At 44.8% G+C, this 64,837-nt stretch overlaps 3 protein-coding genes across 5 annotated transcripts in view; all 3 read left to right on the top strand.

Moving 5' to 3' along the window:
• The first annotated feature begins 5,354 nt into the window (after positions 1-5,354).
• sh3rf2 (SH3 domain containing ring finger 2) lies at positions 5,355-17,874 on the top strand. The gene is made up of 11 exons (XM_060062902.1): positions 5,355-5,751; positions 6,110-6,541; positions 7,437-7,727; positions 8,896-8,991; positions 10,263-10,694; positions 14,347-14,468; positions 15,000-15,170; positions 15,922-16,205; positions 16,332-16,651; positions 17,044-17,339; positions 17,510-17,874. Exons 2-11 carry the CDS (start codon positions 6,173-6,175, stop codon positions 17,688-17,690), a joined length of 2,562 nt encoding a protein of 853 aa, XP_059918885.1. The 5' UTR covers positions 5,355-5,751; positions 6,110-6,172; the 3' UTR covers positions 17,691-17,874.
• A 535-nt stretch (positions 17,875-18,409) lies between these two features.
• On the top strand, positions 18,410-38,647 carry kif3a (kinesin family member 3A). 2 transcript variants are annotated; one of them, XM_060062903.1, is made up of 18 exons: positions 18,441-18,601; positions 19,160-19,433; positions 19,669-19,813; positions 19,929-20,013; positions 21,775-21,880; positions 21,973-22,112; positions 22,238-22,435; positions 22,674-22,848; positions 23,307-23,405; positions 29,005-29,082; positions 31,278-31,434; positions 32,642-32,822; positions 33,784-33,894; positions 35,677-35,802; positions 36,341-36,394; positions 36,659-36,727; positions 36,873-37,003; positions 37,203-38,647. In XM_060062903.1, the coding sequence occupies exons 1-18, from the start codon at positions 18,596-18,598 to the stop codon at positions 37,249-37,251; spliced, it is 2,184 nt and encodes a 727-aa protein (XP_059918886.1). In that variant the 5' UTR covers positions 18,441-18,595; the 3' UTR covers positions 37,252-38,647. The 2 variants fall into 2 exon arrangements, with proteins under 2 accessions (XP_059918887.1, XP_059918886.1); XM_060062904.1 differs by lacking the exon at positions 29,005-29,082 and having other exon boundaries at positions 18,410-18,601.
• Positions 38,648-52,672: 14,025 nt separating this feature from the next.
• Positions 52,673-64,837, top strand: part of atrx (ATRX chromatin remodeler) — a 28,344-nt gene continuing 16,179 nt past the window's right edge. The window contains exons 1-23 of one of the 2 annotated variants that reach the window (XM_060062901.1): positions 52,673-52,878; positions 54,157-54,213; positions 54,347-54,384; positions 54,532-54,650; positions 54,729-54,809; positions 54,896-55,005; positions 55,140-55,207; positions 55,628-57,789; positions 57,879-57,942; positions 58,057-58,223; positions 58,528-58,716; positions 58,816-58,933; positions 59,028-59,130; positions 59,274-59,462; positions 59,626-59,767; positions 60,349-60,458; positions 60,698-60,844; positions 61,201-61,378; positions 61,835-61,972; positions 62,360-62,535; positions 63,307-63,424; positions 64,042-64,172; positions 64,403-64,494. In XM_060062901.1, coding sequence (XP_059918884.1) covers positions 54,157-54,213; positions 54,347-54,384; positions 54,532-54,650; positions 54,729-54,809; positions 54,896-55,005; positions 55,140-55,207; positions 55,628-57,789; positions 57,879-57,942; positions 58,057-58,223; positions 58,528-58,716; positions 58,816-58,933; positions 59,028-59,130; positions 59,274-59,462; positions 59,626-59,767; positions 60,349-60,458; positions 60,698-60,844; positions 61,201-61,378; positions 61,835-61,972; positions 62,360-62,535; positions 63,307-63,424; positions 64,042-64,172; positions 64,403-64,494 — 4,697 coding nt within the window. In that variant the 5' untranslated portion in view covers positions 52,673-52,878. Of the gene's footprint in view, positions 52,879-54,156; positions 54,214-54,346; positions 54,385-54,531; positions 54,651-54,728; positions 54,810-54,895; positions 55,006-55,139; positions 55,208-55,627; positions 57,790-57,878; positions 57,943-58,056; positions 58,224-58,527; positions 58,717-58,815; positions 58,934-59,027; positions 59,131-59,273; positions 59,472-59,625; positions 59,768-60,348; positions 60,459-60,697; positions 60,845-61,200; positions 61,379-61,834; positions 61,973-62,359; positions 62,536-63,306; positions 63,425-64,041; positions 64,173-64,402; positions 64,495-64,837 lie in introns of both variants that reach the window. The other variant, XM_060062900.1, reaches the window with a different exon arrangement.

Genomic DNA, 64,837 nt, shown 5'->3' with positions numbered 1-64,837 from the left:
TCATGGATTATCACCCAAACTCTCTCTGTCTCTGTCCCTACGTCTTCACCTGATTGCTTGCTCTGCTCTTAGCTTGTCCGGAATACCGGGACTCTGAATTAAATACAATTTATACCCTAAAGATTTAACCCAATCCCCCATTGCCATATTTATTACTCAGCTCATTTGAATACGAAAAGGACATAATAATAAAATTCCCTGCTCGTTCAAGACTGAGAAATGGCTTCCTGAATAGAACAATTCAAAGACACTGCTCCAACTCTGCCAGGGTTTATTTGATTTCCCTCCAGACTTGGAATGTGAAAATGTTTTGGCATCACTGTGGGGAAGAATTCCCACACACACACACACACACACGCACACACACACACACACACACACACACACACACACACACACACACACACACACACACACACACACACACACACACACACACACACACACACACACACACACACACACACACACACACACACACACACACAGACAAAGTCCTTTTCTCTTGCCACTTTCATGGAAGCCTAAAGGAATGTGTTCCAGGCTAATGACCAGCACCTTTACTCTCTGTCCAACTCTGAGCTCCTCTGCTCTAGTTTCAGGAGAGGAAAATGGACCACAGGGCGGAAGGCAGTGTCCTGTTTCAGATGGCCTTGCAACAGAGGGCTCGGCCAGAGTGACCAGTGGCTGAAAGAGCCCTGGGAAAACAGTAATAAGAGAGTGAGCGATCCCAAGACGCTCTGAGTGAGGAGAGTGGGTCGAGCTGGGATGGGGTAGGTGGGGGCAATGCAGGAAACGCAAATGATCTCCCAGAGGTACGGAGGAGGCATTTGGCGCATGTGTGTGTTTGTGTATACATATGTGTGTGTGTGTGTGTGTGTGTGTGTGTGTGTGGTTGTGTGTGTGTATGTGTGTGTGTGTGCGGGTGAGTATGCATGTACGTATGTGTGTGTGTGCGTGCGTGCGTGTGCGTGCGTGTGCGTGTATACATATGTGTGTGTGTGTGTGTGTGTGTATATGGGTGCTGTTCTGTGAGTGAGTATGCGTGTGCGAGTCTCTGTGTGTGCCGGTGTGGGTGCGTGGGTGTGCGGATGTGCGTGTGTGTCCTATTTTTTGTTTTCCTCTCTTGCATCCATCTCCCACTCGGCTGCTGAAACGCTCTTAACCGCCAAAACCCTTCATGGCCCCGGATCCCTCATTCCAATTCCACACCAGCTCCACTGCTAAACTCTGTCCCTTGGCTGAGATGCCTCCCTGGTTATAGGATGACAGGCTGCAGCCCCGTCTATCTCAGGGACAATGGGTGCTGGGGGTGGAAGGGAGGGTAATGTTTATTGTAATTTCCCCATTTGGGTCAAATATGAAACTTTGTGGTGTGACACTCTTTTTGAGCTTGTAACGGATCATCAAGAAATATTATTTGCGGCAGGGATGGGAACAATTCTAAACGTTGGTCTGAGGCTTCAGTCTGCCTCATTCTATTACATTTTCCATATCCAGTTTTTCCATCTAATGACACCCCTGCCTTGGTAAATATTTAGCACTGACTGTTTGATTGGTTTCCCGGTAGTGTTCTTGTGTTCACTTTAAATTGCTTTTAAACCTGAAAACAAAGATAAGGTATTGAGGTGAATTCCCATGGGCAGGACGCTAGGAAGTGCATTGTTTGGGTCTAAGTAAAATGCTGACTGGGAATAGTTTATTTCCCACCGTAGAGATGCATAAAGTGATACAATGGGCTGAAACAGCACTAGCAGCCAAGCCATTAGTGCAAAAAAGTGGTTAGAGACACACATGTGCGTGTAAACACACACAAAGACATGTTCATCGGGCACGGGCACGGGCACAGGCACACACACACACACGCACACACGCACACACACACGCACACGCACACACAGACACACACACACACACACACACACACACACACACACACACACACAGACACACACACACACACACACACACACACACACACACACACACACACACGCACGCACACACACACACACACACACACACACACACACACACACACAGACACACACACACACACACACACACACACACACACACACACACACACACACACACACACACACGCAGGTGTAACTGAAATGTGATAAAGCTCAGCTCAGCGGGTATTTTGGGAAAGATTATACTTTTACATTTATACTTAGTATTTCAGTTAACAAGAACCACGAAAACACCCAGGGCAACCAAATTCTTAGATACGGATTTGTGTTACATAAAATGTTACAGCAGTAGGCCTATGTTATTTTTTAGTTAGTCCTGAAATAGAAACAGACAAACGTAATGAGGTTGTCATCTATAATGAGCACGTCTCCATTGGTAGCGAGGAACTAAAGATGCTGCTCAGAAGTAAAGAGAGGTAGAAAGACGCTGTTTCATTTATTTACCGTGCATGAAATATTTATGACATTCAATCTGGCAGCAGAGGAGGAAACAGGCAGGCACAGACACAGTGTGTGGGTGGAGGACGAACCGTGTGTTTTCCATGGAGATGTCTTTTGAAAGCAAGTCTGCAGCAGGAGGTTCTTGCCACCAAAATGTCTCTCCCTGCGTTACATTTCGAAGCCGCGTCGTGATTGAGCAGCGCTATACACAGTGACACCCCAATTTGACAAACACACACACACACACACACGCACACACACACACACACACACACACGCACACGCACACGCACACGCACACGCACACGCACACACACACAGACACACACACACAGACACACGCACACGCACACGCACGCACACACACACACACGCACACGCGCACACGCACGCGCACACGCACACACACACACACACACACGCACACGCACACGCACACGCACACGCACACACACACACACACACACACACACACAAACACACAAACACACACATCAGATAAGTACACGCACACTTGCACCCACGCACGTGTACACACATACACACACGCACACAAACACACACTCACAAACACACACACACACACACATGCACATACACATAACGGCAGCACAAATGCAGTTTATACATGCCAAAACATTCCTGCAGACCCAATTAGAATATGCAAACAGAAGAAGTGCTTATTCATGACTGTCAAATGCCCTGGGTTTCAGTAACACCCCGTCACAATCGGCAGGATCGCTGTGGTTTTGCAGGTTGAGCAGGTTGAACCAGATCTGATGGGTGTCAACGTTTACACGGCAGGGAAAGTATCATTGATTTTGTTCTTAACAAATACTGTCACCATGTAGCACTATAAACATAGCAAGGAAACCCCTGTTTACGATTGCCAAGTTAAAACTGTAAACTGTAAATAACTGCACATGTCGTTTTGCCAAGCAGACTTGATGCTCTGATCAGAAGCCGGTGAGGAAATAAGAAGAGCTCCTTGATTTACGGTTAATGGATTCTGACATCAGGGTCTACACACAGGCCTACACGTGCACATTGTTTAGATACGTGTGAAGAGGTCCTGCAAAGAACGATTACAAGGAAAGAATAGAAGAGAGAGAGTTATGCAAACAATCACACTCAATGAGTTGGCTGCACTATAAGAGCGAGACAGCATTCTACCCTTTTAAATAAAACATTGAGGCCTGAGAGGAAGGCACTCCCCCTCAAACAGCAACTTGCGACAAGCAGAGATATTCTAAGAGACAGCGCCAAGCTCAGAGTTCTCCCGCGGGGACATATCCCCTCCTTTCATTTCCGAGAGACTATCAGAGCCATCAAATCTGGAAGCCCAGCCCATTACAGACATAAAGGCGGCCTTTAAGGTGTCCGGTCTGGTTGTCTCTGCTTAGTGATGATGCTAGTCGTCATTTCTGCATTGACTTTTAATCAGAAGCAGTGGCCGATAATGGGCACAACCCAGTCTGCATGGGGCTTGGACATTGCAACATAACTTCCATTGACCACCTTCATTTTGTATGCAAAGGAGTGTGCAGTTGTGTTTTTTAGGTAATTTTTATTGTCATTCATTGGAAAATGATGCATCATTATGAAAGAACACTGAGAAAGTGCCACAGGATTTATTATGCAAGATGTGGCCAAACAAAGTTTTAATTAGCGTAGGTTACAGTATATTTATGGCTATTTAAGATTTTATAGTACTACAACTCTCTTGAGTATGCTCAAAAGGGCGGAGTATCGCTAACAAAAAAATCCCATGATGCATTTGGGTGTACAAGCCCTATAGGCTCTTTGCAGTGCACATACAGCGTCTTCCCCACACAGTGGGTCCATAGGGGAATGCTGAATCGAACAATGAAAGCAAGGCCAGTTACTTGTGCTGCCTTTTTTGTTTGTTGCTGCAGTACTTGGTTCAGTGTTTTTCCAAGGAAACACGATTTTTAATCACATCACATGTCGGACAAAATACACCAAATGCACAGAGCCTAAGGATAATCTTGTTTGTCGTATGGGCTACAAGTGATCCCGCTGGTAACTTGTGAGAGGTGGAAAGGAAAGGTTCTGCTGTAGCCTGACCACATTGATATGAACACATGAATAAGTCATGGCCTCTACACACCATCCTGTAAAAGTCATATATTCAAGAATTCCCCAAGTTATGCTGACGTGGAAGACCAAATGAAAGATTAATATCTGTTTAAAAAATTCAATGGATGTCCTGAACTTTCTCTACATAGGCAGTACGGCTGAATAATTCATTCTTCAGATGTAAGAAGGGGAATTTTGGGTTGGAAGATGGTGGGGGATGTGTATCCAATTTATCAAATGAGTGAACAGACATTAATTATGTGCCACATAAATAAATAGCAAACAGGATTCTGACTCAGCAACTAACCAAGACTTGCTTTTATAAAGGCTAAGTTTATTTATTTGTATTGTAGTAGACCTATACGAGACTACTACTGATACCACAAGGTTACTACTTCTAGTACAATTACTCTTGATTTGTACTAAAGCGAGGCCTACAACTACTTGTTTTAGCCTACTTTCCTCTAAATCAAGACTAGAAATATTCACCAGAGCCGACTTCTTGATCCACACCAGCAGAGGGAGACCAAAGTACATGGACATTTGATAAAGCTCTCGGATGACTTTTTAAAGCACAAATTATTAAAGGGCTATTCTCAGAGCGCACTTAGAAAATAAGGACAGTGAGATGGCATTTTTTTATTTTTGCAACAAATAGTGGATACTTACTTTTTTGAACCAGCACATAAATTAAATGCATAATCTCAGATTGCCTCATTATATGCAGTTCAGTATTAGGGTTCAGAACAAATCTTGTTTCCCGATTTCAACCGTGGATTCATGACGTCACAAATGCCTGAAGTAAGGTAAATGTGACAGTGCAACTGTAACACTGTAACTTATCCCCCATGCGCAGCTGTGAGGGAGCTATGTTGACACGGTACGGAGCCCCGGAGCCCCGGAGCCCTTATTTAAAGTATTAACGTCGTCATTCACCCTGGACGCTAGCCCTCTCAGACCGTACTCTCGCCAGCCGTCGCCTATCCCGTGGAACCGCCGTATTCCGTCCCGTGCGTGAGACGTCATCTGCGTCACAGCGAGAGAACCCGCCGGTGAAAAGTGTTGCGCATTTCTGAATCCGACTTTATGGAATAGCACTTTGGCTCTGGACTTTTTTGCTGCCCGCATTCCTGATCGTTTTTCTCTAAACTGATCGGGTTTCGACTGAAGAGGAATATGTGATCTGCTTTAAACTTCTTGTAAAGACTACGTACGGCACCTGTGTGGCCAGGTGAGCTGACGTGACACCTGTAGCCCCCGCGAGCAACACACAGGTGTTATTGTAAACCTTGTATACAAGCATGCAATATGACCGATGAACCACGGCTCATTTCATTTCTGTTATCGCAACTGTAGTCTAATGTACCATCAATCATCATCATTATCATCATCATCAACACATTATTACTCGTGTGTGTTTAAAGTGTTTAAAAGTGTGCCACTCCTCTCACTGGCTTATCAGTCTGACGTGATACTGTAAACAAGGCTAGGTAAGCTTAGCATTTTCGTATTATTGAGTATTATGTGTTTTGATGTGTTTAACATTTTAACACTTTAATTAGAATCTTTGTCTATTTTCCTATCTACAGTATGGTGGATTACAGTCTTGCAACCGTCTCAGAGTCGATTTCCTCACCAAACCCGCCTTTTCGATGGAAGAGCTTGCTCTGTTAGGCTTGCTGGAATGCCCTCTATGCTTCAAGCAGCTCGATGCTTCGGCTAAGATCCTACCCTGCCAGCACACCTTTTGTAAAGCCTGCCTCCAGAAGAGAGCATCCTCCTCCTCACCGTTGTACTGTCCAGAGTGCCTCACCCCTACCCTGGCTCGGACCGTGGATGAGCTCCCGGCCCACCTCCTGCTAGTACGGCTAGTCGGAGGCCCCCCGGACCCCATGGGGCCCGACAGGAGCGGACATTCTCCCCGCTATATGGTGCCCTTGTCCAGAGAGAACCCAGGGGTCCGGGAGAGTCAGCAGGAGACGGGCGAAAACCGAAGCAAAGAGCAGCAGAGGCATAAAGAGGTGAGGGGGACACTGAACGCACGCAGCGGTGCATGGGGAGCTTGACCCTGACTGGTCCTCAGAAATGGGTCATATTGCTGAGAGGGATCTTTGTAAACAAATACACACTATTAATAATGTTGGTAGAGTATCTGTGTCATGCTGTCACATTTGTGTTTTAGTAAAACCTTGAGTGTAGGTAGTGAAACCGAGAGAACACTTATACAGTACTCGTATAAATGCATTATTTCTAAAGAACAGTGATGCAGCTGTGCACTCATGTGGAAGTGTATAACCATCCCACAGCCCACCTACAAATAATGATTATGCTCCATCGTAATCAGCCAACATATGTTTTGCTAGAACATGTTTTGTAGCACTGCCAGTGTGTCCTAGCGGACCCTGTAATTTATGTTTTGGAGGCTTTGTAATTGGCATGACTGTTTGCAAATGTGTCATCTTATAATAGGGCTATATTATGTAAACATTATAATTTTACAAACTATTGGACACGAGATGACATCTTTCAATGTCACAGAATAGATTTTAGATGTGTGGGTTGTGTGGGCTTTTGAGAGACTTGGCATTCACTTATTTAGTAGTGTACTGTTTCTGATGTGTCCTATTTCGCCTTATTATCGTACACCCCTCCACTCTGTTAACAAATGTCCTTTTCTGAACTACCTGACTCCACTTTGTCACTGCAGAACGAGGTCAAGGTATAAGTTTAATGTTCCCCCCAAAGGGCACGCTGAACCTTGTTGACCCTACCAGTGCAGAACATTACGATTCACTTCACCCCCATCCATAAGCAGCTAGCTGGGTTTTTTACAACGTTGTTGTAATTGAGCTTATAAGCTTGTCCTGAGATAGCTAAACAAAACCCTACACACACAACTCCTCTGCTCCTCCACAGGTTTCTACAAGAGCCTTGTACCAAAAGGACTCTTTGGGAGAGCTGGTGCTGCCCAACCCCGCCTACACTGGCTCCATGAGACCCAAGGCGGACGAGAACCGGAACTACGGAGAGGGGCTTCCGGCCGGTGGGAGGTCATCCCCCGCTGGCGCCTGGCTCCAGGGTGCGGCCCACCAGAAGCAGGGCGCGGCCGGGAAGCCCGAAGTGCCGGCCCTCTGTCGGGCCCTGCAGGACTTCAACCCCAGAGAGATGGACCTGGAAGACTGGAAGTACTGTCTGGGCTTTGCCAAGGTTGGTCCCGGCGCCTCAAACCCTGAAACCCTGGATGAGTCACCCGGTAAAGGCAGGGTTGGACCGGGTTGAGATCATTTGTATGGGTGGCAGGCAGGCAGTAGGAGCTTACGAGGCAGGCAAGGTTGTCTGGAAACCGAAGGCGTTATGCTAGTTTGATTCTCGGGCTCTCCTCGTTCCGTACAGAACGAGCTGTGACTGTTTCTTTGCATGGTTGAAGCCGGTTTGCGTGCGTGTGCGCACGTGTGTGTGTGTGTGAATTGGATTGCACTTTGAGTGGTCAATGAAGTTTTGAGATGCGCTGTATCAATGCTATCTCTTTTTTATTATTATTGCTTTTTTGTTCTAGCCCTTTATTACTGCAATAGCCTCCATGGCTTCACAGGCCCATATTTGTCAATGCGTTCAATGTATGGACAAGTAAAAACGGTCTAAAACCCCAGCAGGGAAATAAATCCAGAGGAGCAACACACTTTCTCACTGTATTCTCTTATCCCTTTAGACCTGAAACTCATGTTTCCCCATAAATCTCTTCTAGGGTTCAGTGAGTTTGGCTTTCTTTCAATCACTGAACCTCCCCAATGAGCAGTTTGCAGATCGCCATCATGTCTATTATGGTAACATTGTCATCATAGCGTTAACACATGGATGGCTCCTGTTTGCTATCGTTCTACTGGACTATAAAGGCGGTGGCTTTGTGTCTTTTGTTCTGGCCGCAGTCTGAAAGGTTTTCAGTAACACTAGAAACTTGTAGAGCCAGAGGCACTGCCGAGGCTGGGGCCTCTGCAGCACTTCTTACTTCCCATGAACAGGGAGGGAGTTACGTAAGGGGCACAGTGCTTGGAGACCCTCCATTACCATGTTATTTTTGTTTTTTTTCCTCTCCCGTCTAGAAAACAACAACAAAGTGAAGGCAGATGGTTAAATGGGTTTTTATAGCTTGTCTAGTCAAAGCAAGGACCGGGTCCCACTGACACAACGGTAGTGGATGTTAGTTGATTCTTGGAGTAGTGCCGGTCAACGTCTCTATCTATAGTATCTCGCATACTCAGTTCCCGGCAACTTGCGTCTGTCTGCTGTTTAGCCCCTGAGTCATTCCTTTCCCTTTTTCCGTTTCTCTGTAAATATACCTCCCTCAATCTCTCTCTTGTCACATTGTGATTTGCAGGCGGACATTCTTACCGTTATCAGAAGAGTGGATGACCATTGGATCGAGGCTAGGCTAGGAGACAAGGTTGGAATTCTGCCTCTTCAGTTTGTAGAGGTAAGTGGTTTCAGTGCTTGGGAGTTTGTTTTGTGATTTCTTTCTGTCCTTTCTGTCTTCCGGTCCTTACTTTCTTCCTCTATTTCTTTCTGTCTTTCTCTCTCTCTCTCTCTCTCTCTCTCTCTCTCTCTCTCTCTCTTTGTTTCAGTTTATCTCGCTTTCTTCCCTCCCTTTCATTCCTCGTTGCCTGGGCCTCTCTGGGATGACAGCCAGCTGATCTATAATCCTGTTGACACTAGTAAAGGAAGTGCTCAATCAGGGTCATTCGTGGGTAACAACATTAATTTTCCTGGTAGTCGTTGAATGGTCCGGAAATGTCACACCTAAAGTATAAACTGCAGAGGGGAAGAGCTTATCTTTCTGTGTGCTGTAAAGGCTCCCATTAGTCTGCCACTCGCATGACAACGTCAGGTTTATTCAACCTGCTTATTGCGCTCTGTCATTTAATTACTTTTGTGCCTCTTTCTGAAATTGTCTTTAATATTCAATTTATTTTCTTCCCAGAATTGTGTCTCTCTCAGCTGTATTACCGTTGCAGTGCGTCAGTTAGCTTACTGTTTTTCCCCTTACTTATTACCGCTCACCTAGCCCTCCACTTCTTGTTGCTCATCTGTGTCCTCTCTCCGAGCGCCCTCAGCACTGCTCTTCATCTTCCCCGACCTATGCACTTTTCCCTTTCGTCATCCTCCTCCATTCACTTTATTCTCTCTCTCTCTCTCTCTCTCTCTCTCTCTCTCTCTCCCTCTCCCTCTCCCTCTCCCTCTCCCTCTCTCTCTCTCTCTCTCTCTCTCTCTCTCTCTCTCTCTCTCTCTCTCTCTCCTTCTTGTTCTCCCGCTTGTGCCGTGCAGCCAAGCGTGAAGACACAGTAATGCTCCCTCTGCCTGGGTGGTATACCAACGCATCACTGTAGAGAGTGGAGGGGCATTAACCTTGCTCTGCCTGACTGCCTCCCTTGCTGGCTGCTTTGGCTGGAAAGCCTGGCTGTGCGGCACTATAATTCCGTCTGCCTGCCGCTCCTCTGCTAACACCACCGGTTCAGCCGGCTGCGCTCATTGGCTGGTATTCATCTCTCCCGCTTGTTTCTCCTGCCAACAAGTTGTAGGAGTAGGGGGTGAGTCAGAGAAAAGTAAGGGTGTTAAGAGAGACTTGCCACTTAGTGGCTGGGAATTACCGCAAAGTGGGAACCCTTTTCCTTTTTTTCCGAAGGATTTCTGCTTTTGTTTTTTATGTGTTCTTTATTATTGATATTTCAAAATGTGATTTGATTCCAGCCGAACTCGGTGGCCGCCAAACTGCTGGAAGGAAGGAGCCGGAAAGGGAGTGACACAGCGGAGCTCCTCTATCGAACCTGGAACGCAGGCAACAACAACAGCAAGGGACCCGCCGACCCCCCGTCACCCAACCGGACCGCCCAGTTCGGGGCCCTCCAGGCGCCGGCACCGAAGACCCTGAACGTCATCGGTCTGCCCCTGGCTAGCAGAGGGAAACCGCCCAGCATCAGCGGCACCCTTTACCAGAGCACCCGGCGGCAGTCCACCAGCACCCGCAACCTCGTAGGCTATCAGGGTGACGTTGTGCCGCACCAATCCGCCGCCGCCGCTGCCGCCGGCCCCAACACCCAGGGGCCCGCGGTGCCGTCTTCAAAGGGAACCGCCCTGCACGTGAAGCGGCGCTCTGACACGTCCCACAGGCACCTGGCCCAGGTGAGTCACAGGGGGGCGGGGCCTAGACCCGACATGGCTGTCGGGTGTTTTTCATTTGAAAGTTGTGATTTATTGTTGCCCTTTTCATAACCTCTTTGAGTTTGATGTTATTATAAAATCGCAGCAGGTTTTCTTTGTTGCATCCTGCCGGGTGATAACGAATCATTTTTACTTGAGTCGTTAGAGACTGTTGTTGTGTGAGGCGAGGCGGAAGGGGAGACCGGATAATGAAGTAATTTAGTAAAAACACTCGGCTTTGGAAGCGGTCAGCCGAGGCGATGCAGTCGCCACGAATTGACTCACTGAAAGTACACCAAAGACAACGTCAGGAAGGGATGGGTGGACCGAGGGTAAGGATGGAAGGAGGGAGTGAGGGGGGAAGCAGCCATAGAATGTAAGCATCAGGGGAAGGCCTGGGGTTCGATTGGTGGGAGGGGAGCATGGTCAACAGCACCCTGATGACTTGGTGGTATGGGAGAACACGTGTTTCCTTTTAATTAATTTATTGGAAGACATGGAAGGTCTCATGGGATGGCCTGCTATTGCTCCCACACTTTTTACAGGACGATTCAGGATAGCAGGGAGACGTTGAGAGCATATTTTTCGGTATGTTCTGGGCGGCTTGCATGCTTGCTAACGCGTAAACAAAGAAGTTGTTTGCACAAATATTTGAGGCTGCAAACATTGATAATTGGGGGCAGTTAGGATCTGTTTTACATCCAAGTAAGCCCTTCTCTGTACTCGGTTGTTATCTTTTCACAGATAGTTAAGTAGTTATATTGCAAGAATAAATGGAGGATATGTGGTTTGTTTGGCTGTCTTTACTGTAACCAGTTGGAGAGACGACAAATCTTTAGACAAACTACTTCAGCCTTGATAAGCTGTGGCAAAACGACTAGCCTTTGATTTCACATTTCACAACGTCATGCCCGAATGGAGTATTTTTAACCTTGCTTAATGACTAGCAAGCGAGCCAGATAAGAGTACATTTCTCACGGTACTGCCTTTGCAAAGTTCAGTAATGTACAAAGTGTGCTTGCCAAGTGTCAAAACTTATTTATTTGTTTGGAATCAGATCCTAAAGGAGTTGTGGGATGTGGCAGATGGGTAAAAAGGAAAAGACTGGGAATATGATAACATGAATGATGTAACACTTGGAATCAAGACAGAAAAAACAAGGTGGAATGTGTTGAAAAAAACTATGTCAAAAGACCGAAATCAGAAACAAAAGGTGAAAGTGACCGGATGACATGCTGGGAAGCATGGATGCTCTCTATGCTTCTCTCTCTCTCTCTCTCTCTCTCTCTCTCTCTCTCTCTCTCTCTCTCTCTCTCTCTCGCTCTCGCTCTCGCTCTCTGTCTTTGTTTCTCTCTCGCTCTTTCTCATGTTGAGGATGATGAGTCATTGGCAGAGTAAGTTATATAACACATCTCCCTCCATCTCTCCCTCCAACTCTCACTCTCACTCTCTTTGTGTGTGTGTGTGTGTGTGTGGGGTAAGCTGAGCTGGTTTCTCTCACCAGTGCAGGTAGAACTCCCTCTTTCACTTCACTGGGCCAATAATAGCAGACAAGCCACACGCATTTTCACTTAAAAGGAGACGACAGGAGGTCTAGCGTCCCTAACGCTGAACCCAGTCTACCAATTAGTTGATCCTTTGAGTGTGTGTGTGCGTGCTATTTGGAGAAACGTCTCCCATTAGCATTCACCTCTGCTGCCTCGCAACAATGCTAAGTGGCTTCCCATCATCGCTGGATGAGAAGAGCCATACTGCGATTATACTAGCATGGTTACGTGGACAAAGTGATAAGTAACATCCTAGATTGACAACTAGCATGTTGTCCATCAACGGGCCAAATAAGGGATCAAAAGCTTATGCAACACGAAGTCGGTGTTTACGATAAGATAAACCTTTATTAATCCCTGGATGGAAATTCAGGTGTCAGCTGTAAACCATTTCTAAGCGTTGTTCATTACTATTATCTTGATCCTTGATCATAACATTATTGAAAAAAGGTGCTTATAAAAACAGGGAAGAAGAATTTCAGCCCAAACTGACAAATAAAGTTGTATATCGTATAATCGTATATGCTGCACGTCATGAGATCCTTTACATTCTTCCACCTTCCCTCTCATCTGACTCTCTGAGGGGCGAGCCAGCCTTCCTCCCTCGCACCGCTCTAGGTTATGGTGTCAGGGCAACTCGGCTGTCTCGCGCCCCCCCGTCCACCGCAAGCTCCCAGCAAGAGCTCGATCTAAGATAGCACTTTCTGTGGATAGCGCACAAAAGATGCACTCAATAAGGCTCATTCGTCCCCCCTTCGCGGTGCTACGTGTCCCCGGGAGGTAGGAGGCTGCATTCAACCCAGGACAACGTGGGCTGAGTTGGTTCACTTACACGTCATGCCTCTTAGGGCCCCACTGTGGACCGAACCCTCGGCAGACTGTGGTGGTAGTTATATCGTCACTGCTCAATTCCCTCCCTCTCGTTTTCCTATGGATGGAGCATAGATATAATGTGTGGCGGCCTGTCCCAGAGGATTTATAATTGAAGCAGTTGTTGGATAGCATACTGCACCAGATTTATACAAGGCACCCGGAATGCAAGTTCCAATATTTCCACCTTATTTTACACATCATTGCACCTTATTATTTAGTTAGTTAGTTGCCTGGTTCCTATAAATTTTTCTTTGTTCATTCATTAGTTAGTAAGTTAGTAACTGAGTGGTTGAACCATTGACTTGTGGGGAAGTATAAAGATTCAAATCTGTATTCTCAGGCTGTATTTACGAGCGCACAGGGATGAAGTGTAATTATTGTTGCGATAATGGTACATAATTCCTACGCGACTCTGAACCACACCCGAGTGATGTGTCTGAGAGCTCAGGTCTTGGCTGTCTGAGCTCCGACTCCCAGCATGCTGATCTGAGGCCTGCCTGTGTTTCATCAACTCTCTGCTATGTAAGGGTGGACCAAAAGGGTTTTATTGATCATATCAAGTCATATTCACGTCATTTTTATGTGGGGGAGGGGGTTGTCCAAAGGTTAAGTGGTCAGCCTGTGTGCAGATCATAGCCATTGCGCAAATCGTGGCTGCCAAAAATGTATTAAACTAATTAATTTATTTGTTCACCCTCCGAGCATATGTAAATACAAATGTTAATTTTACATAAATCTTAATATATGTTCGTAAAGGCTTGGAAAAAGAATTGGCCCAATGCGCCTCTTACTTACCTAACCTAACCCCTGGGTCATAGTCTTGGGAAAACAACATTCTTGTTGTCTGACTCAGTGGCTGACACTGTATTCAGGCATGTGTTTGCATCTAATCCCTCTGTGTTTCATTGACACTTGATAACACTTTTTAAACCAGCCCTTTTCCCCACGCGGATCACCAAAGTATTTCTGTCTCTGAGTCGGATGTATTCACAATAAGCGGGATTCCACATAAAACCTCGGAATACACAAGCTCACACTCCCAAGCACACAATATGACTGATACCCATCCCCTACCTTCTTTAATTTCGCCTTCAAACCGGGAAGTCACTTTTATTCAGCTCAAATTCCATTGTGACACCATCATCTCTTCTTTCCCTCCTTATTATTTCCCAATGGAAACCATGTTGACTCACTCACTGCTGCACGCTCTTCAGGGCGAGAAGAAGATGAACAGCACGACCCCACCCACCCTCACCATGGCGCTGGTCAGCCCCCAGGTGGCCAGCTCTTCTGCGGAGGTCAAGAACGCCTCCACCCAGCAGCTCTCCATCAGCGTGTGAGTAATGATAGCAGCGCTAATGCGTCACACTGTGATGCCAGAATGTGCTTCCAGGAGGCTCGCACAGCCTCAAAGAACAACATGGGACACAGCACGGCCAGTCACTGAGGGGACTATATGACCAGTGTTTCGTCTAGTGAGGCTGCGGTTGAGCCCAGTAACCCCACCAATAGAAGATTGTAGTTTTGTTTAGAAGCCCCCGAATGTCGGCTTTTGGATAACACAATGGTAAAACATTCTTGTGAAGAACAATCACTTCTTTGTATCAAGCCTTGAATAATTACGGCTGTCTTTATTTTGAACCACCAAATATCTTTGAATACATCCATCACAAAAACATCCTCATGACCAACGATCATCTTTTGTAACAAGCCTTCGAATAACCAACCGAGAGGACGGCAGCTCCGATATTCCATAGCCCCCCGTTTCTACGAGACGCCTGTTTGAAACCGTAGGCTGCGATGATGACGGCTGAAGCCCTTGTGGGAGGACAATATGCTGATGAGCTCCGTCTGTTGGACCACGCAGGTGTGCAGTGCTGTACTCCTACAAGCCCAGACGGCCCGAGGAGCTGGAGCTCAGGAAGGGGGAGATGGTGGGGGTGTACGGACGCTTCGACGAGGGCTGGCTGCGCGGCTTGTCCCTGAGAACCAGCAAAGTTGGCATCCTGCCCGCCAACTATGTCACTCCGGTGCTCAGGTGAGTGCCCCCCCCGCGAACCCTGCCGGCCTTTAGTGTGGGAGTTGAATACCATTTACATTTTGAATGGTGTGAACAAAATGGGGGGAGGCTGGGGGTTTATTCAAAGACAGGATAGTGTTCTGTTCTGTCGCCGCCATGGCTCTGGGTTGTAACGAAAGCCAAACGGAATCACGGGTACCATAAAGTAAAGCATTAATTTGTTAATCTAGATAACCAGAGGCGTGTATGATAATTAATTCAGTCTGATAAAGGGTAGATGACAAAGATGTGTGGGGTGTTGAAAGTAATAACAAACCAAAGCATGCCAAAAGTTTGGAAATAAAGCTCCTGCTGAGAGCCTAAAGAGCAAATGAGCTGGAAGGGAGACATATCTTCTATGCTCCTGGTCAGCATCAGGTGAATGTAGTTTAGCTAAGTAACCCCACTATACAGTTACTGTATCTTTCCACAATTCAACAGAAACACTAAAGTTATTTATAGGAGCCTTCACTCCAAGCTGGGTTTTTTTTGACGGTATGACGGTATTCCAACCGTCATGTCTGCAGTCAACCTTTTTAAAGCAACACGCCTGCAAGTGTCCTGCATCTGAACTCTCTGCAAGTCACTTAAGATAAAACCCATCTGCTAAATGATTAAACAACAACGGTATATTGATGTCTTTTGTGGAGTTCATGTAGCACCACAAGATCTGCCGGTCCTTCCCATATGTTAAGACTGAATTCTTGTTTTGTTGTCTTGGACATGACAGGACATCCGCGAGGCTGACAGAGACCAAAGCAGCGCCAGCAGCAGCAGCATCCTATAACACATTCACGGCGGGAAAGAGACCCGCAGCTCCCAAGAACCCTGCTGTGGTCCTCGCCTTGGACCGGGTCAACGCAGATGGAACAGGGTATTCTATGGGACAGGGCCCATCTGTCCTCAACGGGGGGCCGCACACGATGCAATCCAATGCGGCTGCTGCCGCTGGAAGGCTGTCTGGGGTCTCCCAAGGTTGGGACACTGTGAGGCGGGCTTTTAATTCACACGGAGGTGATTGGGCGGACAACAATCTCTCACATCTTACCGCTAAGACCCGCTCTGGTATTTGATATGGTGTTGGGTTACATTTTTTTCAAAGAATCCCTTGCTTATTTATTTTTCATGTTGTTCTTTCAGGAACGCCTCATCGGGGCAACCATTACACAACCCATGCTTCGAGTTCAAATGTCCAATCCCACTTACAGAACTTAAAACAGGTCCAAGTGTCTAGCCACTCCCCTGTCCTGCAAAGGAAAAAACACAGTAGCTTCCTGTCTGCTCCTGGCAGAGCTCAGGGCTGGATGTCTGAAGCAACAGCGCCATCTGCTGCCGACATCCTGAACAGCAGAAACTTTGCCGTTTCTTACGACGCTGCCTTCAAGCAAGACAGACAACTTCCAAATGGCCCTCACTCCATCCTAGTTCGACCCGACTCGCAGAAAAACCACACGGAAAAGGTAAACTAATATTTTTTTGCACCTTGTTATTTCCCATGAAAGTTAAAGTACTGAATTCATAATTTGGTTTATGTATGAAACGTCTTAAATAATCGCTCTCTTACAATAACCTTATAATAATTAGTGGGTGCTACATATTGGTGGTGGTTAGTGAGGTCCCCCCTTCACTTTAGGCGTCTTTGAGTGTTATTAATTATTATTATTATTCATGTTTAACCTCTGTTTTCCTTTTATTCCTAGTCTGTTTTACATAGTTTTGAATGATGACTATATGCTCTGTAAGGTGACCTTGGGTGTCTTGAAAGGCGCCTCTAAATTAAATGTATTATTATTATTATTATTATTAATACCCCCCCCCCCCCCCCCCACCCCCGCCACCTTCCTCACGCCAGGCAACGAAATCAGTACGGTTTCTCACAGAGGAAGAATCCCCTCTTATAAGGCGGAGAACCTCCTCTTGGTCCTCTGGAAATCAGATTGCTTCTTCAGGTTCGACGGGGCCTCCTTCGCTGGAGGTGTGGGCCCCATCACTCACCCTGGGAAGAGATGGACCAGGCATCATTCTCAAAGAAGGGAAGGCCCCCGTCCTTAGGAAAGGACTGGAGGCGAGCCAGATCTCTGACCTGAACTCCAACCCCCAGAAACAGCCCATGCAATCAGCCGCATCCGCTCAGTTCAGTCCCACCAGGTGATTCATTGTCTGGAACACAACTTGAGCATAATGGTCCTTTGACGACATATTTATTATTTAGTCTTTCTAAGCATTCACTCTTTTGGCACTCGCGGTAGTCACTGAATTTGGCCTGACTGCGGCTTTTCTCTTAACGTTTTTCCATTTGCCTCTCTGTTTCCCACCAGGCACAGAGTGAGCACCACCTATTTAGCCCAGGAAGACTCTGAGCTCAGTCTGTTACAAGGAGAGCGTGTGCTGGTCCACAGGCCCAGACCGGACGGACGGCTCCTGGTGACACAGGAGAGCACCGGACACACTGGCTTATTCCACAGCAGTATTCTCCTGACACTAGAGAGACTCAGCTGATTGGATTGCAGTATTCCCACATTATTCCCTTTCTCTGATCGTCACACTGCCTGAATGACCGAGCAGCTGTTACACAGCGAACCTGGAAATGGGTGTAATAATTCCAGATGACAATCTTGTGTTGCTCCCTTAAATAGATGAGGTCCGTTGAGTATGGCTACATTAAAAAAATATATATATATTTTTGTGTATGTGCATGTTTGTTACACATGAACTCTCACACATTGTTCAGTGCCTCTGTCAGACCCTGTTACTGCTAATGTGTAATAAACAATGCGTCCATATGGGGGTAACTTTTTATGTGTGTGTGGATGAGAGATTTATAAAAACTGTTTTGTTATTTGCCAGATGCTTTTATCCCCAAAATATAAGGGAATTCAAATACATCATCACATCATTCAGGAACAGGCAATTTAGACATCTTGCTTTAGGATGCATACAAGGCAGTAGACATTGGGGATATAACTCAGCCCCTTTGGATGTAGGGAGTTATGTATTGGCATTAATTACCCTACTGAATATTTACATGGCCTCAAATCAAACGTTACATACCTAAATCACTGCTATGGTAGAAAATGGTCTTTCATTTAATATGTATTTAATTTATTCTGTTTAACGTCAGGTTGATAAGAGATTTTGATTGTTATTTTTTTTTTTTACACATAACTGAATTTACATTTGATACGGTTATGTGTTCTCGTTGCCGATTGGTTCTCCTGCTCCTCACTCACTGCGCAGCCGCACAGCCAGTCCGTCGTGACAACAGTGTTTCCAGGGTACGGATACTATGGGCACAGCGCTGCCATATAAATCAACCTAGAATAAAAACAAAAAACTGCCTTAAGCGCTTGAGCTTCACAGTCCCTATACAATCAGCGTGAGACGCTACAGTCTACACTTCAAACATGCCGGTAAGTCGGCCCCGCCTCTGAGTGATTGTGTGTTTGCGGAGGGATCCTCCCTTCCTCCGATCTGATGTGATGCTAACAGATACTTCTATTGAAGTGGACCGATGCCACTCCTCTGATTAACGCTTCATTGAGATTACTGATCCCCCCCATTAAAATGTCTCTTTCTCTTGAGATACGTTTGTAAATAATTGTGCTTTTGTCCCGCTGTGCTATCCCATCAGCTCATTCTGCAGCTTAGCATTTGTCTGCTTTCCTAGCAGCCAAGCAATCGATGTTGAATTTAGCTATCATAATTTGACTAATTATTGTGCGCTGGTGGAGGATGGCATGTAGTGCTTTGTTGTCTACTATTTGCCCCAATTGCAAAATTCACAATAACGATTTGGCTAATGGCTGATATGATAAAAAACGAATTCGTTTTAAAGGGCCACTTAGCATCTTGCATTATCCATGAAATATGGGCCTCTATATCGCCATCTTCTCTTCTAGTTTGTTGCGTATATGTTGTTTACAAGAGAGAGTCAACGCTGAAATATACAATCACACCTTTTATTACAGAGTAATAAACACGACAAACCCGAGATAAGCGACAACGTCAAGGTTGTTGTGAGATGTCGTCCACTCAACCAGAAGGAGAAACAGATGGGCAGCAAACAGGCCGTCAGTGTGGACGAGATCCGAGGGACCATCACCGTTAACAAACTAGAAACTCAGCATGAACCGCCCAAATGCTTCACCTTCGACACTGTGTTTGGGCCAGACAGCAAACAGCTTGATGTTTACAATCTCACAGCCCGACCTATCATAGACTCAGTCTTAGAGGGTTACAATGGTAAACTCATGGAAATAACGACATTTGAGTTATTTATAATCATATATCGTTTTTTTTATTATGATTAACCTTTACATTTAAAATACATGTCATACAAATGTTATACTAAGATGGGTTACTGTATAACTTATGAAAACGTCAATGTAGGCAATAATAATGGGGAATTTAGTTATTTTTTAAGGACTTATTGTAGGAAGTCATGTATACTGATACTGACCCCTGCTGTGTATTACAGGAACTATCTTTGCATATGGGCAGACTGGCACTGGTAAAACGTTCACCATGGAGGGCGTAAGGGCAGTGCCAGAGCTCAGGGGCATCATTCCCAACTCCTTCGCTCATGTCTTCGGTCACATCGCAAAGGCAGAGGGTGACACCCGGTATGGCAAAATGTTATTGTAATGTTATATGAGCTATGAATAAAAGGTAAACCTGACCCATTTTATTCTATTCTGGTTGAACATTCTAATCACAGCCTATCTACTCTCTCTCTAGGTTTCTGGTCCGTGTGTCATACCTGGAGATCTACAATGAAGAGGTTAGGGACTTACTGGGCAAGGATCAGTTGCAGAGGCTTGAGGTGAATATATGTCCAATTGCAAATACTAGCTATAAAACTATATTGATATTATTATAATTATTGTAATTTATATAATTGTATTAATATAATGTGTAATGCAATATGGATGCTTTAGTATAGGTATTTGTGGGCCCCTAAAACAGTATTTGAAGACGTTCCCGAAATTCAGCAGAGGTGCAGAATTATAGCCACTACGAGCCAGTCGCACATTGAGCACATTTCTCCCAACGCGCCGTTTCGGTGTCTGTAGCTTTAATGCAAATGAGGGGGAGCAAGGTGGGTCAAGGAGGAGGGAGGGGGTGTGGTCCTGAGCAGCTTGCGTCCACGGTACAATGCGCTCTGTTTACAGTGGAGGTGCACGCAGCCTTCGACCGTGTTCTGTAAATATTCAAAAACACTTCTTTAAAGCTGTTTGGTACATCCCGGCTTGATACAAGGTCCTGTACATATGGAGATTGTTGATGCAGTAGATGAATAATTCCACAATGCAAAAATAATGAGCAATGACAGTAAATAAAGTGTGTAAAGTGACGTGAAGTGTAAACAAAGTGCCCGACAGTAGATAAAGTAACTATGAATTAATGTGACCATCATTGTAAGCACAAACAGAGGATCATGGGCTTCAGGGCCATATATGTAGTCATACAACAACTGGTATAACGTTAAGGTAGCCTATACCGACTATGTTTGTTGATCTGCTGCTTTCAAAACATAATCATAACGGTCCTGCCGCGCGACGCTTCCTATTGGTGCTAGGGGCGGAACTTAATGAGCGTAAAATGCGCACTGCGGCGCTGCGGCACCGGTGTGATAACGGAAATGAGTTAGTGAAGGTGGGGGTATTTTGCCGTGGGTGGCGGGGGGGCCTGCGGATTTCAGTGAGGGTTTCTGTCCACACTAACGGCGGATCCCCCGTTTCCCCCCTTGTCCGTTCCAATTCGGATGACGCAGGGGAGAACTTTCCCCCGTGCCCACCTTCAATTCCATTCAAAAAGCTTTATGGCACGAATATTGTTGTAAACAGTATTGCCAACAAATTATTTATCTATACTTTTTGTACCTGCTGGAAGTATGCTTTCTTTCCCTACAAGAGTTTTGTAATTTGTTAAAGTTCCCATGACATGCCACCAAGTGTGGGGTGATTAGCCGTTGCAAGCCGTTTTGGAAATCGGCCCCTTATGATATCACAGGTGGGCGTGTCCACCTAGATGTGTGACGGATAGATGAGCCGTTACAAGCCGTTTTGGCAGATTTCCAAAACGGCTTGTAACGACACCTGGTGGAATGTCATGGGACCTTTAATGCATAATAATAATAATAATAATAATAATAATAAAAAATAAATATATATGTATATATAAATTTTAATTTTTTCGAAATTCATTGGTAGTTAAAGCAGGGCCCTAGTGTTGTTAAGGCCTTAACCATACAGTGCTAGGGCAAAAACTGAAGTTAGAAAACCCCATTAAGTGAATTTTTCATGCCATGGGACCTTTAAACTACATTATGTTTTATCTTCTTGTGGTCCTAGCGAATCTTTGGTTTTTTACTTTAGTGTTACCCTAGCCCTGGTCATTATTCCAGTGATATTTCAAGTTTAGACCTAGAAACCCTTACAATTTATATTCATTTATTGTAAATTCCTCAAAATACGCTGCATTGCTTGTTTGGCTAATAACTATAGTGTGACTCAGTGTGTCCACATGCATTTCCCTAGTAAACCTATAATGGATGCTGATAATCGTTTTTGTCCCTCGGCAGGTTAAAGAAAGGCCAGATGTTGGCGTCTACATCAAAGACCTCTCAGGATACGTAGTGAACAATGCAGATGACATGGACAGAATCATGACACTGGGCCATAAAAACCGTAAGCAAAATCATCATCTTTTGGACAACTCCAATGAACCCGCGGGCACTGAATGTGGATGAATCGCCCTCTCCCTCTCCCCTAATCGGCAGGTTCTGTGGGTGCCACCAACATGAACGAGCACAGCTCTCGTTCCCACGCCATATTCACCATCACCATCGAGTGCAGCGAGAAAGGTGTGGACGGGAACCAGCACGTGCGGATGGGGAAACTCCATCTGGTCGACCTGGCCGTGAGTCGGACCTATGAAGAAAAAAAAACTCAAATATCCTACAGATACAGATACCGTAATATGCATTTTAGTTTATCGTCACGCTGATGACTCTCTGACCGTTTCAATATGCCGGTCCGATCCAGGGTTCGGAGAGACAAGGGAAGACAGGCGCCACGGGGCAGCGCTTGAAGGAAGCCACCAAGATCAATCTCTCGCTCTCCACCCTGGGGAACGTCATCTCCGCTCTGGTGGACGGCAAGAGCACCCACGTGCCTTACAGGAACTCCAAACTCACCCGCCTGCTGCAGGATTCGCTTGGTGGCAACTCCAAGACCATGATGGTAGGCTAAACGAGGGTAAACAATCCTGGAAACATCCTTCAACTCAGCTAATTAATTTAAACAATAAATGCGAAAAATACACTTAAATCTCACGGATAGTTGTTACTATAACTGATTTATTATACATAAATTTCTAATGAATCGAAGAGTTTGCAATATTTCGATGGCGAGAACGAATGCCGAACCCCTGAATCACAGCGGTTTCGTGAATATTCTGTTGTTTTTTCCCGACCGCCAGTGTGCGAACATCGGCCCTGCGGACTACAACTACGACGAGACCATCAGCACGCTGCGCTACGCCAACCGGGCCAAGAACATCAAGAACAAGGCCCGCATCAACGAGGACCCCAAGGACGCACTGCTGCGGCAGTTCCAGAAGGAGATCGAGGACCTCAAGAAGAAGCTGGAGGAAGGTAAGCCCCGGACCGCGCCCCCCCCCCCCCCCCCAGCGGCCACCGAGAGCCTCCTGGCCGCATGGGTCTGTGACGTCTGTCATCTATACGATGTGTTGTTATCTCTGCATCTCTGAGACGTTGTCTGCTCAAGAATTATTTTAACGTTTGCCCGCAACTCTACCCTCTGTCCGTTTTTTTTTTTTTGTCATTACTGCTCGAAAATGTATTTGTAAAAGTCGATACCAAAAGCTGGATAACGGCGTCTTCTCAGTATCTAAAATTAAAGTCCTATGTACATTTAAGAGGTACATATTATCTCTTGAAGGTGAATATGATGTATATGGAATTGTCTTAGAATATCTAGATCAAACATGAGGGATCTCATTTTACCTGGCCTGGGAAAATTCTCTGTTTTATGTTGTTGTTGTTTTTTTTAATTGGAATCCGTTTTGAGAGGCTTCATTGTGTCCGTCCAGGGGAGGAGATCTCTGGCTCGGAGGCCAGCGGCTCCGAGGAGCTGGACGACGGAGACGAGGAAGGAGGAGAGGCGGGAGAAGGCCGCAGGAGAAGAAGAGGTAGGGAGGAGTCCTCTCACTCGCTCACAAGCCCCTCCCACACGTGCGGCCTTGGCCTTAAATTGAAAGGCACAGGGGTCATGCACGAATCAAAATTGTTGAAATTGTCGAAATGGAAATCCGTTTTCAGCAGTTTCCATGCAGAATATGTAACATTACTGGAAACCTATGACACTCTGTTGTCAAACTGTTTTTGTGACGAGTATGTTGTGGGCCTTGTCTTGATCTCTGGCATGAGCCACTTGTCAAAATAACACATTGTAGATCTATATGAAGATATACCCTATAAATAAATTAGTATTTCTGTTTTAGTGGGTTTACCCGGTTGTTAGGGGAAAAGGCCATATGACGCCATTGCCATACTTCAAAATGTAACGGACTGTTACCGTGACTAAAACTTTAGAAAAATCTTTTAAAAAGGATTTCGGGGTAGGTTTGAAGTACAAAACCCAAATATATCACAGGTCAAGTTGTTTTCAGATATTTCAATGCGGAAATGAATATTGTACCTTTTTTAAGGTAGCTATGAAAGAGTTAACGCACAGACAAAAAGTAAGTGTGTGTGTACGTGTCGATACTGCTAAGGAAATGTATGAGTTGTTTTTTGAAGATGACTACGTGGAATTGTGTGAAATTAGCAGATATCCTCTTTGTGGGTTAACACCTATAGAGTGACAGGAGATTTCTGCACAGATGCATGCATGTCTCCATGCGGTTTTTCTGCAGTTATTAATAAGATCCATGGATATAGGTTCTGCAGTCATCCGATTGATTAATAATCAGTTGGTACTTTCCCTTTTTACTATCTATATGGAAATGTAAGGTGTGAAATGCTGAAAGGAAACATGTTTGAGTGTACGTAGAACATTGGTTCACCGATACATTTCATACAACTTTTCAATAATTGTATTTTCTTAGAAAGTACAATACTGTTTCAAGGGGGGGGGGGGGTCTGGCTACCATAAGATAGGATGGACCGTATAGGCCTTCATTCAAATGTATCCCTCACACATACTACTAAAAACCTCTAATCTACACCACTGAAAACCTCTTACATATACTTCTGAAAACCTCTCACAGAAACGACTGAAAACATCTAATATATACTAAAAAAACCTCACACACTCGAGTGTTTGTGTGTGAGTGTATTTGACTAATACCAAGTGAAAAAAACATGATCATTTTAAATATTATTAATGATCATTCCATATGATTTAGATGGTCTTATTTATTCTAGAAGACCAGATAATCTTTTTTGGGAAATAAAAGTTATTTATATCAATGGTACTGTTACGGCCCAAGGAAGGGGGAGTCCAAACGCATGACAACAGACGAGGGTTGTAAAGTCAAAATGTTTATTTGCTTGTTGATGTGGAAGTCCAGCCGGGTCGGTGTGGAAACCGGGAAGGTGGTGTCGGAGGACAGCGAGGTTGTCAACGATGCGGGGTGGCGGCGGTGCCGTTGCCGTCACCGCCAGAGGGGAGGTGGAGACAGGTTTAAGCAGGGAGCCTCAATCTCAAACGGTCTTACGTATCGATGTACCGAGCTTCCGAGATGCCACCTTCAGTGGAAGCTCCCTAGCAAGGAGCCAAACCTTTCCCTCCGGGGACGTACAGGGGCGCCGGTGTCCGGTGGCGGTTTGCCTGATGCTGGGAGCGGGCGGACGCCTGGAGCATCGCAGCCCGAGCCTTGTTCCAGATGCGCTGACAGTGTAGAATATGGGACCGCATTGAGGGGACAGCGATCTCAGCCTCTTGCGCTGGAAACAGAGGCGGCTGGTAGCCTAGGGACCATAGGAAGGGCGACATCCCGGTCGTGTCGTTGCGGTGTGCGTTGTGCACATACTCTACCCAGGGAAGGTGGTCACTCCAGGAGGCGGGGTTGGCGGTGGTAACACAGCGCAGCATGCCTTCCAGTTCCTGGTTGGCCCTCTCTGGCTGGCCGTTGGTCTGCGGATGATAGCCGGAGGAGAGACTGAGGCGTCCACCTCCACCACAAATTGGAGCTTGCCGTCCGGCTGCGCGAGGCAGGGGCTGAGGTGAAGCGGTGTTCCAGCAGAGTAAAGGCTGAATCCGCCTCTGGAGTCCAGCAGAACGTCATAGCAGTAGAGGTGAGAGGAGCTGCAATGCGGCTGTAGTTTCGGATAAAGTTAGGGTTAGTTGGCGATGCCAAGGAAGCGCTGTAGCTGTTTCCGGTTGGAAGGGATGGGCCACTCTGTCACCGCGTTCACCTTCGCCGGTTCGATTTCCACCCTCCCATGGCCGATGATGTAACCCAGGAAGGATGTAGAAGGCACGTGGTACTTCGCACTTTTCCGCCTTGACAAACAGCCGGTGCTCCGGGAGACGCTGTAGAATCGGTTTGACATTCAGTCTGTTCTGAGAGAGACTGTGAGAAAATCATCTGAATGTCATTGACCACTGAGAACAAGGCTCTTAAGCCCAACACACGCCGGCGCGTCAAAGAAAACACCCCCATTATTTCCGACGTACTAGCCCACACCGGCTGCGGCTAGACGCGCGCCGGCGCTCGGTGGCGTGCCGGCGCTCGGTGGCGTGCCGGCGCTCGGTGGCGTGCCGGCCCACTAGCCTTCACGTCACTGTATGCACTAGATAAATAATTCCACAATGCATCTATGTAGTGATAAAACAACTGGTATAACGTTAGGGTAGCCTATTCCGGCTATGTTTGTTGATCTGCTTCTTTCATAACATAATCACATCGGTGCTGCAGCGCCACACTTCATATTGGTGCTTAGGGCGGCAATTGACTCGTGTGAAATGTGCACCGCGGCGCTTCGGCGCCTGTGTGTGTATGTTAAGCTCCATTTACAAAGCTCCGAGCCCATTCAACCCCAACCGATTGACCTAACTGCTTTACCCCTCGCCCACATCCACCCGGACCCCCATCAGTCCCCCTGTCACAACCAAAGGTATGCCTGCAACACTAACGCGGTATGGCTTCATGTTATAACTGGGACTCATGTTATCTGATCCATTTTGTGGTTCAGATGAGAGTTCATTCATTGCAAATGAATACCTCTGGGCATGTCCCCGTATCAGTCAACAAGGGCTATCGCTAAGTAGGGATGCAGCAATTATAGATGGGGATTGTACGATTGACGTCTGAGGAATAACCACAGATTGACGGTTTCACGATTATTGTGCAATAATTAAATTCACAATGCTACGGATAAAATCACATGAACATTCTCTAAACAATCGTTCATGAGACTTTGAAAAACGGCGGGGGCATTAGTGAGACCAAACGGCATGACGAGGTACTCGAAGAGGCCCAGGGGTGTGATAAAGGCCATCTTCCACTCGTCCCCCTCACGGATGAGGATCTAATGGTACGCTTCTCCAGTCTGGAGAAGATGGTGGCGCCTTGCAGGGGGACAAAGGCTGAGTCAATTAGGGGCAGTGAATATTTATTTTTGACCGTAATGTCGTTGAGACCATTGAAGTCGATACAGGGGCGAAGGGTCTTGTCCTTCTTGGCCACAAAGAACAACCCTGCCCCTATGGGTGAGGAGGAGGGGGCGGATGAGTGCTGCCGCGAGCGAGTCCCGGATGTACCCCTCCATATCCTCCCGCTCAGGCCGGGAGAGGTTGAACAGACGGCTGCTGGGTAGTGGCGAGCCCGGCAACAGGTCAATGGCGCAGTCGTAGTGGCGATGTGGTGGCAAGGATTAGGCGTGTTGCTTGTTGAATACTGCGCCAAGTTTATGATAGATCCGGGGCACTGCGATGAGGTCCAGGGGTTCCGTAACGGACCGCGGGGGGGGGGAACTGCTGTTGGTGCCGATGCAGAGCGGAGGGAGTTCGGTGGCATTTGCCACATCTTGCTCTGACTGCTTTTGACTGATTAATTGTAAAATAGCTACGCTTGCCTACACCCAATTTAGGATTCAGTTTGCAGTCAGCAAGGCAGGTTAACGTGCACAGTGACGAAATAAAAGCACAGCGGCACCCCCGATGTAGAATGACGAGTTGGAGTGCGGCAACGTTAACTATGTTATTGCGTCAACAAATATCGATATACATCTTATATCAACATTCTGCAAATATCGTGATATGCATTTGGTCCATATCGCCCAGCCTTACTGCAAACGAGCAGAAGCTGGTTGATGTGGGAGTCAAGCCGGGTCAGTGAGGAAACCGGGAAGGTGGTGTCGGAGGACAGTGCTGCAGAAGTGGGAAGATCTTGATGGAAGCAGAGGGTTAGAATCCTTAAAGGGACACTGTGTAAAAATGACTCCCATCTAGTGGTACAATTGTATATTGCATTCAAACTAATAGTGCTCGCTTGTTCAAAAACTACGGAGGGCAGTATGTGCCAAGAAGCTGTGTCATGACACCCAATACTACTCCATCGAGTCATTCGAGTGATGATGAGGTTCTTTATTTCAAACAAATTTCAAACTGCATTGAATCATTAGTGTAAGCTAATGATGTATGAGTAATTATTCCTCGAGCAAGATAGTGAATTATTTCAGTCATCATTCACGCTGGCTCAGAGTGAAAACGCGTTTGCATTTCCTGTACCACGTAGTGCTTTTTGTCCCTCTCGGCAGTTCATAGACCGGAAGAACATGGAAGCCTCCATGAAGCTTACCCGTCCTATGTAACTACATATTAATTATTCTTCGCTCAGGAGGATAAGTGAAATTTTTGGAAGAGATGATTTTACACCAATGAGGACTTATTTATGAATGAATACGTTGATTTGAGGTAATAAATGACTTAAAATATTACACAGTGTCCCTTTAATGTTGGAACGAAGAGACATGGAATGCAGGAACGTTAGATACAAAAGTTAATTTCATTTGTACAGACTACTACTACTTTTTTTAAACACAGTTTTTATATTTTGTTATCTCTTACAAAAAACCTGAATATTTTAGGAGTCATTAATGCAGATGATTCAGAAGGTTCTCAATCTTTTTTTGGCAACTGTATTTTGTCTTTTATTTGTGGCTTTGGTTAACTTGTTCTATTCTCTTCTTAAAGTTGACTATTTTTGTATTTAGTAGTGTATGTACGATAGTTTAAATTCTATATATTTAAGAGTTTCCATACTGTATATGAGAGTTTCAATACTGTAAATAAGAGAGTTTTAGTAGTATATTGAGAGGATTTCAGTATTGTGTGTGAGAGGTTTTCAGCATTCCGAGTGAAAGGTACTAAACAGTTTGTGTGGGAGGTTTTCAGTATTGTGTGTAAGAGTTTTTCAGTAGTATGTATGAGAGGTTTTCAGTAGTGTGTCAGTAGTAGGCCAACCAGTTGGTGAGAGATGTTAGGTTTCGGTAGGATGTGTGAGAGGTTTTTAGTAGTATGTGTGGGAGGTAAGTTTATTTTTAAGTTTCATTTTGAATGGGGAATTTAGAATTGAATTCTTGACCCCAAGAATTCTGTCAACTGACGAAAGTCACCAAAAGATTTGCACCCTTACTGCCGGCGACTCTCTCTCTCTCTCTCTCTCTCTCTCTCTCTCTCTCTCTCTCTCTCTCTCTCTCTCTCTCTCTCTCTCTCTCTCTCTCTCTCTCTCTCTCTCTCTCTGTGTGGTGGCTGTGGTGCCTCCCATGTGTTTGTTGCAGGAAGCAGAGGAAGTAGCTCAGGCTCTGTCTGCTTCACCTCAGTGTTGCAGGCCACCACTGAGAACAAGGCTCTTACCAGTGAGTGTGTGTGTGTACGTTAAGCTCCATTTACAAAGCTCCGAGCCCATTTAACCCCAACCGATTGACCTAACTGCTTTACCCCTCGCCCACATCCACCCAGACCCCCATCAGTCCCCCTGTCACAACTGAAGGTACACTGCTTGCAACACTAACGCGATATGGCTTCATGATATAACTGGGACTCATGTTATTATCTGATCTATTTTGTCGTTCGTAAGAGTTCATTGTGGGCCGGAAGAGTTCATTCATTGCAAATGGCTACCTCTGTGCATGTCCCCGTATCAGTCAACAAGGGCTCTCGCTAAGTAGGGATGCAGCAATTATAGATGTTGAAGTACGATTGAGGTCTGAGGAATAACCACAGATTGACGGTTTCACGATCATTGTGCAATAATTTATTTCACAACACTACGGATGCATAAAATCACATGAACATTGTCTAATTAGAGATTCTATCGTATTTTTTCTCCTAATGTTTTCTTATATATATTATATGTGTTGTTTTGGTAAAAAACAACGAAATTGAGAACATCTTGTGCATGTGTCATTAATCACTGCACTTAATAAGATCAAGCTTAATCCGAGCAACGTGCATATAGATTGTTTCAATTAAATTGTGCAGTTGTGTCGCAAGAGTTTAGTTTTGGATTCCAACTAACAAAGAGTGATAGCCTAAACAAACCCACTCCATCATAATCAACCCCATCTGCAAAAAGCCATTTGCTGCACTATTTTACACTAGGATTAAAAGTTAAACTCAAGTATAATTGAATCCTCTCAATACATTAGATATTTTGGTGAAAGGGTGCAGTATAAGTATGTCTACACTAGGCTATATAGGGCGGGTAATCCATCTTTCGATTCACCTGCTCGATTTAAAGGAATATGTCTCATGTACTCAATATGTCTCAATTTTCTGTTTGTTTAATTTCCCTCACTGTGCAAACATTGGAGGAGGACTGCTGTTTCCCACTTGCCATGACCTTCTTGCAGCATCAGTTGTGTATGAGTTGGTCCGCAAAAGGCTTTGATGATAATCATGGAATCATTTGACATTTGTACACAGTCTGGTTTGGAACCATTCATGATGGAACAGTCACATCATGGTGTGTTTTATTTGTGATGAGATTTGAGTCATTAGTAAAACTCCTGTGGGTGGGAAGATCATCTGATGATGACACTTTTACTTCCATGCAACAAAGTAACAATCCGTACAGCACCTGATTTGAAAAAGGGTTTGTTCAACTCAACTCAGAATAAACTATACAGGACAGGATTGTTTCTAAAGGATAGTATTTTGTATGTTGATCAGCAGACATCCAAGGTGTTACCCCCTTTCCCATTGACCATCCTCATTCTGTCATGCTGACAGTCTCCCTTCGCTCCCTTTACCTTGTCCTCAATCTACCCTGACTGTGAAGTGTTTTCACCCTGTAGAGTATAAAAAGGTTTTCTTGTTGTAACGTGGCACTATCTTTCTCTCTCTGTCTCACTCGCTCTCCCCTGCCCTCTCTCCCCCTTACTTTGATTGGTTGGAATATGCCGACTGCTGGCTCCCTATACACCTTAATTGAAGAAGACAGAGGTTGGTGTGAGAATCCTCAATGCTCCTGAATGCACTTGTGGCATAGCTTTGCTCACCATCCCCTAACCAAGCCCACTGCAATGTTTGGCCGACCCGCTGGCTTTTACAACAGACAAGTCAGACGATGCAGGAGAAGTCCTGTGGTCTAACCCATGTTAACACTCTCCTATTCACATCCTTTTGTGTGCATCTGTTTGTCTTCCATCGTCCTGCTATTGCCCCTTTTCTATTCACTTTGTCCTGGAGAGAATCCTCCACAAAGTCCAAGGACTATCTCAAATCCCTCTACTGAGGTGCTTTTCATTCTTTGATAGCAAGTTGGTAATCTGTCGCTCTGCTCACTACCAGACAAATACCGATCAAAGGAATCCTAATGAATGGATATTGAGATTCCTTGTAGAACTTCGTCCGCAACTGACCCTCACATTTTTTTGTTCTTGCAGCATATTGGTTTAAAATGTCATCTAACAATGTAACCTGTCATGACCTGAATCCATGTTTTTCTCCTTCCCCGCCCCCTCCACTAAAAAGAAAACAACTAACCAGAAAAATCATGCCTGCCACACACACCCTCGTTTAATGTCTTTTATTCCTGTCCATGTTGAAGGGAAGAAGAAGGTCTCCCCTGACAAGATGTTGGAGATGCAGGCGAAGATCGAAGAGGAGCGAAAGGCTCTGGAGGCCAAGCTAGACATGGAGGAGGAAGAGAGGAACAAGGCCAGGGCCGAGCTGGAGAAGAGGGAGAAGGACCTGCTCAAAGCTCAGTGAGTAAACTGCCTCCACCGTCGGGCTGTTCCTTCAGCGACTTGGACATGGATGCAGGAATTGATTCAGACATCAATCTACTTTCACAAGCATGACAGCAAGTGTGAAGCTTATTTTTGAGCTTGCGTCTAACACGGACAATACAAACTTATCTTGAGTCTAAACTGAGTCTAAACTGAGTCTAAGCTGAGTCTAATGCCGCTTTTCCACTGCATGGTACCAGCTCGACACGACTCGACACGACTCGACTCAGCTCGCATTTTTTGCGTTTCCACCGCGGTACCATGGTATCTGGTACCTGAAGTGGCTGCTTTTTCTAGTACCTACTCGCTCTAGGTTCCAAGCGAGCTGAGCCGATGCTAAAAGGTGACGTCGGCAGACGGCCGGCGACTGATTGGCCAGAGAGTGTGACGAAGTCACGAGAGCGACATGGCAACCATGCTGGTAACATCCATAGCAGCGCCGCAGCCAACATGTTCCACTTCTCCAACTTCTTCAACATGCCAGCTAATAATAGTAATGCGATCGATGTCCTCCATTGTTGTTATGTGGGTTCTGTCCATGTGTGGGTTGCGTATGTGTTGTTTGCGTCGCGTACACAAATACGTCACGGCCCTTTCGCGCAGCCGACCCCGCCCACGTCCAGGAGGTACTATTTGCGGTGGAAAAGCACCCGTGCTGCTACCGTGTCGAGTCGTGTCGTGTCGAGTCGTGTCGAGTCGAGCTACATGTGCGGTGGAAAAGCGGCATAAGCTGAGTCTAAGCTGAGTGTAAACTGAGTGTAAACCGAGTCTAAAGTGTTTTAGGTGAATCCCGAGTTTCAGCTTGACGTTGCAAGCTAGGAGGGGAAAAAACAATGCTGTTTGCATTGAGATCTTCATAAGATGTAAGTGTATGAGCGTAATTGTGACCTATGTTGTATATGGAATGTAAGCTTAAATGAGAAGCTAAACCTCCCTCGGCCATCAAAACCGACCACTGCCCAGACGGGGCTCCACACACCTACTGACACCGCTGCATTAGCATACCCTTGCATACTTTTCCTTTGTCATGATGTGACGTCAAGGTAAGAATTGACTTGAGTTGGGAGCAGAGAATAACACTCACAATCTTGTTGGTGGAGACGGGAAAAATAATAGGATTTCGCATTTGTGGTTCACTGGCCCTTTAATGACGTTTCGCCTCAATACTCTGTATCCAATGTAGGCAGGAGCACCAGTTGCTGCTGGAGAAGTTGTCTGCCCTGGAGAAGAAGGTGATTGTGGGAGGCGTGGATCTGCTGGCCAAGGCTGAGGAGCAGGAGAAGCTCCTGCAGGAGTCCAACAATGAACTGGAGGAACGCCGGAGACGGGCTGAGCAACTTCGCAGAGAACTGGAGGAGAAAGAGGTATCGGTTTTATGGGTTTCAATAATTACCAATTAGCTTGAGGGCAATAAGGGCTCAGGCATCTTGATCTAACAGGCTAAGAAGGCAGATCGAACCCAGAACCTTTAGGGTGGTAGTTGAACACTCTAGCCTGCCATGGCACTATACTGCTGCTACGTCAGATCTGAAGTCTCCCATTACAGACTTTACTATGGACCATCTCCGAGGTTGGGCCAAATTGAGCCCGACCCGCCTCCAAGCGGCCTGTGGTGATGTCAGCCCTGTTGTCTGTTTGGAGCCAGAAATAGTCTCTCAAATTGTAGGAATATAGACCTATAAAAATACAAAAAACTGTACTTAAGACCAGCACTTAAGACAAGCACGTCATCAGCCCTGTTGTTATTGAAATTGAAAGTCCTGATATTATAGCCATGCCTTGAAGGTCAAAATTGTACAATCAAATGTATTCTTCTTCGGCTGTGGACAATAAATCGTTACCAATGTGAACCGTGATAAAATCTGCTTCGATGGCGGCTTTACTTGGAAGCCCTGCCTCCTGTAGCCCTGATTATTTGAAAACACCACCACAGCAGCATCATGCCAGTGTAGTTTGGTTTCGATGTTGAGACATGACTGGCATGAAGTCATTATTGTAAAACTTGTCAAGCTCATGAGAATTATCAGTGCCAGCCACTGAACGTGGGTGAAAGAACTGCCTGATGTGTGGAAGTGATTCGGCTATCAGAGATCTGATTAATTCTGAACTTTCCGTGACATGTCAGAAAGGTATGCTGATAATACCTGTAACATGGCCAACCTGACTAAAGCGGTATAATCCACTAGCGTACTCTTACTGAGTCAGATTCTGAGGTAACATCATAGTTGGAACCAGTGGTTCCCAACCTTGGGGTCGGGAGCCATTAAGGGAAGCTTGACAACTGTATTAAACATAGCCACCTACTCTTCCCTCTTCCCAAATCAGCAAGAGCGTCTGGACATCGAAGAGAAATACACCAGCTTGCAGGAGGAGGCCCAAGGGAAGACCAAGAAGCTGAAGAAGGTTTGGACCATGCTGATGGCGGCAAAGTCAGAGGTAAGAAACACCAGATCAGGAAGAAGTGAACTCATTAGTGTGTTTGCAAAGCAAACCACACTACTGTGGCTTGTTTTTTCTTCTTCCCTTTTTATTTGTTATATTAATTTTGCCTAATTATCTTGTCCTACAGTTTTGTAGGTATTTTCACAAAACCACTACCAAAATCTCGGGAATATTTCAATGTAGTGGCTGTCAACCTTTATAGACCAACCATTGCAGATTTTATTGGGGGTCAAGCAGCGAAGCTGCGAGACAACCATTTTTTTTTGTACGTTTTTGGGGTCAAGCAGGGAAGCTGCAAGACAACCATTGTTATCCTACGTTTTCCTATTATTATTATCCTGCCATCATGGGAGTCTATGGCAGCCCGTAGAACGCCATGGCCAAAAGTTGTGAAATTTGGCACACTGATTCAGGACAGTCCCATGAACCCCCACAGCAAATTTGTAGTCGCTAGCTCATGAGCTCTAGCGCCAGCAACAGGTCAAATTTGCACATACATTCATGTTTATAACTTTTGACCCATTCATCCAATATTCAAAATCAAGGTATCATTGGAATCCTTGTTCAACCTTGGTCATAATTTTGCGCCATGATGGATTTTCCACCATCTTGGTTTATGTCAAAAACCTTCAAAATGCATCTCCTATCACAAATTGTGTCCAATCATCTCGAAACTTGGCACAGATGATGGTCAGATCATGGGCCACAAAAAACATAGAATAGATTTTTCATATTCAAAACTGTTTGGCCATGACAGCCAATCAAATTCGATGCGAAGGTGCCAAACAGGAAGTAAGCCAATTTCTCAGCAACATATCATAACCAAACGTGGTACATAGACCCATGAGATTGTCATGGGGACACTAAATTAATTTGGTGACCTTTGAACTCTAGGGGGCGCTGTAATTAATGAAGATGTGTTTTAACTCACATGAGTATATATCAAACTTATTTTTAAAGTCTGGTGATTCTGTCAGACCTCTTCATGTAGCTAATAAATCATTACTCATGGAAACATCAGAATTTGGCCGCCATGTTGAAAGTTGCCAAAATCAATAGTACATATCCACAGGCCACAAATTCTTTCCAATCTTCATGAAACTTGCAATATGTGATCTCCAGAACAAGCTGATCAAATTGATCAAACAGCTTTTTCAAATTCAAAACAGTTTGTTGTGACAGCCAATCAAACTTGATGGCAAAGCCGTCAAACAGAAAGTAAGCCTGTTCTCAGCAACTCTTTAGCATATCATAGCCAAACTTGGTACATAGACTCATGACCTTATCCTGGGGACACCCAAACAATTTGGTGACATTTGCCTTCTAGGGGTGCGTTGTCTATTCCAGCAACTTCAACGTATTTTCATTGTGATACCCATTTGCCAATAGCTTTCATTGTAGGTGAAATCACTGAGACGGTCGTGATGTAGCCACCTAACCGATTATGTCTTTCCAGCTAAATTAGTTTATGGAGTCCTATTCTGCTTGACCCCCACATTGCTGCTCGCTGCTATATTTTTTATATGTTATCGTTTTATATTTTTTTATAATGCAATTATTAAATAGGGAAAGTGAATGGGGCTAAAAACGCTCAAATTGAACGCTCCAAACGTGAATAACAGAGTTCTCAAATGGCAAAAAATAAAAAGTCAAAACTGGGGTTAGCGTAGCGAGGGCTGAACCGGAGGCCGGGCTGAGGCGGTTCTCGGAGCGCTGGCGGCTCACAGAGCGTTGGCGGCTCACAGAGCGCTGGCATTGTGTCCCCCTGTGTGTCAGATGGCTGACCTGCAGCAGGAGCATCACAGGGAGATTGAAGGCCTGCTGGAGAACATCCGCCAGCTGAGCCGCGAACTCCGCCTCCAGATGCTCATCATAGACAACTTCATCCCCCAGGACTACCAGGTGTGTGTGGGAGTGTGCGTTTGTGTGCGTCTCACTGAGTGCAGGTGGAGTTCGTCTGGCCATGCCAGGCTTTGTGCACGTGTGTCTGACTGAGAGACATAAATGTGTGTTTGTTTGTGTGTGTGTGTGTGTGTGAATCATTGGGATATATGTGAGTCACTAGGGGCTGTTATGCTTGAGACGTTTTTTGTGTGTCAGAGTGTGTCGGTGTCGATCTGAGATTTGGATTACCGGAAAATGTTTTTGTGTGTGCCACTGGGAGATGTGTGGGTCCCATGGAGATATGTTCTTCAATGTGTGATATAAGTTTTGTAAATGCCCATTGTGTCCTTTCCAAAATGACCCTTAATTTCCTGATTCAATATGTCTATGTCATTTATTTAAACTGCTGTAATAGGGTATGCTGCTGACCCACTTTTTTAACATGAATTGCAAACATTGAATGACTTTGAAATGTACATCTTGTGTATATGAATATATTCTACTTTTTTTTGCTGCTTTGCTGCTGATGTTTTTTTCCTACTGTTTTTGATGATAGGAGATGATAGAAAACTATGTGCACTGGAATGAAGATATAGGAGAGTGGCAACTGGTGAGTTCTGAAAACACTCATGAAGCTTGCCATGCTAGTTAGAATTCCCAAAACATTTGGGGATAGATTGAATGGATGAGCATGTCATCCATGACATTTTCCATGCAAACATCCATAGTGGTAAATTACACGTGTTAGACGCACACAAATTGGATCTTGTTGTCACAGAATATATCCTGCCGTTGGTTGACTGAGAATGAGGTTGGGGTTCTGGGTAAAATCAGTTTTTCAGCTTCAGTTCTCTTTCCATTCCCTTTCTTTCAGAAATGCGTGGCGTACACTGGTAACAATATGAGGAAACAGACCCCAGCACCGGACAAGAAAGAAAAAGATGTGAGAACAATATACAATATGGCATTTCATAAACACAATGCTTCCACTCTCATGGTTGTATGTGTATGTATGTAGGATGACCAAACATGCGTTTTGCGTACTTGACTTGGCCTTCTGTCCGTGCTCTCTCATGCGTCCCCCCCAGCCCTTCGAGGTGGACCTGTCCCATGTGTACCTGGCCTACACAGAGGAGAGTATGCGCCAGTCCCTTATGAAACTAGAAAGACCCCGGACCTCCAAGAGCAGCAAAAGCGGTCGACCCAAGACCGGCAGGAGGTACCCATGACACCATGCAGTCTCAACATATGAAGATAATATATTCCCATATGTATCAAGAAAACTATTTGATGCTTTCAAAGCACTTTTCTCTAAAGTTTGCTTGTATATTATTATCAATGTATGTGGTTATTCTACGAAAAATGGTTGCAGTTCACATGTTGGTGATAATGCTGATTGTGTGCTTATCTCCTAACAGGAAGAGATCTGCAAAGCCAGAGGCTGTAATCGAATCCCTCTTGCAATGAAGTCTTCTTAATGTTGCCTTGCTAAGCAAACCCACGTTTAAACTTAGGAACTGAAGTCATTATTTTGAAGATTTGTATTATTTGTTTTTAGTTATGTAAAAGGTTAATTGGAATACACTGTATGGTTTTAAATGTGACGATGTTTGGACACTACTCAAGATTGAGGGATGTATAAAGTGTAATCTGTTATTATTCGGGTTGTTAGATCCAACAATAGAAAAGAATAACTTATGCAGCCGAATGTACACGATTCAATGGATCTTGGACCGAAACACAGCTCATAGAAAACATTTCTTAGGTTGCCTCAAATGGAATTGGTGCACTTTCTGAAACAGAAACGATACCTTTATCACCAGGTAAATGAGTTTCACATAATGATACGGATCGATAGAGACCAAATAATTACCAATGTCCAGTCTGTCAGTCAAATATCCCCAGACATTTGGCTAATGTTGTCTAGGATCACTGGTAATGCGTTGAATTATATAGTACAGAATTTCATGCTAAAGCTTTAAGTGTTAACTATAGTAATCAAAGCAAGGGTTAGATCTAGCATTTTGTTTGTCATCAAATCAGTGACCTTAACTTGTAGAAAACCATGTCAGTATACTAATGTCTTGTTGTAAATGGTAGGACATGCATGCCATCCACGGCCTACAGTAGTGACATTTTTTAAATTAGAAACTAAGCAAATCTTTCTTCTTTCTCTCAGATATCTTTTGAGATGTAGCCTACAAGCATATACATTAGTGTCAAATGCACTAGCAATTTTTTTTTTCACATTGTTGCATAATTTCATAACATGGTGTACTGCAGTGCAAGAAAAGAGGCGTTATATCATGCTGTATGTCAACTGTTTACATTCACCAATCTTTATCTCTGTAAAGTTAATTTATTAAATTATTCCATGTATTATTTTCACATATTTTGTTGAATTCAGTCGTTGCAATCCATTTCTCAATTGGTTCACCCATGCAATGTTATCAATTAATGTGAAATATTTGCAAATCAATTGGAAGAATCTAGAATACCTTATTGTTTGTTAAATTCTTCACATTACTGAAGGAAAGAAAAAACCTAAATCCATTATACTGTTGACCCTCATCTAATGTCGGTATCTGTATACGCACATTCATCTGCACTATTCATATCTATAAACATCCCCACACCTGCACAGACACACACCCGCACCAACACAAGTTGATACATAATGAAATAATTAATTAATTAATTAATTAATTAGGGAGGGATAAAGAGTAGATTTGCCTGCTAGTATACAACATACAATTTTTTGGAGTAATTACAGTTATATTTTGGGCTGGAAACCTCAATCAACCTCAGTCTGTGAGTGAGTAAACCTGCCCTGAAACAAATAAAATGCAATACATTTGCAGTGGTTCTGTCCAGTAGTGTTTCATCAGTTTTTACTGAACTGAATGGGTCTGTATGTGTCATAATGTGGTACTGATTAGCACAGAGGTTAATAATAATTGGCTCAAATACAATAAAATCCATTAGAAATCGATTTATGATTAGGAACTTTTATTGCATAAATATGTTTCACAAAATAGAAAATACAATTTGTCAAAATGCATAATTGCACATTGTAGAAATAAAGTTCCAATACAATAGTTACATTTACCACAATACAATAGTTACATTTAGGGTCCAAATGTAACTGCTAATCAATTGGTTGGTGACAACTTTTGCTAACGTTAGACGTTGCAATTTTCTGATGACATTTTTTGGGAGGTACATTGGTTAATGGTGGGTAGAAGATCCTTCACAGGAATACTCTCGTTGCTCTTGAGTGTGCAATTTATTTTATGCTGAGGAAAAAAAGGGAAATGTACATGAACTGAGTACAAATAAAACAAGAAAGAATGTAATATATGATTTCTACATTGAAAATAACTTACTTGGCTGAATTTGATGTATTGGTTCAAACTGTCAGTCAATCCCCAATTAGAGTCAAATTTAGACAAATTAAGATGATTATGCGTTAGACTTTTCTCAGCCAAACAAAAGAAGTCAGGCTTGAATAAGGAAATACAAACAAATAAAATGAAACAGAAAAAATAACAGATTAACAATAAACAATAACAGAAACATACATGATATAATGATTAGAAAAAAGAAAATTATATATTAATGATTAGAAATAATATAAATATAAGTAATGTTTTTAACATACCCCACAATAAACACCGGTGGACTTCCAGTGCACGTGAGTTTCCATTAAATTCTATTTCAAGGGTAAACAATTTAGTCATAATAAAATCAACAAACATTTTCCAACCAAATGCAAGATTACACGTGTCTTACCTTTGAATAGTTTTTTTTGGATTGTTCTTTTATTTGTTTCAGATAATTACAATCACTTGCTTCACGTAAATCAACGGCAGTGAAATGCAGCATGAGTGCAACACAAAGTGTGGAGAATGTCTTCATGATATCATGTGTAGGCAGCCTCTGCTTAGGTTTAGTTGGAAGGTGAACCCAGGCAGAAGTCAAACACAGGTTTCTTATAGGGACTCTTTTAGATAATCTACGCGTCATTATTTCCTGATGGCCTAATAAGGACCTAGTGTGGCCTAATTAGTCATCAAACTGAAGATCAGAAGCCTTACCTTAAAATAAAGTATTGATTTGTAGCCTCCTACTATTTTGTTATCAGACAAAGTGTTAATAGGTGTTATTATGTGAACCTAAAGAACATAAAATCATAAAACCCACAAATCAGATTAGGGATGCAAAGATGTTTAGCAGAAGGATGTGTGTGCGTGAATTGCTTTATAGTTCCTTTAAACTCCTCCTGCAGGAGTTTATAGGAATGGGTACAGACTTTAATCACACACACACACACACACACACACACACACACACACACACACACACACACACACACACACACACACACACACACACACACACACACACACACTAAAGGAAAATACAAATACAATCTTGAGTTTCTATGTTACTTTGGTTGTTCACGCCCTCTGGTGGACAGTAAATGTTATCTAGTTCTCATTAGCGATTAAACACAATTACAGCTCATAAACACTAAAATCTCACATTCAAATCCAAAAGTAGCATTTTAAAGTTTGATATACGTATTTAATCTAATCTCCTCACTCACACGTAATAGGGCTAGCCTTCAATTATAAAATAACTGAAAAGGTTGACTACAAGCGCCAGATTCCAATATAAGGTTAATATTTTAAAGCTTGAAATCTCTCAAGTCTCTAGGGTGAAAAGGTTGCGAGTGGATAAGGGCGGAAGCCTGAAATCTCGCAAAAGTGAGTAGCAGTGTTGAGGTAGTTACACAAAAAAAGTAATTAGTTACTTATTACTAGTTACTTCTGTAAATTGTAATGAGATTATTTTACTAGTTACTGCATTTCAAAAGTAACTTCACTACTTATTACTTTACTTTCCCGTTTCTTAATTGACTGTAGATACATGGACAAACATCATAGCCCTATCATCACTAAGTGTTTATTGTATACATCTTTACAAAATAGCATATAAAACCATATGAAAGGCAAGGCAAGGCAACTTTATTTATATAGCACTTTTCATACACAAGGCAGACTCAAAGTGCTTCACATATAAACATTGTCATACAATAAAATTTATTAAAAAATAATTAATAGAAAAGATGAAAGAACGATATCCCTGTCTGCACAAAAAAATGCCTCACTGTAAAATCCACAAACAACAGGATAAAGTAGGCTATGGTGAGGTCAATCAGTAGCAACACACGTTTCAAAACACAGGCTTTGGGAAACATGAGAACAAAAATTAAGTGGTCAAGGAAAAATATAAAAAGGTCACTTTATCCCATACAATTAAAACTACTACTACTACTAAAGTAGTGTAGTTACCGATATTTTAAATGTAATGCGTTACTTTACTTCGTTACCCAAAACAGTAATATCGTTACTGTAACGCGTTACCCCCAAAACTGGTGAGTAGCAACAGTACACAGATAAAGAATAACACAGAACCACCTAGAATAAAACTAGCGGAGCGCGTAATACTGACACATATCATTGTTTTAATGACTGCCATCAATTCAATACGGACATGCATGGACACAAACACAGTTTCCATTCCTGCAGTTCTGCAAGTATAGAGTGGCGAAGTCACGCCCCTTTCATATTCATATTTTACTATCTCATAGGTCCCATGGGGACCACCGGAAGGGGCGGGAATAATGAGCTCTATAGAGTGGCGAAGTCACGCCCTTTCCGGTAGAACCAATGGGACCTATGACCAGAGAATGTCGATTATGAGCCATTTCTTTCTCCTAAAATAGAAACCTGGATTAGAATCATAATTTTAAGACCGCATCAATTTAGTTTACATCAGTAAACAAGAGAGCAGTGTTCTGTTCTCCTCATGCCTCTTCCTTTCTTGATCTCTACAGTCGGACCTTGATGCTGTGACAACGGACAAGTCTTCTTCCCCTGTCCTTTTCCCCTGCCTCTGTTCAGTATGTTCAGTGTTGTTAAATCATTTCTCTTTTTTTTTTATTAGTTACTGTTCTTATTGTGTTCTTGCTAGTGTGATGTTTGAATAAACTTGCCTGTTGCAATGTTGGTACAGTATAATGTTTGTATAATTACTGTTATCCAACTGTTACTGTTTCAATGTGACCACAAAAAAATAAAAAAAATAACGACTGTAACAGATGTTGAAGTTGTTAAATCGTTAACTGTGCTTGAGTCTCGACACTTTAGAGAATGTCTAGCGCGCAACTTGAATAAGCCATGTGCGATATTACCCGGGCTACAGCGCAACTTTCCTTACCAGGCAACCCGGTATCACGCAATTGCGTGCTCCTGCGCACGAACGTTAATCTATTGAAGCGTGTTCCCGAGCACGATAGTCCGACTTTTTGCGTGTTACACAAAACGAAATGTAAACCAATGCATTCTGAATGGGAGTGTTCTAAGACAATTAACGTGCTCCACAAAACGGTACGAGAGAGAGAGAAAGAGAGAGCGGGAGGGACAGAGAGAGAGAGAGAGAGCAGAGAGAGGCTTCAGAAAGGGTGTGCGCAGATAGTACAGTGCACCCTAGTTATGTTTATGCCAAAACCTATATATATAATTAGGCTGTGGAAATTGCAATAAGTTAAGAACACAACTTCGCACGTTGAGCACACAGCCGTGTGACTCGTTTATTTTGTAAAAAAGAAAACCGGAAAACAAAGCGTGCTGAAGGTAAACAAATCCAGCATGGTCTGTGACGTCATGAGACGCACGTAATCCTTAGGGACCGCGATCCCTGAACCACCAAGAACGTAAATGACATGCAGTAAACAACAACACAATTGAAAGAACAACACATAACGAAATACTGTAGGTGAATTATGTTACGGTCACTACAAGGCTATAATTATATTATTTAGCGTGTAATGAGACAATCTATAGCCAAATTGTCGAAGATGCCCGAGAATCTTCGGGGATATCAGCATGGGAAATCGGCGAATCAGACCCATGAAAGGGGGGGGGGGGGGGGGGGGGGAAGACGTTAGTTCAGGGGGGGGGGGGGGGAGGGGACACGTTTGTTGGGGGGGGGGGAGACACGTTTGTAGGGGGGGGGCACGCTCGACAACGAGAGTTGGTTTTTATTGAACGCTCGACAACGAGAGTTGTTTTTTATTGAACGAGACTTCAACACGGAACAGCTGCACGAAACGATGGTCACGTCACTCTCGGTGACGGTGTCGACAATAATGAACACACGAACAATGTTAATAGAACAACACACAACCACATAACATCCCAAACCCATTAACCCCACTTAATTCTAACAACAAAACAAGTTAACAAAAGCCCCATTTGTCAACTGAGAACCCCAATTCCCAGAATCCCCCGCGGCTCCGGAACACGGCGTAGCTTATATTAATCTTTATTATCTGAATGGGAAATGCAATATTTTAGGACAGATACACCATTAAACGCGTTTCTAATGACATTTCTAGCGAGAAATGTACATTTTCCTTACATAATCTTCAGTCAGTGAATGTGTATGATCTTTATTAATCTTTATTATCTGAATGGGAAATGCAATATTTTAGGACAGATACACCATTAAACGCGTTTCTAATGACTTTTCTAGCGAGAAATGTACATTTTCCTTACATAATCTTCAGTCAGTGAATGTGTATGATCTTTATTAATCTTTATTATCTGAATGGGAAATGCAATATTTTAGGACCGATTCACCGTTAAACGTGTTTCTAATAACATTTCTAGCGAGAAATATACTTTTTACTTGCATAATCTTCAGTCAGTGATTGTGTCTGATCTTTAGTTTTATAGTTATTAGGATTTGATCGGCTCGCTCGCATGTTTCAACGACGTCAGGTTGCTTTCGCTAAACTAGCAGCTCACGTGCTTCCTGCGTTTGTGTTATTAAACTGTTACTTTATGTAACTTTTAATGATATCATCTTGTTAGAAACACGTATATCTGAGAGCCAACCCAGTCGCCAAAAGCATACGTTGACAGTGTACTTTTCGTGAACACTGGATTACGTCGCATTTCAACATAAAATAGCGTGTTATACACACACACACGCACGCACACGCACAGACACACACACACACACACACAAGCACACACACGCACGCACAGGCACACAGACACACACACACACACACACACACACACACACACACACACACACACGCACACGGTGCATTTTGCTGCTAAAACAACAACAAAAAAATATTCCCTAAAATATTATTACTTTCAAAACGTTGGCCAAAATGGCCAATAATATCATTTTTTGTTTGGGATGCTTCTAGGACATTTTGGGTGGATTTTGAACGGTATGTGGGGGGCACGTTTTTTTGCAGGACCTGGCAACCCTGCGCTGTTGCCCGAGATCTGGATCCACCCCGGCGTGGTGCCGTCTCCTTTTGACCTTTTGACCCCAGACTTCTGGGGGAATAGCTGAATCAATTCATTAGTCAATCAGAAGCATGTAAATATCGTCCCGGTGGCGTAAGAGGACGAACAAGGTGTCCTTCAACATCTACGCTTCCAGGAGATTGCAACGGTGCCACACATGAGCATATTCGAACATGTTTGATGGTAGTAATTAGCTGTCGAAATTGGAGGCCTTAATCAATACTGAGCAGCTATTGATTTGCTTCCCGATAAAGATTTGTCACAAATGACATGTTATTTAGCATCTACACGTTGAGCTGAGTCCAATGACACCAAGAACGACACTCTAGCTAATGGTAACATGTATTTTACATGGTACACCTAGGTCTAGGACATGATCTCGGTGTAGCAAGAGGCCGAGCTTGATCTCATTGGACTCAGCTTAACGTGTAGATGCTAATTAACATGCAATTTGTCAAAAATCTCCATCGGGAAGCAAATCTATAGCTGGTCATTATTGATAAAGGCCTCCAAAATCGACAGCTAATTACTACCCCGAAACATATTCAAATATGATCATGTGTGGCACTGTTGCAATCGTCTCGAAACGTAGATGTCAAAGGACACCTTGTTTGCTCCGTTGCACTACCGGGAAGATATTTTCATACTTCTAATGGATTGATTCATATTTTAAGCCGAAACTTGGCCCGGTCGGACCCCGAGGGCAGGAAGGGGGGGCCCTTCCTGCCCGAGACTTGGCCCGGTCAGACCCCGAGGGCAGGCCCCCCCTTCCTGCCCTCGGGGTCCGACCGGGCCAAGTTTCGGTGCGGAGGTCCCAGTTAGGCCCTAGAATAAGGTATTAAAATTTCAGGGCGGTAGGACCTTCCTATCTCAAAAACTGTTTTTCCACCACATTCTGAACCATTAGGTCTTGCAGGCTTCTGAGGGGCTTTGTCCAAATGACACTCCATGTGGGAAAACTTTTTTTCTCTAAGGGCTAGAACTCCAAATCTCGGATATGTCGTACACGGGGCCCCGGGAAATGTGTGTAAACATTTTAGCATCCCTAGCTATCTCGAAAAGGTCGGCAAAGGGGCGTGACCTCCAACAGTACAGTAAATGTACATAAGACAGAGGTTAGTTTCTAGTCCCCATTTTTTGTGGGATGGAGGTGTACATTTGTGGCTAAAGGTGTGTAGACACAGCTGGCCTGTGGCCACGTTTTTGAAGTCGGGGGTCAAAAGGTCAAAAGGAGCCGGCACCACGCCGCTTATGAGATAACAAAAAGTTAATGTGTGTTTCTCTCATAACTTTTTGTCGTTATTAAAGAGAGGCCTGATTCTCAGATATGCATGTTGGATGGCTAGGGTGTTGGTCTGGGAAGAACTTCAGGCCAAAATCTTGCAAGCGAGCCGCTGGGTACAGGTGCAACGAGATGGAGCACTTGCTGAGCCTGGACTTTCATAATCTTCGCTCTGTGAATGTAAAGGATGTTTGGTCGGATGTTACGACGAAGAATCATAATGTGAATGGGAATATTCTATAAATCTCTTGATATAATCTTTCGTCTCAACACTTCTGCTGCAGCCACTTAAAGTCTCACTCCGAGAACCTTAAAATATGAATCAATCCATTAGAAGTATGAAAATATCTTCCCGGTGGTGCAACAGAGCAAACAAGGTGTCCTTTGACATCTACGTTTCGAGACGATTGCAACAGTGCCACACATGATCATATTTGAATATGTTTCGGGGTAGTAATTAGCTGTCGATTTTGGAGGCCTTTTTCAATAATGACCAGCTATAGATTTGCTTCCCGATGGAGATTTTTGACAAATTACATGTTAATTAGCATCTACACGTTAAGCTGAGTCCAATGAGATCAAGCTCGGCCTCTTGCTACACCGAGATCATGTCCTAGACCTAGGTGTACCATGTAAAACACATGTTACCATTAGCTAGAGTGTCGTTCTTGGTGTCATTGGACTCAGCTCAACGTGTAGATGCTAAATAACATGTCATTTGTGACAAATCTTTATCGGGAAGCAAATCAATAGCTGCTCAGTATTGATTAAGGCCTCCAATTTCGACAGCTAATTACTACCATTAAACATGTTCGAATATGCTCATGTGTGGCACCGTTGCAATCTCCTGGAAGCGTAGATGTTGAAGGACACCTTGTTCGTCCTCTTACGCCACCGGGACGATATTTACATGCTTCTGATTGACTAATGAATTGATTCAGCTATTCCCCCAGAAGTCTGGGGTCAAAAGGTCAAAAGGAGACGGCACCACGCCGGGGTGGATCCAGATCTCGGGCAACAGCGCAGGGTTGCCAGGTCCTGCAAAAAACGTGCCCCCCACAAACCGTTCAAAATCCACCCAAAATGTCCTAGAAGCATCCCAAATAAAAAATGATATTATTGGCCATTTTGCCCAACGTTTTGAAAGTAATAATATTTGAGGGAATATTTTTTTGTTGTTGTTTTAGCAGCGAAATGCACCGTGTGCGTGTGTGCGTGTGTGTGTGTGTGTCTGTGTCTGTGTGTCTGTGCGTGCGTGTGTGTGCTTGTGTGTGCTTGTGTGCGTGTGTCTGTGCGTGTGCGTGCGTGTGTGTGTGTATAACACGCTATTTTATGTTGAAATGCGACGTAATCCAGTGTTCACGAAAAGTACACTGTCAACGTATGCTTTTGGCGACTGGGTTGGCTCTCAGATATACGTGTTTCTAACAAGATGATATCATTAAAAGTTACATAAAGTAACAGTTTAATAACACAAACGCAGGAAGCACGTGAGCTGCTAGTTTAGCGAAAGCAACCTGACGTCGTTGAAACATGCGAGCGAGCCGATCAAATCCTAATAACTATAAAACTAAAGATCAGACACAATCACTGACTGAAGATTATGCAAGTAAAAAGTATATTTCTCGCTAGAAATGTTATTAGAAACACGTTTAACGGTGAATCGGTCCTAAAATATTGCATTTCCCATTCAGATAATAAAGATTAATAAAGATCATACACATTCACTGACTGAAGATTATGTAAGGAAAATGTACATTTCTCGCTAGAAAAGTCATTAGAAACGCGTTTAATGGTGTATCTGTCCTAAAACATTGCATTTCCCATTCAGATAATAAAGATTAATAAAGATCATACACATTCACTGACTGAAGATTATGTAAGGAAAATGTAAATTTCTCGCTAGAAATGTCATTAGAAACGCGTTTAATGGTGTATCTGTCCTAAAATATTGCATTTCCCATTCAGATAATAAAGATTAATATAAGCTACGCCGTGTTCCGGAGCCGCGGGGGATTCTGGGAATTGGGGTTCTCAGTTGACAAATGGGGCTTTTGTTAACTTGTTTTGTTGTTAGGATTAAGTGGGGTTAATGGGTTCGGGATGTTATGTGGTTGTGTGTTGTTCTATTAACATTGTTCGTGTGTTCATTATTGTCGACACCGTCACCGAGAGTGACGTGACCATCGTTTCGTGCAGCTGTTCCGTGTTGAAGTCTCGTTCAATAAAAACCAACTCTCGTTGTCGAGCGTTCAATGAAAACCAACTCTCGTTGTCGAGCGTGCCCCCCCCCTACAAACGTGTCTCCCCCCCCCTCAACAAACGTGTCGTCGTCGTCCCCCCCCCCTTCAACTAACGTGTCCCCCCCCCCCCCCTTCATGGGTCTGATTCGCCGATTTCCCATGCTGATATCCCCGAAGATTCTCGGGCATCTTCGACAATTTGGCTATAGATTGTCTCATTACACGCTAAATAATATAATTATAGCCTTGTAGTGACCGTAACATAATTCACCTACAGTATTTCGTTATGTGTTGTTCTTTCAATTGTGTTGTTGTTTACTGCATGTCATTTACGTTCTTGGTGGTTCAGGGATCGCGGTCCCAGGATTACGTGCGTCTCATGACGTCACAGACCATGCTGGATTTGTTTACCTTCAGCACGCTTTGTTTTCCGGTTTTCTTTTTTTACAAAATAAACGAGTCACACGGCTGTGTGCTCAACGTGCGAAGTTGTGTTCTTAACTTATTGCAATTTCCACAGCCTAATTATATATATAGGTTTTGGCGTAAACATAACTAGGGTGCACTGTACTATCTGCGCACACCCTTTCTGAAGCCTCTCTCTCGCTCTCTCTCCCTCGCTCTCTCTCCCTCGCTCTCTCTCTCTCTCTCTCTCTGTCCCTCCCGCTCTCTCTTTCTCTCTCTCTCGTACCGTTTTGTGGAGCACGTTAATTGTCTTAGAACACTCCCATTCAGAATGCATTGGTTTACATTTCGTTTTGTGTAACACGCAAAAAGTCGGACTATCGTGCTCGGGAACACGCTTCAATAGATTAACGTTCGTGCGCAGGAGCACGCAATTGCGTGATACCGGGTTGTACCAGGTGAAGCCTCAGGTAGCCTAGGACCATTCATACAGGAGCAAGCAAGAACGTTACTTTTTTCTGTCCTTGGGAAACGAAAAGACGGACAATCCGTTTCCACTGTAAGTGCAGTTTATCATTGCACATTTACGAGGCATTTCTTTTTTAAACTATCTTTATTTTCGAAAAATAGACAATGACAGATTAAATGATATTGAGCGGGATATTGACTGTATTATTTAAGGTGGTCATACCGTACTTACCATGTATATAACACATTGAACATTGAACACAAGAAATGGAAGAAATTCCATTTATGCCCATGTACTTTCACCATACATAGCCTACTATCTAAAAAATAAAAGGGCCTGCAGGAAAATATAAAAACAGTACACAAAAATTTAGTTAACACGTTTCTGATTGCTCTTCAGCTTCAGATGCCGTCAAGAGGGGTCTCTGGTCGTAATCAGTCGTAAGTCCGTCCCTGACCAATCAGCATTCATTAGCAGAATGCTAGCGTATATGGCCAACAACGGCCCAAACTGTAAGAAATCGAAAGGACATAAGTACTCACTCATTTGACTTTTGAACCATAATCTATATTGAACTTGCGGAATCTACAATAAAATTTGCGATATTTCAACGACAAGCAGGTGAAAGAGGCATAATTAGCCGTTTAGCCCCATAGACTCCCATTCAATCTGGACTCGCCCGCGATCTCCCTCAGTGGATGTCTCATGGAACTACAACCAAAATCGGTACAATGGGGCGTATAGGGAGTGCCCAGGCTCTTCTACTGGCGCATTTCCACTGCAGGGTGCGGAACGGATCGGATCGCAAAGGTGCGGGTCGGATCGCGTTTCCACCGCCAAAAGTGGGCGTGACCCGGACTTTGCCGTACCCGTTCCGACCCCATTCTAGGGACTCCTCCGTTGCGGTACCCAAAACGAGACCAGACGCCTGAAAGGGTACCCTGGAATTCTAGCTACACCCCCCCTCCGTTGATTGGTCGTCAGAATCGTCACTTCCGGGTGACGCGGGGATAAAAACAAACAAACAGTAGCCTCGAGGTATTATTCTTTACAATTAACATGTCGCGTAAAAAGCTTGCTTGGGCGAACAAGGAGGTGGAGACGTTCGTCTGCATTCTTGCGGAGGAAGACGTTGTTTACGATGTTTACGTAGCTGCCGCGGCGATTGACATCCGGCCTACCACCAAGGGTACTGTCGGCAGTGGAAACGCGACCTCGGAACTGAGCTGGGCTATACTGCCCCCTCCCTACCGCCCCTTTGCGATCCGATCTGTTCCGCACCCTGCAGTGGAAACGCGGCAGTAGACGGGCTCTGCTATGACTATGTGATCGAGAAATATGAATGGGTTTCAATGGAGAGAAAGTAATTATCTTCTTGTCCCAGTCTTTATATGCCCCGGATTACACATATGTTGTTTGTGGATTTAAATGATAATTTTTCATGTCAAGAGTTTGACCGTTTATTGTTCAATTGTTCAGTTAAAGGCTGTAGAGGAAACACAATGAGAAAGACTACACGTCTCGTATATGACGTCACGCTCCCTGCGACTGGCGTGGACAAGACCGACAATCTACCCATTGGCATAACTGAAACTCTCCACCTGCCTCGACTTATAATGGTTTCCACCTCTGTCGATGCTTTTTTCCTCCCCTTGGAAAAAAGCGGTGAAGTGGAGCAGAGAGATCGCCGTGTCTGTACCGGAGTTCCAAGTGCGGGTGGTGACGTATATCATTCGCGTCGAGAACAGCGAAGCTGTAGTTCAAAAAGCGGCCTCACACAAAACCTGACCAAACACAAAACCTACATTAACAAACTTCTTTGCGATTTTTTTTTTGTTTTCTTTGCATTAAACATTATCATTTAAATCCACAAACAACATAGGCTATGTCACCTATGTGTAATCCAGGGCATATAAAGACTGGGACCAGGGCTGTTTCCCAATGTCAAGGAAGCATGCTCAACGGCCGCCCTTTTAGGGACGCCACGTCATAGAACGCCGACAAGCACTGTTCCAATGTTGAGGACATATATATCTATGGTTGAGGACACTCGAAAGCCGCGCCATTTTTGCGTCCTTTGTTTTTGAGAATTCAGAGATTTTTCAAGGATGCATCGCTGCATCCTAGACGAGCCAAAACTACCCACAATCCTCTGCGTTCACTGGGCGGGTTCTTGAAAAAATGGCAGAGCAGTAGCCTACACGTTCAAACGAAGTGAAGTTATATTAGTTTTCAGAAATATTTTGTGCCGTATTGCTTTTTATAGATTCATCATGTTAATGCAAATAATCAAGCCTAAAGACCTGTGCCACTTTTCAAACGTTTTTGCAACTTAATGATACGTTGCTATATTTTGCATGGACGTAGCTGGTGTTAAACACCACTGTCACCAATGTCAATTTACTCTCTCACAAGATTACATTATTTATGTATACCTATTTATGTTTGTGTTGAATCGTTTTTTTTAGGGTCAGCCCAGCAAACGGAGGCTTTTGTGCGCCTTAGGGTGGCGCACAAACATTTGTTTACCGGTGGAAGGGATAGTGCCACTATCCAATGTTGTAAAATTAATGCACAACCGATCATTTGCGATGTTTGTAATTTTTAATGAACGTATTTAATTGTATTTTATATGATATACTTATGTGTTCAAAGCACTGGTAGATTGTAGGCATATATGAATGAATGAATCAGATCAGTTAAATAATCTATCCAAATAAATACACGTTTATCATCTGTTTCTTTGTCTTTTCCCCCCTGCATAATAGTAATCAACCGTACTGTAAATGTGATGCATGAATTAAGTTCTCAGACAATTTCCCTTAGTTTTATAAAAATTGAATGGATTTTCCTTTTAATAAAGACAATTCGATCAACCACAACAAAGCTTTTGTGACTTCCCCAAAGAGGCTCCATGCGAAGGAGACATGACCGCATTCATAACAGACAAAAGTCAAATAAATATCGATCAGCTTGATTGCTGCCATGTTTTATTCATAAGCGCGTGTTTACAAGCGGACACGCAGTATTAAAAAGCGGAAGCGGAAGCGCTTCCACACTACCAAGTCGTTCCCAAAGTCCGACGTTACAAACGCTAGAAGCACTCGAGCTAGCACTCTAGTCTCATCTCCATAGGACGCGACTAGCAAGGACGCGTCCTAGCAAGGCTGCAGCCTTCACTTTGGGAAACAGCCAGAGGTCCCATGGGCTCTACCGGAAGGGGCGATTCATTCCCTCTATATATTTGTCACGTTTTGAACTACACACTTTTTCCATCTAGTTTCGACTGGGTTTTTTGTTACACCGAATTCGGCGACCCACCGAAAAGTGTGACCCCAGGGGGCGCTGTTGCATATTTTCTGCAACATGCACGTGTTTGAAGGTAGACAGGCATGACAAAAACATAAATAAAACTTAAGATCTCCCCCCATCCCCTCATATTGTTATTAAACGTGCTTAATAAATACATTTGATTTGATTTGATTAGCATTTTACAGACCCATACAATGGATAGGGCGTTTAGTGCGGTCCATCGTCGTTGCTTCTTTCCCTATAAAAAGCTACAGTCAGTGTTAAATAACATTGGTTTACCTTTGAGCATTTCCTATTATAGGCTACTGTGTAAAATGCTGATTAGAATTAACGTTAGTTTCAAGAAAAGTAAGACCCAACGGTGGGGGGAGATCTCATGTTTTATTTATGTTTTTGTTATAATGCACACCGACACCGTGCATGTGGCAGAAAATGTGAATTCGGCGTAACACCGGTGCCTTTAAAGTAGTAAACAATTATTACTGCTACTTTAACGGCATCGACAATCCAAAAACCCAGTCGAAACTAGATGGAAAAAGTGTGTAGTTCAAAACGTGACGCAGTTTTTACTTCTTCGCGACCTACAGAGTTTGTTATGCACGATCATTAAAAAAAAACATGTTATTTCCCATAGACATTTGACCGAGGGAACCGGGAGCTTCGGAGGCGGGACTTATTCTTCAGAGGTCTATTATGATCAAGCCTCCAGGAACTTCAGCCATTCAGAAAGCACTTTTTTTTTTAACGCGGCCAACCAATGAAATGGCTCAAAGTATCTGCTCTAGATGCGCCATTTTACTGCGTCCACAGCCATCCGGCAAGATGGTCCCCGTGCTTTGTCTGCCCTGACCGGACTCGTTTGGTTATGTGATGTTTTTATCGGCGCAGTGACATCGAAAAAAAAAGCTTAGCTGGAATTGGATTGACCGTGGCACCGACTGGTCTTGTGTCTGCCCATCACGAAACGCCCGCCTTGGAGAGGAGGTATGAACGCATTCGCGCTTTTTTAGTGGGACGACTTAATTTTGCATCAATCAGGTTGCTAAGTTTGCTACAGCTAACTTAGCCTCCAGTGATTGCTTGTGTGTGTTGGCCTAGCACTGATGTGTGCGCAGCCGGCACATTAGATCCCTAGCACCCAAAAACGATAATCGTCTATCCGCCTACCACAGGGTTATTCCTTAAACGAAAACCCAGATACCTATTTATTTTTTAACCACCTTTCCACAAAGAAGAGCACTTAATTGCTGACGCCTGAATAATCCGGAGGCTAACGTATAGCTATCGGCATAGGGCAGCCCAGCGCAGCTAGCCCAGATGTTGCTATTCCCGCGATTCCTGCGCTAGCTTGTACCATGGCGTTGAGTCAGGGGGTGTGAGAAGGCCCCTTGTTTGCATTTTTCGGTGCATGCATGTGAAGGCTGCATCGTTGCCCGGGAAACGTGCAATGACGGGTGGATAAATTGTGCAGTGAAGAGGCTGCTGATGCTAGCTCCTTACGGTACTGATGTTGATGATGATAAGGTCGGCACTCTTTCAAAACATTGTGCTCACTGCATTGTTGCAATGACACAATGGGACATGGTCATGCAGGTCTGAAATGCTGTAATGGTGGGGACTTGCTCGTTTGAAGCCGGCATGGGATGTCTGGTGACATAAGGGCCTTCGATGGAGGTGTTGGGGGGCGGGGGGGGGGGCACTTTGGTTTGTTTGTATGACTGAGCTGATTGATCAACAATTCGCTAGCGGTCTCTTCATCATCATGATGCGCACATTATGATGACGTGACACGCCAATGTAAACAATGGCCGAGCCTTCGCACCATCAGGCTTCCACTCCGAAATATAATAATAAGTCTACATACAATGCTAAGTAACATGTTACGAATGGAACGCTTGCCTCTGCTGTTCGAACTGCACATTGCGTTTTCTTATTCGAGAGTATTTATTATTCAAATGATGTTGGACCTGTAGAATTACAAAAAGGATGAAACCCATTATTAATGGTGTTCTTATCTTGCTTCATAATATATTGTTTATTTGACACGGGATAAAGAAATAATGGTATACAATCGGGTTGTTAGTTTATTGTTATTTTTTTTCACTTTCCCATTGGCTACGAATTTCCCTAAAACATATCTGGCACGTAATGATGACCACCGTGTTGCTCAATATGGCTCAATCTGATTAATCAGAAATCCCTTCGGCCTCATTAAGTACGCTAAACAATAATAAGAATCAATTTTTTTTAATTTCCATTTAGATGAGTATGGCCTCTTGCGAATCGCCTTCAGATCAAGGGACAGAGATGGCAGAGGAGGTAAACCTTTTTATTTATTATTTTGGGTGGTAAATTACATGCAGACTTATAAAAACAAAAGTATATTTTTAGTCATTTGAATCCAATGTATGTTATGTTATAAAATGGAATTCAATTATATTCTCATCCTCAGCCTGGCAGCTCGACAGAGGCTATGAAGCACACTATGAAGTAAAGTATTAATTTGCTAGTTTCAGTAGCACATCCTTTTGTTTTCTATTGGTTGTTACTCATTAATTTGATCAAACACACGTATGTGAGCACAGTCGTACTGCTGTAGCCTAACTACTGTCCACAAAAATATTCTTATGTTTCTAGATTGCCAGCCACCGAAGATCCTCTCACAAGAGCAAATCAATCGGACAGTTCAGAAGAGTCCGAAAATGACGTCGCTTCTGACAATCTTTCAGAGAGCAATGGAGGCAGCATTTCCAAAAGTGAGTGGTTCAGTTGCATAATATTGACAATGTTGTGTTCGCTAGTTTGATGCTAAATGTATCTAATGTTTCCTGTAGCGACCTTGGTGATGAGGCCAGTTGTGAATGAAAATAAAGGAGCGATGAAGCTCAGAGTGGATTTTAAACAGTGCAACACAGGTAAGGGTGTATACCTTTACCCCTCGCCATACAATACAAAGGCTGTGTGTATGTATTTTTATTTAACAAACTGTTCCTTATTACAGATGATGCCTTGCAGAAGAAGGTCAACTGCACAGCGTGCGGGCAGCAAGTTAATCAGTTCCAACGTAACTCTGTTCTTGAGCATCCTGTGCTCAAAGTGCTTATTTGCAAGGTAGTTTTCTCTCTTGTTTTCCACCCATGCAGTTCTAAGTGTTTTGGCATGTTCAGTTACCAAAAGTAGTCAGTGTTAGTCATTCATGTAAATGCCTTACCTGTATATTGATTTGAGGATGTCACTGTGTCTAGTCGTGTTACAAGTTTTACAGAAGTGATGACATCAGCAAAGACTCGGACGGAATGGATGAGCAGTGCAGGTACGATGTCTTATTTGAAAACGTGTAACCTCCATAATCACATTCAATTTTTTTATTTTTTTAAATGGTTGTTAACATGTTTTTGGGTTCAGGTGCTTTCAATCACATAAGAATAAGAGCTTTCTTTTTGTTTTATGTATTTTTTTTTATATTTGTTGACTGAATTGTTAGAATTATGTTAAGTTTATGACTTTGTACACTTAATCAATGCATTCATTCTGATTCACCACAGTTCACCACTTTGACATTTTTTATAAATATGACAATATTATATTGTATCCTTTTTAGTCGAACAGGGAGAATAAAACTTGGACCATTTTCCAGTGAGCCCTATAACATTTTGGCTAAAGACTACTAAAAAAGTAAGTAAAAGCAAACCTCTAATTTATGTAACAATCTAAACTCTTCTCTTTTTATTAGGTGGTGTGCTGAAGGGGGCAAACTGATTTGCTGCGACTTTTGCAACAACGCCTTCTGCAAGAAGTGCATTCTGCGCAACCTGGGACGGAAGGAGCTGTCCGTCATCACCAATGAGAACTCAAAGTGGCACTGCTACGTGTGCACCTCTGAGCCACTCTCGGACTTATCCTCCAAATGCCAGCGCATCATGGAGAAGTTAGAAACGGTGTGGAACAAGGAGCGTAGACCAGAGAAGAGTCAGGAGCGCGACGGCAAGCAGCACAGAGGGAAAGAGGCAAAAAAACACAAAGCCGTCAACGGAAAGGAGCACGGCGAGGACTCTGGGACCATGACCTTCTGCTACAAAAAGCTGCACGTTTCCAAAGAGCTCGTCAAAAAGGCCAAGAAGCTGGTGGAGACGACGGCGGGCCTCAACAACACGTTCATTCAGTTCATCCAGCAGGCGAGCGAGAAGCAAGGGGACAACTCCATCAGGTATAGACACTTGAACGCGTTCAAATCGGTGCTCAGCGATTTGAAGAAAGCCCATACTGCCCTGGAGGACGCGTTGGAGCCCGAGTTCAAGAACATGGAGTTGCAAAACGGCGACGAGGGGTTACACGTTCACAGGAAAAGCGTGGAGGATGCAGACACGGAACTCGTGGACGATATCGCTGCCGCGGCGGAGCCAGAAGAGGAAGAGGAGGACAACGAGGAGGAGGAGGAGGAGGAGGACGGTGATGAGGACAGCGATCGATCCCCTGATGCTGAGCCAAAGGGAGTGGACACGGGAACCGCCAAGGCCAACGTCACGGCGAAGTCTGACGACGAGGAAGACGACGACGACGACATGCCGATGGATGAGATGTCCCTGGACCACGACATCGTCTCAGTTCCTCCGTCGGTTCCCGAGGAGCTCTTCCAGATGGTGGAGAGCCTCGCTGACTCCTCCATGCTCTCGCAGACGGACGACGCGGCCAACGACGGGGCCGGCGAAGACACGGCCGCCGCGTCCAAGGAGAAGGCGGCGAACTCCCAGCGACACCAGCCCAAGGTGAAGAACCTCATCGTCAAACTCACCCCCGTGCCGGTGGTGACGACGTGCAGCTCCCGATCCTCCAGGTCCTCCAGATCCAGGTCCAAGAGCAAGAGCAAGGACAAGGAGGTTGAAACCCCAAAGAAGAGCAAGAAGAATAAGAAGGAAGGGAAGAAGAACGAGGTTGAGGATGACGTGGAAAAAGAGGAGGATGACGTGGAAAAAGAGGAGGATGACGTGGAAAAAGAGGAGGATGACGTGGAAAAAGAGGAGGATGACGTGGAAAAAGAGGAAGAACAGGCGGTAGAAGAGGATGGAGAAAAGGAGGAGGAGGATGAGGCAGAAGTGGAGGAGGAGAAGGACTCAGGTTCTGAGGTGAAACAGAGGAATGGAACTCCAACTGATTGCGTCCCCAGTAAGCGTCGCTCTAGCCGGACAAAGACCACACCACTCAGGAAGCAGGCGGAGATCAAGGCCAAGGAGGACTCCTCGGAGACAGAAGAGCAGAACCGGGACAAGGCTGACAAGGCCGGAAAGTCCAGCAGCACCAAGACCAAAAACGGAAAACGGACCAAGACCTCTTCGCCCGAGGACAAAGGGGAGGAGTCTGACTCGGACCCCGTGCCCGACATACTGCTGCAGAAGGTGGCGGAAGAGCACAGTTCCGCCGAAGGGGAGGTCACGAAGAGTGCCAAGAAGTGCTTGTTTAAGCAGAAGGAGAAGGAAAAGCCGAGCAAGCGCAAGAGGAAGTCGGACACCTCCGACTCTGACCCGCCGGAGCAGGGCAAAAGTAAATCCTCAGTGGCATCCAAGAAGTCCTCAAAGAAGAAGAAGCAGCACAGCGGCTCAGAGGATTCTGAGCCGGAGAAGGCCACCAAGAGAAGGTCAAGCCGGACGAAGAAGAAGAAGGAAGAAGTCAAGAAGTCTCCCGACGCCAAGGCCGGGGATCTGAAAAGGTCCTACGAAAAGAAGCGAGCGGCGAGGAAGGCTAAAGGGGCGTCTAAGTCGTCCTCCAGCGAGGAGGAGGATGGGGACGAAGGGGCCATCGGTGGGGAGGACTCCGGAGAAGACAGCGACCAGCAGAGGATCAAGCCTCTCGTGGAGGAGAACGTCGCCACAGCAAGCGGCAACTTCCATCAGTCCTCAGGTGGGGGCGACAGCCATTAGAAAGTAATTGTTTCGAATTGAATCGTGTGGCCTCAAATTGTGTGTTGACGCATGTTTTTGTACGTGCAGGGGATGAAGATGGTAATAAAGACGGCTCTCATCCCGGTGAAGACGATGACGACGCTGAAAACCGGTACGCATGAAAGCCAAACTTTGTGGTTAATCCTGGTTATCCTGTCTGAACCCAATAAGGGATGAATGTAACTAGGAATTGGCTCAACCCAATATTCTTCCTTCCCTTCTTTAGAATTGCAAAGAAAATGCTTCTGGCACAAATAAAGTCCAACTACTCGTCTGGTGACGACAGTTCCTCAGACGGGGAAGGGGGAGATAACGAAGACAAGAAATCCAAGAAAGTAAAGAAAGAGAAAAAAGACGATGACGAGGAGGAAGACGGAGATGAAGATCAGGAAGGTAGCAGAAATTTCTGAAGCGATGCACGGCTCCTCCTATTGGTTATCCTAATGGTTATATTTCTCCTTTGGGGTAGTGGTACCCAGTGGCTGACCCTGGTACACTCCCTGTCCAACTCCTTATCGAAAAGCATTTTATACACCACTATGTCGGTTCTGTTTGGCAATTATGTGGGCGGGGACTGTTTCACTGCCTTTTGTACTGTAAATCACTGTGCTACCTCCCGTCTGTGAAACGTGCTGCAGAGATTACTTCACTTGGTTGCCTTTCTCGCTCACACAATATGTCGTGTCCCTGTCTCCAGACAACGACGATGACGACTACGAGGAGGACTCCCAGCAAGGCTCCGCCTCGGACGGAGACACGAAGAAGGGGCGGCGCCACGCCTTGCTGCGCCACAAACTCACTCTGAGCGAAGGAGAGTCGGCGGACGAGAAGTCTGGTGGCAAGGGCAAGAAGAGCAAGGACCCCAAGAAACGATCATGGCGGAAAGGTTTGTTTTGATGTTGCGTAGATGTGATTCATCACCTGTGACCAAGATTAACGCGTGTTACAAATGCAATCTTAATTCATTCGTGGTGGCTCTGTTCAGTCGGCAGTGACGACTCGGACTCTGAGTTCGAGAAGTCCGGATCCGCCAGCGACGATGAGTCTGTGATGAGCGAGGAGTTGAGCGGGTCAGAAGAGGACGGCAAACGCAGAAAGACCAGGTAGGCTCCCATGTCCAGTTGAACACTCCACAAAAAATCGAATCCAGCGACTGACCCCATCCATTGAGCTGGAATCTCTGTTTTGTATCGACAGGTCGTCCAATAAGAAAGACGTGGAGAAACGGAGCTCCAAGCAGAAACAGAAGAAGAAGAGGCGCAGAATTAAAGTGCAGGATTCCTCCTCCAGCAACGACAAGGTAGCTGCATCTCTGTGTGACTAATTGCTCGAATCTTTTCTCTTATACTTTCTCGTGGGGTCGCACGTTGCCCTGCATGTCTTGACCCCGGCCATCTAAGCTCAACGAAAGAAACGTGATGCATATTTCCGCTCTGCTTCCAGAGCGGTGACGATGAAGACGGGGACGACGAAGACGGAGACGATAAGGACACGCCCAAGGGCCGCAAGAGGATCCGCAAGATCCTGAAAGACGACAAGCTCCGCACGGAGACCCGGGACGCTCTGAAAGAGGAGGAGGACCGGCGACAGCGCATCGCAGAGAGGGAGATGCTGAGGGAAAAAATGATAGAGGTATCAAAAGTAAAGTAAACCAGTCCTGCCCTGCAACAAATCACACAATCATGTCAAAAAAAAAAAGTTGAATACAGTTTGTTCCTGGCCAAAATCAAAGGGACAGAGGAACAATCGGGGCAAAGGTATATGTGGAACTCACCCGCTACTACACTCCTTTCAGACGGCGGAGATAAAGGAGGCCAGTCAGATGGAATGTCCCATCACCCTGAAGATGGTGCTGGATGAGGATGAAGAGACAAAGGAGCCCATGGTGCAGGTGCACAAGAAGCTGGTCACCAAGCTGAAGCCGCATCAGGTCGAAGGTGAGACCCCAGACATGTTAACAATCAGCCGTTAACCAACAATAGAATTATTGCATTAGGACCCAGATTTTCTGTTTTTGCTGCCTTGGCACATGTGAAAAGAAAAGGTCTGGTCTCCATCCATTTTGTGTTTGAACATTGTTGCATTAAATGCAATTACTTTGAATCAGAGAGGTGGTCCGTGATGTAATCTTAAAGTGTTCAGTTATTGAGGCTTTTGGCCAAATGCAGCCACACTTATCGCAAGTAGCAACTTCAGCTCTTATCCTCGCAGCTGAGATGGTTTCTGGAGGGGTAATCTTCACACTCGCTAGTGCGTTGTGCCACTTTGAGAAACTGCACGACAGAGAGAACTGTGGATTTGTTGTCACTGGGAGCATTTTAAACCAACCAAAAGCTTGCTAGCCTGCTTTACAGTTCACACATTTCCGGCTATATTTATAGCTTTATATTTGTTCATCACAAAGAGAAAATAACACCTGTCCTCTTCCCGGACTGCATCCAGGGTATCACTGACCCTCTCTGAAGTAGACCGGCAAATGAGCCTTTTTGTCCGTGTCGCCCTTTGCTTCTCGTCCCAGGTGTGCAGTTCATTTGGGACTGCTGCTGCGAGTCGATGAAGAAGACTGAGAAGTCATCCGGCTCTGGGTGCATCCTGGCCCACTGCATGGGCCTGGGGAAGACCCTGCAGGTACGAGACGGAGCTCTTGTCCTTCCTTCCGTTAACGGCACCTTTTTTTTAACCTTTTCTCCCTCTCGCCACTTGCGTTTCTGTCGTCCCTGATTTCTATGTTCGAGCAAACGTTTTTCTGGGCTTGTATCTAGGCAAAACTTCCCTTTTTTTTCGACAGCCATAGCAACCACCCCTTGTCACCGGACGACGGGTCGTTGTTGTGTTGTCTGAGTGCAGTTCTGCGTTTGGCCCTGCAGGTGGTGACGTTCCTCCACACAATGCTGCTCTGTGAGAAGCTCAACTTCTCCACGGCCCTGGTGGTCTGCCCGCTGAACACGGTCCTCAACTGGCTCAACGAGTTTGAAAAGTGGCAGCACGGGATGAAGGACGAGGAGAGCTTGGAGGTATTTACTGTTTTTTGCGTGTGTACCTCTGGAGTGGCGGTAGCTCAGGAGGTATGGCGGGTTGGCTGTTAACCGCAAGGTTGCTAGTTCGATCCCCCGGCTCCTCCTAGCTAGAGTGTCGAGGTGTCCCTGAGCCAGACACCTCACCCTAACTGCTCCCAACGAGCTGGCTGTCGCCTTGCATGGTTGACCCCGCCGTCGGTGTGGAACGTGTGCTTGAACGGGTGAATGTCAGGCAATATTGTAAAGCGCTTTGGATAAAAGCGAATCAATAAATTCTGTCCATTTACCTCTGTTTCGCATCACATTTCCCGTTTTCTTTTTTTTTTCCATTAATGCATTGATCCCGACCCCAGGTGACGGAGCTGGCCACGGTGAAGAGGCCCCAGGAGCGTGCCTACGCCCTACAGCGGTGGCAGGAGGATGGGGGCATCATGATCATCGGCTACGAGATGTACAGGAACCTCACCCAGGGACGGAACATCAAGAGCAAGAAGCTCAAGGAGACCTTCCAGAAGACTCTTGTGGATCCCGGTATGTGTGTGTTGGTTGTGTTTATTGTTTGTCCTTCATCGTTTGTGTGTGTGTCACACCAATCGGACTTCAGCTGAATTATCTTCAGTGTAATTGCAGAAAAGCTCAATCTGGGCGACTGGGGTGTTTCACATTATTTTTTGACCAATCACATCAAGCTCGAGGCTGGGATCTGTAAGCACGTCATTCACTAACATGGAACATAAACTCGACCAGAACTTAACCTTGTTCCCAGGCATTCTGGAAACTTTCTCTGGTGGTTAGACGCGCCCAAACACCCTGTCTTACCCAACGTTCAGGAAAAGTGTCCGACGGTGTCGAAACAACACTGTGTAAGCGGGCCAATGTAGAAATACACTTTATTGGAATCCCCTTCTCAAACCTAGATCCTCTTCAGTATGACTTCTCCATAACGTGTGTATGTGTGTGTCTTCCCCCCCCCCCCCCCCCCTTCAGGTCCGGACTTTGTGATCTGTGACGAAGGCCACATCCTCAAGAACGAGGCGTCTGCCGTGTCCAGGGCCATGAACTCCATCAAGACCCGCCGGAGGGTCATCTTGACCGGAACGCCGCTGCAGAACAACCTCATAGAGTGTGAGTCTCTAATGTGAACGACTTCAGCCTCCCACCCCACCAGATACACATGCCACAGTGAAATGGATAACGGTGGGAATAGCAAGGCACATGTATTTTTAGAACACCCAAAAGAAAATACAAAGGCCCTTCGAACTGCTTTTCGAATTGAAGGACGATCAGAATTTTTTTTTTTTTTTATTAAGTAATGGGCCAAAGGACTGCACAGAGTTGCATTCCAAGCTATTTTAAAGTTTCAAGCCCTCTATAGTGTTGAGGCAGACCTCATACATTCCGGGGTTGTTGTTGGCACGTTCCCCCAGATATGCGGTGCATAAAACCTGGTTCAGCGTGTTTTCGTTACGCCGGTTCTCATCGTACCTCCACCCTCTTCTTCCCCCCCACCAGACCACTGCATGGTGAACTTCATCAAGGAGAACCTGCTTGGCTCCGTGAAGGAGTTCAGGAACCGATTCATCAACCCCATCCAGAACGGCCAGTGTGCCGACTCCACTGAGCAGGACGTGCGTGTCATGAAGAAGAGGGCCCACATCCTCTACGAGATGCTGGCCGGCTGCGTTCAGGTCAGCCATCGCTCCCCGGAGGAACTAGGAACAAGAAATTCTGGCAAAATGATCATGGAGTCAGGGTTGTACAGGAAGAAATAGTGTGGGGGTGTGTGACTCCCAGCCGGAAGACACTGGGTTTGATTTCCCGTAAGCCTACCGGCTCCCATTAAAACATTCATCAGAATTCACCATAATCTGTAATTCACTTTGGATGGAATGACTGGATGGATGGAATAGGGAATAACGTGAAATGACTGGTTGGCAAAACGCATCGAGGTGTTCTGTTGATGTGAAATGATATGGTGTTAGCCAGCTGGCAAGCATAGCCGGTCGAAATGGGAGTTAACCACCATTCAGTATGGCTCAATAGATCCCCTGTGATTTAGAGGAATTTAAGGCAATGGCTTAAAGGGATGGCGGCAGTGCTTGGGTGACCGCCCACCTGGGTTATCGAAATGAAAGACCACGGATGTCCGCGTTCGAGGGATCCTGGATCCGTTCTCATTCCTTTATTGCCATTTTTACGCCAAAATGTATTCTTTGGCCTCGGATGTCATCTCAGTCGATTGAACGACGCCTCTTTGATGGTCTGGAACATTCGCCAAGCCTTTAGCGATGGAAGATTTGGCTGGCTGTAATTTGGTGTCGCGACTGTCTGTGTCTTGCATAATGGGTAGAAAACAAGTTTAAAGAAAAATCCTGTTTTCTTGTGGCCTTCAATTTCAGTGATTGGATCTCAGAAATGGTGACGTTGTTTTGTTTCTTGTTCCCATTCCAACTGCGCAGAGAAAGGACTACACGGCACTGACCAAATTCCTACCTCCAAAGCATGAGTATGTGCTCGCTGTGAGGGTGACGCCCATTCAGTGTAAACTTTATAGGTACTACCTGGAGAACTTTACAGGTGAGCTATGTTTGTAGTTGTGTGTGTGTGTGTGTGTGTGAATGCCATGGGAGTGTTAAAACCCAGATTTCCATCTCTAATGAAGGGCTCAGTTTGGGCAAGATGGATGGCTAGTATTTCCACCGCTAGTTACGTGGATGGACAATGCAAAAAAAGAAAGCATGTGAACAAGTGATGTGTGAAGTGATGAAATAAGCTGGGTTTACCGGAGTCCACACTACCGATGTGGTGACTGAGAATCGATATAACCCAGGGTTAGGCCAATAGCCACTCTGGCTGGGGAGGGGGTCGAAGCAGAGGCAGGGAAGGCGAGGCTACTCATGCATAATGTGTGCACGACCTTGATGTTAAAGCTCGTCTGACGCCAGCTTTAACGGCCACAATTATTTTATACTTTTTCACAATCTATCACATATCGCACAGATACTCCGAAACATAGCCACACAACATCTCACGAAACAGCAGGGACAATACATCTAAACGTGTCCACAGGACAGAAAAGAGAAGAAAGAGAACAGCCACATTGTGGTCATTGTATTGGGTTGTAAGGCAGCTACGTACACGCACCCACAAAGGCACATGCCTGGTCTTCTTAAAACGGCCCTCCCCGTGTGCAGGTGTGGGCAACGCCAACGAGGGGGGCAAGGGACGCGCCGGGACCAAACTCTTCCAGGACTTCCAGATGCTGAGCAGAATCTGGACCCATCCCTGGTGCCTTCAGCTCGACTACATCAGCAAAGAGAACAAGGTGAGGGCCGAGGGGGGGGCCACCGTCCCTGAACCAGGGGGACGACCTCGAACAAGAAGAGGAACTAGAGCCTGACGATTACTGGGGTCGTCTGATTGAAACAAAAGTTTGACACCGGGTCCAATGTGGCTACAGAATGCAGGTGCAATACAGCACGTCGCATGAAGTGTGTATGGAGAGTGTATCTTCTATGTCCAATGCGGTGCCTAACTCTCTGCTCTCCGGTGCAGGGATACTTTGACGAGGACAGCATGGAGGAGTTCATCGCCTCGGAGACCGAGGAGTCCTCCATGAGCATGACCTCGGAAGACGACAAGAAAAAGTAAAAGCACATGTAGTGTGCATCCTATTTGCATCTTGTGTATCCTTTTCAAATCGTAGGATGAATCGCGTACCCTAGAGCCATCCCATAGACTGTTAAATATACGGACGTAGCAACCGTGACGTCCCCTATCCTAACGTTACCTCACAACCTTTATTCCAATAAAAAAACGTTGCCTGAAAACAACAGCAGCCTCGCACTAGTCTTTGGCACAAAATTCCTTAATATTCAGTCCTTGACCACTTTGGAATGCAATAAAACGGAAAATTCGCAAAATAAATCCCGTGGCTATGGGCTAGCCACTGAGATCCTAAAATCACCACTTCCACACCGTTCATAAAGA

This window comes from Gadus macrocephalus, chromosome 10 (assembly GCF_031168955.1).
Source record: "Gadus macrocephalus chromosome 10, ASM3116895v1".
Lineage (NCBI taxonomy): Eukaryota > Metazoa > Chordata > Actinopteri > Gadiformes > Gadidae > Gadus > Gadus macrocephalus.
Note: the sequence above shows the minus strand (reverse complement) of the source record. Positions and strands in the feature narration are given on the sequence as shown.

Excerpts from the sequence above, each read along its gene's own strand:
- kif3a (XM_060062903.1), top strand. Across the intron at positions 19,434-19,668 it reads AGTCTTAGAGGGTTACAATG|GAACTATCTTTGCATATGGG; the intron begins GTAAACTCATGG and ends TGTGTATTACAG. Across the intron at positions 21,881-21,972 it reads GACACTGGGCCATAAAAACC|GTTCTGTGGGTGCCACCAAC; the intron begins GTAAGCAAAATC and ends CCTAATCGGCAG.
- sh3rf2 (XM_060062902.1), top strand. The coding sequence starts at position 6,173 with ATGGAAGAGCTTGCTCTGTTAGGCTTGCTGGAATGCCCTCTATGCTTC. Across the intron at positions 10,695-14,346 it reads CCCACAGGCACCTGGCCCAG|GGCGAGAAGAAGATGAACAG; the intron begins GTGAGTCACAGG and ends CACGCTCTTCAG. Across the intron at positions 17,340-17,509 it reads GCTCAGTTCAGTCCCACCAG|GCACAGAGTGAGCACCACCT; the intron begins GTGATTCATTGT and ends GTTTCCCACCAG.